We start from the raw sequence: 72,089 nt of genomic DNA on the forward strand, positions 1-72,089 counted from the left end.
TAGGTGAACGAGTCACCGGTTCAACCGTCAAGTCAAAGCGGTTGAACCGTGACGTCATAATTAATATTATATAATTAAAAAATATAATTACAACTTATAAATAAGTAAAAATATATATAAATGCTCAAATAAAAATAAAAATTGTTACATAGTATTCATTAATAACATTTAATAAAGTCATAATTGATAAGAAAAAGTCACTTGTTTTAAAGAAATTAATTTTTTTAACATTCCCTCCAAACAAATTGATTGAATGCTAGATTTAATTTTGGAAGGAAATGAAATTTTCAACTCTCCCTCAAATCAATATGATTCAAATAATTTGATTAAATCCCACATAAAATTTTGTAGATTCTCTTTGAAAAATATTTTCCTATATATAGCAATAGATTTTCATAATCTCCTCAAGCTTCCAATGAGACTCCTCCTTATGAGAGGAGACTCATGAAGTAAGAATTTTTAGTCAAAATTTTGAAATATATTTTTATATATATATATATATATATATAAGAAAGAAAGAACGAAAAGAAAAGAAGAAAAAAAGAAGTTAAAGACCAAAAAAAAAAGTATAGATAACAGAACTGGCCGAGTCTCAAAACCTGGTACGAGTCACCGGTTCTGGTGGTTCGACCGCCGGGTCTGCCAGTTTTTCAATTTTCCACCGATTTTTCCCTTAGTCTGGGTTTAGAGAGTTTTCCAGACCAAAACAAGGCTCGTTCCCGATTCGACTAGCCGGTCCAGCCCAGGTTTCTAAACAATGTTCTTTAGATAACATGTTATGTAATATTTGGTTATGACTTTCTTTTGTTAGGACTGAAAATGATTTAATTATGACATTTATGATATTCAACGCTACAAAATATTACATCTTGTATATGGTTTATGTACCGTTTCTCCAACCATTGGGGGCTTATTTTGCTTTCGCAAACTAACAATTTTGAAAACCACTAGGAGTGGTGACCTAGTAGATTACGAATCTCCCCTCCACCCAACCTAGCATGGGTCAATTCCTAGAGATGCCAATTTGCTTTGGCTCATCACTCTGTATTCCAATCGACACTTTGCCTCCTATGTAACAGGTGGGTGAGGTCCATTTGTATGGCCCAATGGCGTGTCCCTTCCTTTGACTTGAATTAAATCTGACTGGTAGCCAATTATCCAGGACTAGGGCCCACGGATGTTATAATGCCCCACAAAGCGTCCTTTTTGTCATTTCTCCCACACACACAAAAAAAAAAAAAAAACACGCTTACACAATTTTGAAAAGTACCTACATGAAAAAATTAAACGCTTTCTAAAGGAAAACCATGCCAAACACATTGACTAAAACAATGAAACAACACTAATGCCAATGAATATACAAGTAACAATAGATAGAAACTAACAAAAGAAGCCTTACACCACCATGGGTCTAAGGCTTCTGTAAAATAGCAAAATATATATACAGTAGTTAAAAGAGGATAGAGAAGTGCGCAAGGACATACTTGTTTTATTGTTTGATTTGAAACTACACATGCATAAGGATTGCTCCATAGTTGTGAATTTCGACTGGAAAGAACTCAATGAAGAAATGAGAAAATTGTACACTCCTACCGGTTGACAAGGGCTTGAAGAAAACGAGGAATTGGAGGCGGGTTCACATCTAGAATCCCTTTGAGGATCTGAACTACCTGACCCATTGATGGCCTATCATTCCCATCATCTTGGATGCACCAACAAGCAACTTTACAAATTCTCTGTGCCTCTTCGACATCAATACGTTTCTCCAACATATGGTCTAATAGGCAGTGGACATCACCTCCTTCTATGACTACACTTGCAGCCCGAATTGGGAAGAATTTAACAATCCCTGCTTCGGATTGATCACAGTTTCTTCTTCCTGATATCAATTCAAAAAGCATTATACCATAGCTGTAAACATGAGCTTTGGTTGTAATGGCTACTCTTACTATCCACTCAGGCGCAAGATGGCTTGTTGTCCCTCTCATGGTAGTCAGGACCCGGATAAGTTCTCGTCCAATAAGCTTTGCTAAACCAAAATCTGCTACCTTTGGGCAGAATTCAACATCTAATAGAATGTTTTGTGGCTTTATGTCACAGTGTACAATGCAGTCTCGGCACCCTTCATGAAGAAAAGCCAACCCCCTGGCTGTCCCTAGTGCAATTTGGTACCTTGTCTTCTTGTCCAGTACCTTCGACTCCTTTCCATGGAAAAGATGGGAATCTAATGAGCCTTTTTGCATGTAATCATACACCAATAACTTCTTATTACCTCCAAAGCAGAACCCATGAAGCCGAACAAGATAAATATGTTGGATGGTGCCAAGTGTGTTGACTTCTGCCTGGAATTGCTTCTCTCCTTGATTGATGCTTTCCAACTTCTTCACAGCTATGAAAGTGGAATCCGGCAATGTCCCTTTGAAAACAGAACCAAAACCTCCGCTCCCCATTTTCTCCGAGAATTTTTGGTTTCTTTTTACAAATCTTTGTATCTAAATGCAACCAATGAACCATAAACTACATATATTCGATCTTTTCCTAGAAAGCTCAACCAACAAGTGTTTGGCCAAAGCACACAAGGAGTTGCTATAAGCCTCCTTTGTTGCTTCCACATAACATAGAGGAGGCCCAAGACTACTACAACTGAACCCACAACACCAATAATAATCCCCATATTATTATCTCTGGAAAACTCAGAAGCAGCAAGTCTGAGATAAAGACTGTTTCCACTACTGTCATTTCCCAAAAGTTGTTGCAGGTTAACGAGGTCCATAGTCCAAATTGAACACCCATTCCTGTCATAAGCATAAGCAGTGCAAGAGCAGTTTTTCGAGCAAAAAGATTCACATTCCGTAGCACTGCCAGAAGCCACAAATTGAGGATGTTTAGGCAACCTCATGTTGGAATACTCTTGAAACCTATCTTTTCCTTGATTAGCAGCACTAGCATTTCCACACTGTAACTTGGTTCTCCTTACACACCCACCAGAGTAATCACCTAAATACCAATCATTGCCCAACATAGGATTGAAACCAATCAAACAATTACAGAAGGGTTGTGTATTCTGATTGCAAGTTCCAAATGGCCTGCATAAAGCATAAACGTCGCATCGCTGTTCCGGCTAAGCCCAAAACAAATTCCACTCCTTGCTTGCCTCCAACCAAGTGAGTTGCTTGAGTTGCCCCGAAACATCCATGACAACTCTAGACATAATGTAAGGATCACAGGGAGAATATTTCAAATAACTCTCATTTTCATTGTCAACAAAGCTAATATTAAACATATAATTTTGTCTTCTTGTCAGTAATAAGCTAAAAATCTCCCCATTCCAAGGACCACTAGTCCAATACTGTTTAGACCCATTCCACAACAAACCATAGCTATTATTTGCATCTAGAATATGAGAAAATAGTCCTAGTGAAGGGTCTTCGGAGTTCTTCCATGAAGTTAGACTTTGGTGTGTATTGGCTCGCTTGTTATATGAAATCTTGCTACCGGGCAACCAAGTGTGAACAAGATAATCAAAACTTTGCCAAATTGGTTGTGTCGAATTAGACCCATCTCTCAAAATCAAATTACTATCATCACCAAAAACTGCTACCACAGAGAGTTCTGATTTGTTGACCAAATTGGGGTTTGGGACTCGTTGAGAAGCACTAATGTAGACACCCCATTTTTAACCGACCTTAAGACTCAGACGTCACCGATTGAGCACTCGGTGATGATGCATATTGTGCTCGTTTTGAGGTTTCAGAGTCTCGGCTATGAACCTTGCTTCCGGACTTCGGGGCTCTTTTGTGGTTTGCCTCGGTTTGCGAACCAAGTCCTGTTTTCTCTTCCCGAAGGGAGGGAGAGGTCTCGTAGACCATCTCTCAGTGGCCGTAGGCTACATTTCGTGGTCGTAGGCCATTTTTCCCGTTTGGAAACCAGTTACCGATTTTTCGTAGCCGTCGGCCGTGTGCCTCGGTTCGGGACCGCTAAACTACCACCGTTTGCTCCGGTTTTTGGTACACACCTTGTTTCCTCTCCCTAGAGGGACACTGTGGCCCGAGAGATCACCTTCGTGGTTGCACGCCACTTCCGGTGCCTAGCATCCTGTTTTCGAGGCCCCTGACTGCGCGTTTTGGCCCCCGAACCTTCATTTTGCATCCGTCTTGGTCCATTTTTGGTAGGGACCCTATTTTCATTGCTAGGGAGGTGGTAGTATGGTGGGAGGCCACCTTTTCCACTTAGAAACCAGCTTTCCCTTTTTCTCTCTCCTCCAGCCGATTTTTTTGACAGAAAGCTGGTTTTTCTCACTTTTGAGCCACAATTTCTGATTTTTCATACCACCATTGTGTTGTGCTCATCTGGGAGGCCACCAATATGGGTAGGCTGACCAGTAATTCTTCTTGACCCTTTTGAACCTTGCTAAAAAGCTGGTTTTTCTCTCTCTTGGGTCACATTTTCTTGTTTTCCACCATACAGCTTTGTTGCACTCATCTGAGAGGCCACCTTTCTGGGGCGGCCGGCTAGCATTTCTCCTTGAACCTTTTGACCCCTGGTCGGCCGACCAGGGGGAGTGGCCGGCCAACCACTTGAATTGGTCGGCCTGCTTCTTGCTTTTTGCTCTCTCTGAATGCATCACAACTGTGCCAGCTGGGAGGCATTTGGACCATCCTCCATACAGTGTATGGAGGATATTTTTAGTTTCCTTAAGAAGTTTTAGAGCCTCTCCTCTATAAAGGAGGGGCTGAGCTTCCATTGCAAGGGTTGAACCCTTTGGTTAGAGCATACATACACTTCCCCCCATATCTCTCTCTTCCAAGCATCAAAACCCCATTATTCTTGGCCATTTTACAGTACACCTCATAACCTACCACCTCCACCATCCATTCAAGCATCTTGGAGGTCATTTGCAGAGCTTGAGGAGTCACATTCTCGGTCCAAAAGTTGCTGAGGGTCGGCTCTAGAAGGGTAAGCCCCTATTTTCCCCATTTTTGTATTATTTTGCTCCATATTTTAGCCTTATTTGCAAGCATTTTTGGACTTTGACATAAGCTAAAAAAAGTTTTCTTTTGAGTTTTGCAAACATGTTTGCTTAAGGTCACTTTTCTGTTTGGGGTCATTCTCCCCCTTGCATGCGCCATTTCCTTATGTTTAGGGCCATGCATTAGATCATTTGCATTGGCCTTGGTTTAGCCTCTTAGCCACTGAAATCCAATGGATTTTCAATGGCTTAGATGTATTTTTGAGCCCTAAAATCAGAAAGGGATGACCCTCTCACCCCTTGTCCTCTTTACTAGCATTGTTGGCCTTCCAATGGGGCTCCATCTTGCATGTTGTGAAGTCACATTTCAGGCCCTATTTTGTGAGTTTTAAGGTCTTCCTTGACTCTGTCTGGAGCCCCTTTGGCCATATTTTATGTCTATAATGCATGTGTAGAACAATCCTACTCAAGGCCTTTCAAAGGGTCTTTCATTTGCATGCTTCCTAGGTTGATTTCATGGCCTTTTTGATGAGTTTTAGGGCTGTCATAACCTATTTCCAGAGGTGATTTTTCCATCATTGATGTCCATCATGTATGTGTAGAGTAACCCTCTTATTGGCCTTTCAAAGGAGCCCATCATTTTTGCATGCATTGACTGAGTTTCAGTGGTTATTTGGGCATATTTTGACATGGCATACATCTGTTTTTGGCTGTTTTGGTGAGCCCTCATATGCTTCATATAGTTGTAGAACAACTCATGGTTCACTAGCTTTCTTTGCATGCTTTGTTGGACCTTGATTTTAGCATATTTTGGGCATGTCTTAAACTGATAATGTGCTTATTTTGGACTTCCCTAGCTCTGTTTTTGGGTCTCATGTTTGAATGATGTTTGTTTTGCATGCTTGTAGTTCAATACCCATGCTTAACTTTGAGGTTTGAGGTCCATTACATGCATATACTGAGGTGTGTTCAGGTTTTGGGTCCATTATATATCATATTTCAGAGCTTGTATCAATGCCATATTGCCATGTTTTATGCTCCTTAAGTGTGCTTGAGAGTTGTCCATGAATGCCTTGTTTTCGGGCCATTGAATGAGGTCCATTTCGCTATGTAACGCCCTCAAAATTAGCCCATTATATATCATTGACATGCATTATTTAAAGAAGACAATTTATTAATTCATTCATCAGAGTATTACTAAATAAAGCATTACATGTAACATCGAATAAAATGCCCTACAGGCTTACATCTTTCCAAGCCAACACTTGGATTCGAAAATATAAGTTCTAATCTCAATACAAGAAAAGCCCTAGGCTTGAATGTTTACATGTACTAATAAATAACAACTATTAACTAAAGGTAGTCTTCTTCAATCCAGAAGCCAAACCCTCCCAAGCTAAGTCCTTGGAGGTAGTTTATCACCTGAACCTGAAAATGATGTTCCCATAAAGGGTGAGCCACAGCCCAGTAGAAATATACTAAACCACATATAAGCAATGAATAAAGCAATAGCATTCAACAGATGGTCAACCAAAATAATCAATTACTTCATTTTACAGTCTCATGACACTATTGCCAAAGATACGTTTTACTTTCCAATTTTATCAACATGGCTCAGAACCTGGCCAAACTTACAACAGTGAATCACATATATCATATTCACATTCTTCCAATATCAACAACAAATGAGACTCAAGCTCAAATCAAACACTTCATACTTCCAGATTGATACACATTTTAGTGTTGTGTCAATAAAACACTTCTATATAAATAAGCATACACAAAAGTGATGCTAATGGAGTCCATCCCCTATCTCCTCCCAAACAAAATCCGGTTTAGAGGTCCATCCCCTATCTTCCCCTAAACTGTGGAGTACATCCCCTATCTCCTCCCACACACAAAACAATGTATGCAAATGCAATGCTCAATCAATACACATATTTTCTGTATCAATGCCATAGTCAAAATTAATGACTTAACCAATATGATTAGTTTCAGTTATTCCTAATCCACATGCAAAGTCTACAACAATCACGACTATCCTCCACCGATAGCCCAAAACAGTTATTTCTAAACTGAAAATAACTATATCAACAATTAAATAGACAAATGATTCCAATTACCCAATTACGCTATTTAATCAATGAATTCCCCAATTCCATGAATTTAACCATCTTTTCCCAATTCCATGAATTACTTATACAAATTAATTCAATAACACAACTAGGGTTTTTCCCAAAATTTACCAAAGTATCCCCAACATATCAAATTACCAAAGCTTAGAACAAAACCTATAAAATGGAGTAGGAAATCCCTACCTCAAAGAAAACAACTCAAATGGTGAAGAAAGAGATGAGTGCCCAAATACCAAAGTGTTCCAAATCGCCAAATGCTCAGATTAAATGGAAGCCCTTGCCTCACTCTATCTTTTTAATGAAGGATCTAGGGTAGAAACACTCCCTAAGTGGATCAAATCTAAGAGAGAAGGTGAGTAAGGAGAGAGAGAGGTCGGACCTAGGGTTTGGAATCAAAAGAAATAAGAAAAGACTGATCAAAACCCGCTGCTGGGTATATAAACTGGACAGGCTCGCTCGAGCGAAGACTTGGTCGCTCGAGCTACCAGACACAGAGAAACTACGCTCGAGCCAAGGAAGCCTTGCTCGAGCCAACAACTCAAAAGCTCGCTCGAGCGAAAGAAAGCTCGATCGAGCGAAGAACTCAAACCCTCAGGTCTGCAACAAGACACACGCTCGAGCGAAGGAACTATTGCTCGAGCGAAGGACGAACTCACTCGCTCGAGCGAAGAAAATCTCACTCGAGCCAAGAATGAACAGCTACAGGTCCAAATCAAACGCAACCATTCGCTCGAGCGAACAACTCCTCGCTCGAGCGAAGAACCAAAAACCTGGACAGCAACACTTGGTTTCTAAAGCCAACCAACCTGAAACAAACCTTCTCAACACATCCTATAATTCCAAAAGAGAAAATAAGGAACAACAACAACAATTATACAATGACAGAATCTACGGAACCTAAGTCCGGATACAATAATCAAGTGGGAAAAAACCGGGGTCGCTATAACCTCCCCCCCTTCAAAGAATTTCGTCCCCGAAATTAAGCATAAGTTTTTGAAAACAAATTTTTGTTTACAACGCATTAGTAAACATCTTGACCCAAAACTGGTCATTTCATCCCTTTGTCAAGAGGCATCTCATATTAAATATATAACACAACATATATCTCAACCTATATACAAATGCATTATTCCTTTCAATGTTAACAATCCCCATGTCATATTTAATTACATGATATATATAACACACTCAGCAATGTAATCGACATATGCAATGCCATACTAAACTTCTATAATGAAGCAAGTTTCAAGATACACCCCTTTACCAAAACATAGTCAATGTTTTACAACTTAAGACATATGTAAAGCTCTTAAGTTCAACAATATTACAAAATCTAAATATAAGATTACAAATGAATAAACATGTCCGAGTATTTTTCACGGACTTCCAATTCACGCTCCCAAGTGGCTTCCTCCACTCCATGATGTTTCCACAAAACTTTTACCAAAGGGATGGTCTTGCCTCGCAAAACGTGATCCCGCCTATCCAATACCCGAACCGGTCTCTCCTCATACGAGACATCCTCATCAACCACTAAATCGGTCCAATCCAACACATGTGATGGATCCGGCTCATACTTCCGAAGCATACTCACATGAAACACATCATGTACTCCGGACAACTGCGGCGGCAAAGCTAAACGATAAGCAGCCTCGCCAATCCTCTCAAGGATCTCAAACGGACCAATGAACCGAGGGGACAACTTCCTACTCTTCCCAAACCTCATCAAACCCCGTCTAGGTGATATCTTCAGAAAGACATGATCACCCACCGCAAACACCAAGGGTCTCCTCCTACGGTCGGCATAAGATTTCTGACGACTCTGTGCTGTAACAAGCCTCTTACGGATAAGCTCAACTTTCTCCGTCGTTTCCCTCACCAACTCCGGACCCAACAGAGGTGCATCACCCACCTCAGCCCAACAAACAGGAGATCTACACGGTTGGCCATACAAGGCCTCAAATGGTGCCATACCGATACTAGACTGGAAACTGTTGTTGTAGGCAAACTCTACCAACGGCAAGTGCCTCTCCCACGATCCACTAAAGTCTAGAACACAACCCCGAAGCATATCCTCAAGTATCTGAATAGTACGCTCGGACTGTCCGTCAGTCTGAGGATGATAAGCCGTGCTAAAGGTCAACTTAGTGCCTAAGGCACTCTGCAAACTCTGCCACAACCTGGCAGTAAAACGAGGATCTCTATCTGAGACGATCGTCACTGGGACCCCGTGCAATCTCACTATGTCTCGAATATACAAGTCGGCAAGATAATCCACCGTATCTCTCACACGCATAGGAATAAAGTGCGCCGACTTAGTCAACCGGTCTACAACCACCCAAATAGCATCACTACCCCGCTGAGTCCTCGGAAGACCTACAACGAAGTCCATAGTGACATGCTCCCACTTCCACTCGGCAATAGGCAAGGGTTGCAACAAACCCGCTGGCCTCTGATGCTCGGCCTTCACTTGCTGGCAAGTAAGGCACTTAGATACGAAAGTTGCCACATCTCTCTTCATACCCTGCCACCAGAACTGGCGACCCAAATCCCGATACATCTTAGTGCCTCCCGGATGCACCGCAAGGCGTGAATGGTGGAACTCTCGGAGTACTTCCTCTCGGCAAGACTCCGGCACAAACAGACGGTCTCGGTATCTCACACTGAGGTCGGGATACACCGTCAACCTTTCTCAACCTTTCCACCGAAAATCTTCTCACGGAGAGATTCTACCTCAAGGTCACCTCTCTGAGCCTCTAACACTTGAGTCACAAGTGTAGGCTGAACAACAACAGAAAACAAGGCCGCAGCCTCAACGGATTCGCCCAGAAGTAAATCGAACTCCCCAAGTGCACCCAACATCTCCCATTCTCGGATGGCTATACTAGCTATGTCACCAACAGGTTTCCTGCTAAGGGCATCGGCCACCACATTGGCCTTTCCCGGATGATAATGCAATTCAAAGTCATAATCTTCTATAAACTCCATCCACCTCCTCTGTCTCAAGTTCAAGTCTTTCTGTGTAAACAAATATTTTAAACTCTTATGATCTGAGAACACCTCGAACCTCTCACCATAAAGATAATGCCTCCAAATCTTCAAGGCAAATATCACAGCTGCTAACTCTAGATCATGTGTAGGGTAATTCTGCTCGTGAATTTTCAACTGACGTGAGCCATAGGCAACTACTTTCCCCTCTTGCATTAACACACAACCCAGACCCTCTCGTGAGGCATCACAATAGACTGCAAAACCCAACCCTCTCTCTGGAATAATCAATACTGGAGCGGTGGTCAGTCTAACTTTCAACTCCTGGAATGACTTTTCACAAGTCTCACTCCATACAAATTTGACTCCCTTTCGAGTCAGTCTAGTCAACGGTGATGCTAACCTAGAGAAATCTTTCACAAACCGACGGTAATACCCAGCTAACCCCAGAAAACTGCGGATCTCAAACACACTCTTAGGCTGTGCCCAATCTTGCACTGCCTCAGTCTTGGATGTATCAACAGACACTCCTTCACCAGACACTACATGGCCTAAGAACTTGACCTCTTCCAGCCAGAACTCACACTTCCCAAACTTAGCATAAAGCTTATGGACTCTAAGTAACTCAAGCACCAGTCTCAAGTGTTCCTTGTGCTTCTCCTCAGAAGGTGAATAGATAAGGATGTCGTCCACAAATACGACTACAAAACGATCTAAAAATTCCCAGAATATCCGGTTCATCAAATCCATAAAAACTGTCAGTGCATTGGTGAGCCCAAATGGCATCACCAGAAACTCATAGTGGCCATACCGCGTACGGAATGCCGTCTTCGGAATATCCTCCTCTCTGACCCTCAACTGGTGGTAACCTGATCTCAAGTCTATCTTAGAAAAACAACAGGAACCCTTCAACTGGTCAAACAGATCATCTATACGAGGCATAGGGTACTTATTCTTAACCGTAGCCCGATTCAATTTTCGATAATCTATACACAGTCTCAAAGCACCACCTTTCTTTTTAACAAAGAGGGCTGGTGCTCCCCATGGCGAAACACTAGGACGAATAAAACCCTTGTCTAGCAACTCCTGGAGCTGAATCTTCAACTCAACTAACTCGGCTGGGGCAAAACGATAAGGTGCCATAGAAATCGGCACCGTGCCGGGCACCAGGTCAATAGAGAACTCAATCTCTCGATGCGGTGGCAACCCAACAAGATCCTCGGGAAAGACGTCCGAGTACTCACAAACCACCCTTGGCAACACAATCTGAGTCTCAACATCCTCACTAATCGAAAGGTTAGCAAGTAGACCACTAAGCTCACTCCGTCCTCGTGGAACATACCCCGGTGGCAACACATCACCAACCCGGTCCCCCAGAAAATGAAAATACTCTCCGCTCACAGTACAACAAGTGACCCTCTGGTGGTAGCAATCAATAACTGCCCGGTATGACGATAACCAGCCCATACCTAAAATAACATCGAAACCCCTCATAGGCATAACTACAAAGGAAAATGGGATTCTATGATAATCAACCTCTATATCACAACCCCTAACGCCTTGTTTCAAAATCAATTCACCCCCAAGAGGTGACACTACACAAATAGGAGATGCTAACTGTGCTAACTCCAACTCCAAAACAGATGCAAATGCAGCAGACACAAAGGAATGAGATGCACCCGTATCAATCAAAACATTAGCAACCGAGTTGCAAAACAAAAAGGTACCTCTCACAACTGATGGTGCTGGCACAAGATCCTGCGCGGTAACAGCATACACACGCCCAGACGACCTCTGATCAACTTGCTCAACCCTAGGAGCATAAGACTGCTGCACCGACTGAGACGATGAAGCCCCCCCTGATTGGCCCTCGAGGCCTGACCCGACTGAGCTGGCTGCTGACCCTGAATCGGCCTCAAACCAGATGCACCAGATGTGCCACCTAACTGCGGGCAATACCTCTTCATATGCCCTGGCTGACCACACTGATAACACGAGAGTGGCTGACCTCTACCCTGACTCTGGCTCTGAGATCGAGCCGAAGAAGATGCTGCTCTCTGAACTCCTCCCCTCTGAGGACAAACTGGAGACTTGTGGCCCAGCTGGCCACACTTGAAACAGGTAATATCTCCCTGACTGCCTTTCCCCGAACTAGCACTCGGTACAGGAAAAGTCGATCTAGAAAAGCTACCCTGAGACTGCTGGGGATTAAAACCCTTCTGTCTCCTACCATCATTCTGACTATCCTGACTCCTCTTGGAGCCCTTCTGCCCTTCCTCCTCCTCCTGCATCATGATTTCCATGTGGGCTGCAGCATCAACCATACGCCCATAATCCCGAATCATAGTTCCCCCAACTCTCAGCTTGAGGCCACGCCTCAACTTCTTCTCAAACTCAATACAACGGCGTTCCTCAGACGCCACCAACTCAGGTGCAAACCTGGACAAACTAGTGAATGCAGCCTCAAATTCGGCCACTGAAGAACTCGCCTGCTTAAACTGACAAAACTGGTCTCGCAGCTTCTCCCTGACTGCTGAAGATAAGAACTTCTCCTGGAAAGCATTCACAAAAGCCTCCCACGTACCTCCTATACGCCCCTTAGTAAACTTCCACCACTGACCTGCATCCCCCTTCAACTGGAAAGATGCCAAGGTCACTCTCAACCCCTCGTCTTTGATGCCAAGCATCTCAAACGTCTTCGTTGTCTGTTCGAGCCATTCATCTGCCTTAAGCGGCTCTTTAGGATCACCCACAAATTCATCCGGATTAGACCGGAAGAACTCCCTCTTCAGAAAGGAAGGTCCTGCATCAGCAGCAACAACCTGAGCTTGATTCTCAGCTCTGAGAATGCCTACCGACTCCCTGAATGCCCCTGCTATCTCTCGGGCTAGAGCGCCCATAGCCTGCTGGCCTACTGGCTCGGCCACATTGGCCTGGCCAATTCCCTCTTGAACTGCCGGAATCTCTTCTGGCACAGACACCTCCTGCCTACCCGGCCTACCACGCCTACCGCGACCTCGTCCTCGTCCTGACATCGTAATAAAGGAAACAAAGACATTAGCACATTAATAAATGTGCCGAAACTAAACACTCGCGTCCTAATGCAATGGACAACAATAATTCATTCCACGTAAGCACATAATCACATAAGCACCTACGAATTTCATTCCCGGATAATGATAGTCCCAATGCGTTACTATAGTTCCGGTTGGAAACAGCAGTGATCAAGTGCCTTTCCAACAAGACTACTAGAAACTCAAGGGTCCAATCAACATCCTAGAAACTACATTCCATACCCACATAATCACATAAACATGTTATCACATAAGCATATAACATTACACTAAGTCTCTATCAAACGAGACGAACCCAATGTGATACTAATCACTTCCCACGTACCCAATGTATTCAAACCCGGTACGCTCTGATACCAAGTTGTAACGCCCTCAAAATTAGCCCATTATATATCATTGACATGCATTATTTAAAGAAGACAATTTATTAATTCATTCATCAGAGTATTACTAAATAAAGCATTACATGTAACATCGAATAAAATGCCCTACAGGCTTACATCTTTCCAAGCCAACACTTGGATTCAAAAATATAAGTTCTAATCTCAATACAAGAAAAGCCCTAGGCTTGAATGTTTACATGTACTAATAAATAACAACTATTAACTAAAGGTAGTCTTCTTCAATCCAGAAGCCAAACCCTCCCAAGCTAAGTCCTTGGAGGTAGTTTATCACCTGAACCTGAAAATGATGTTCCCATAAAGGGTGAGCCACAGCCCAGTAGAAATATACTAAACCACATATAAGCAATGAATAAAGCAATAGCATTCAACAGATGGTCAACCAAAATAATCAATTACTTCATTTTACAGTCTCATGACACTATTGCCAAAGATACGTTTTACTTTCCAATTTTATCAACATGGCTCAGAACCTGGCCAAACTTACAACAGTGAATCACATATATCATATTCACATTCTTCCAATATCAACAACAAATGAGACTCAAGCTCAAATCAAACACTTCATACTTCCAGATTGATACACATTTTAGTGTTGTGTCAATAAAACACTTCTATATAAATAAGCATACACAAAAGTGATGCTAATGGAGTCCATCCCCTATCTCCTCCCAAACAAAATCCGGTTTAGAGGTCCATCCCCTATCTTCCCCTAAACCGTGGAGTACATCCCCTATCTCCTCCCACACACAAAACAATGTATGCAAATGCAATGCTCAATCAATACACATATTTTCTGTATCAATGCCATAGTCAAAATTAATGACTTAACCAATATGATTAGTTTCAGTTATTCCTAATCCACATGCAAAGTCTACAACAATCACGACTATCCTCCACCGATAGCCCAAAACAGTTATTTCTAAACTGAAAATAACTATATCAACAATTAAATAGACAAATGATTCCAATTACCCAATTACGCTATTTAATCAATGAATTCCCCAATTCCATGAATTTAACCATCTTTTCCCAATTCCATGAATTACTTATACAAATTAATTCAATAACACAACTAGGGTTTTTCCCAAAATTTACCAAAGTATCCCCAACATATCAAATTACCAAAGCTTAGAACAAAACCTATAAAATGGAGTAGGAAATCCCTACCTCAAAGAAAACAACTCAAATGGTGAAGAAAGAGATGAGTGCCCAAATACCAAAGTGTTCCAAATCGCCAAATGCTCAGATTAAATGGAAGCCCTTGCCTCACTCTATCTTTTTAATGAAGGATCTAGGGTAGAAACACTCCCTAAGTGGATCAAATCTAAGAGAGAAGGTGAGTAAGGAGAGAGAGAGGTCGGACCTAGGGTTTGGAATCAAAAGAAATAAGAAAAGACTGATCAAAACCCGCTGCTGGGTATATAAACTGGACAGGCTCGCTCGAGCGAAGACTTGGTCGCTCGAGCTACCAGACACAGAGAAACTACGCTCGAGCCAAGGAAGCCTTGCTCGAGCCAACAACTCAAAAGCTCGCTCGAGCGAAAGAAAGCTCGATCGAGCGAAGAACTCAAACCCTCAGGTCTGCAACAAGACACACGCTCGAGCGAAGGAACTATTGCTCGAGCGAAGGACGAACTCACTCGCTCGAGCGAAGAAAATCTCGCTCGAGCCAAGAATGAACAGCTACAGGTCCAAATCAAACGCAACCATTCGCTCGAGCGAACAACTCCTCGCTCGAGCGAAGAACCAAAAACCTGGACAGCAACACTTGGTTTCTAAAGCCAACCAACCTGAAACAAACCTTCTCAACACATCCTATAATTCCAAAAGAGAAAATAAGGAACAACAACAACAATTATACAATGACAGAATCTACGGAACCTAAGTCCGGATACAATAATCAAGTGGGAAAAAACCGGGGTCGCTATAACCTCCCCCCCTTCAAAGAATTTCGTCCCCGAAATTAAGCATAAGTTTTTGAAAACAAATTTTTGTTTACAACGCATTAGTAAACATCTTGACCCAAAACTGGTCATTTCATCCCTTTATCAAGAGGCATCTCATATTAAATATATAACACAACATATATCTCAACCTATATACAAATGCATTATTCCTTTCAATGTTAACAATCCCCATGTCATATTTAATTACATGATATATATAACACACTCAGCAATGTAATCGACATATGCAATGCCATACTAAACTTCTATAATGAAGCAAGTTTCAAGATACACCCCTTTACCAAAACATAGTCAACGTTTTACAACTTAAGACATATGTAAAGCTCTTAAGTTCAACAATATTACAAAATCTAAATATAAGATTACAAATGAATAAACATGTCCGGGTATTTTTCGCGGACTTCCAATTCACGCTCCCAAGTGGCTTCCTCCACTCCATGATGTTTCCACAAAACTTTTACCAAAGGGATGGTCTTGCCTCGCAAAACTTGATCCCGCCTATCCAATACCCGAACCGGTCTCTCCTCATACGAGACATCCTCATCAACCACTAAATCGGTCCAATCCAACACATGTGATGGATCCGGCTCATACTTCCGAAGCATACTCACATGAAACACATCATGTACTCCGGACAACTGCGGCGGCAAAGCTAAACGATAAGCAGCCTCGCCAATCCTCTCAAGGATCTCAAACGGACCAATGAACCGAGGGGACAACTTCCCACTCTTCCCAAACCTCATCAAACCCCGTCTAGGTGATATCTTCAGAAAGACATGATCAACCACCGCAAACACCAAGGGTCTCCTCCTACGGTCGGCATAAGATTTCTGACGACTCTGTGCTGTAACAAGCCTCTTACGGATAAGCTCAACTTTCTCCGTCGTTTCCCTCACCAACTCCGGACCCAACAGAGGTGCATCACCCACCTCAGCCCAACAAACAGGAGATCTACACGGTCGGCCATACAAGGCCTCAAATGGTGCCATACCGATACTAGACTGGAAACTGTTGTTGTAGGCAAACTCTACCAACGGCAAGTGCCTCTCCCACGATCCACTAAAGTCTAGAACACAACCCCGAAGCATATCCTCAAGTATCTGAATAGTACGCTCGGACTGTCCGTCAGTCTGAGGATGATAAGCCGTGCTAAAGGTCAACTTAGTGCCTAAGGCACTCTGCAAACTCTGCCACAACCTGGCAGTAAAACGAGGATCTCTATCTGAGACGATCGTCACTGGGACACCGTGCAATCTCACTATGTCTCGAATATACAAGTCGGCAAGATAATCCACCGTATCTCTCACACGCATAGGAATAAAGTGCGCCGACTTAGTCAACCGGTCTACAACCACCCAAATAGCATCACTACCCCGCTGAGTCCTCGGAAGACCTACAACGAAGTCCATAGTGACATGCTCCCACTTCCACTCGGCAATAGGCAAGGGTTGCAACAAACCCGCTGGCCTCTGATGCTCGGCCTTCACTTGCTGGCAAGTAAGGCACTTAGATACGAAAGCTGCCACATCTCTCTTCATACCCTGCCACCAGAACTGGCGACCCAAATCCCGATACATCTTAGTGCCTCCCGGATGCACCGCAAGGCGTGAATGGTGGAACTCTCGGAGTACTTCCTCTCGGCAAGACTCCGGCACAAACAGACGGTCTCGGTATCTCACACTGAGGTCGGGATACACCGTCAAACCTTTCTCAACCTTTCCACCGAAAATCTTCTCACGGAGAGATTCTACCTCAAGGTCACCTCTCTGAGCCTCTAACACTTGAGTCACAAGTGTAGGCTGAACAACAACAGAAAACAAGGCCGCAGCCTCAACGGATTTGCCCAGAAGTAAATCGAACTCCCCAAGTGCACCCAACATCTCCCATTCTCGGATGGCTATACTAGCTATGTCACCAACAGGTTTCCTGCTAAGGGCATCGGCCACCACATTGGCCTTTCCCGGATGATAATGCAATTCAAAGTCATAATCTTCTATAAACTCCATCCACCTCCTCTGTCTCAAGTTCAAGTCTTTCTGTGTAAACAAATATTTTAAACTCTTATGATCTGAGAACACCTCGAACCTCTCACCATAAAGATAATGCCTCCAAATCTTCAAGGCAAATATCACAGCTGCTAACTCTAGATCATGTGTAGGGTAATTCTGCTCGTGAATTTTCAACTGACGTGAGCCATAGGCAACTACTTTCCCCTCTTGCATTAACACACAACCCAGACCCTCTCGTGAGGCATCACAATAGACTGCAAAACCCAACCCTCTCTCTGGAATAATCAATACTGGAGCGGTGGTCAGTCTAACTTTCAACTCCTGGAATGACTTTTCACAAGTCTCACTCCATACAAATTTGACTCCCTTCCGAGTCAGTCTAGTCAACGGTGATGCTAACCTAGAGAAATCTTTCACAAACCGACGGTAATACCCAGCTAACTCCAGAAAACTGCGGATCTCAAACACACTCTTAGGCTGTGCCCAATCTTGCACTGCCTCAGTCTTGGATGTATCAACAGACACTCCTTCACCAGACACTACATGGCCTAAGAACTTGACCTCTTCCAGCCAGAACTCACACTTCCCAAACTTAGCATAAAGCTTATAGACTCTAAGTAACTCAAGCACCAGTCTCAAGTGTTCCTTGTGCTTCTCCTCAGAAGGTGAATAGATAAGGATGTCGTCCACAAATACGACTACAAAACGATCTAAAAATTCCCAGAATATCCAGTTCATCAAATCCATAAAAACTGCCGGTGCATTGGTGAGCCCAAATGGCATCACCAGAAACTCATAGTGGCCATACCGCGTACGGAATGCCGTCTTCGGAATATCCTCCTCTCTGACCCTCAACTGGTGGTAACCTGATCTCAAGTCTATCTTAGAAAAACAACAGGAACCCTTCAACTGGTCAAACAGATCATCTATACGAGGCATAGGGTACTTATTCTTAACCGTAGCCCGATTCAATTTTCGATAATCTATACACAGTCTCAAAGCACCACCTTTCTTTTTAACAAAGAGGGCTGGTGCTCCCCACGGCGAAACACTAGGACGAATAAAACCCTTGTCTAGCAACTCCTGGAGCTGAATCTTCAACTCAACTAACTCGGCTGGGGCAAAACGATAAGGTGCCATAGAAATCGGCACCGTGCCGGGCACCAGGTCAATAGAGAACTCAATCTCTCGATGCGGTGGCAACCCAACAAGATCCTCGGGAAAGACGTCCGAGTAGTCACAAACCACCCTTGGCAACACAATCTGAGTCTCAATATCCTCACTAATCGAAAGGTTAGCAAGTAGACCACTAAGCTCACTCCGTCCTCGTGGAACATACCCCGGTGGCAACACATCACCAACCCGGTCCCCCAGAAAATGAAAATACTCTCCGCTCACAGTACAACAAGTGACCCTCTGGCGGTAGCAATCAATAACTGCCCGGTATGACGATAACTAGCCCATACCTAAAATAACATCGAAACCCCTCATAGGCATAACTACAAAGGAAAATGGGATTCTATGATAATCAACCTCTATATCACAACCCCTAACGCCTTGTTTCAAAATCAATTCACCCCCAAGAGGTGACACTACACAAATAGGAGATGCTAACTGTGCTAACTCCAACTCCAAAACAGATGCAAATGCAGCAGACACAAAGGAATGAGATGCACCCGTATCAATCAAAACATTAGCAACCGAGTTGCAAAACAAAAAGGTACCTCTCACAACTGATGGTGCTGGCACAAGATCCTGCGCGGTAACAGCATACACACGCCCAGACGACCTCTGATCAACTTGCTCAACCCTAGGAGCATAAGACTGCTGCACCGACTGAGACGATGAAGCCCCCCCTGATTGGCCCTCGAGGCCTGACCCGACTGAGCTGGCTGCTGACCCTGAATCGGCCTCAAACCAGATGCACCAGATGTGCCACCTAACTGCGGGCAATACCTCTTCATATGCCCTGGCTGACCACACTGATAACACGAGAGTGGCTGACCTCTACCCTGACTCTGGCTCTGAGATCGAGCCGAAGAAGATGCTGCTCTCTGAACTCCTCCCCTCTGAGGACAAACTGGAGACTTGTGGCCCAGCTGGCCACACTTGAAACAGGTAATATCTCCCTGACTGCCTTTCCCCGAACTAGCACTCGGTACAGGAAAAGTCGATCTAGAAAAGCTACCCTGAGACTGCTGGGGATTAAAACCCTTCTGTCTCCTACCATCATTCTGACTATCCTGACTCCTCTTGGAGCCCTTCTGCCCTTCCTCCTCCTCCTGCATCATGATTTCCATGTGGGCTGTAGCATCAACCATACGCCCATAATCCCGAATCATAGTTCCCCCAACTCTCAGCTTGAGGCCACGCCTCAACTTCTTCTCAAACTCAATACAACGGCGTTCCTCAGACGCCACCAACTCAGGTGCAAACCTGGACAAACTAGTGAATGCAGCCTCAAATTCGGCCACTGAAGAACTCGCCTGCTTAAGCTGACAAAACTGGTCTCGCAGCTTCTCCCTGACTGCTGAAGATAAGAACTTCTCCTGGAAAGCATTCACAAAAGCCTCCCACGTACCTCCTATACGCCCCTTAGTAAACTTCCACCACTGACCTGCATCCCCCTTCAACTGGAAAGATGCCAAGGTCACTCTCAACCCCTCGTCTTCGATGCCAAGCATCTCAAACGTCTTCGTTGTCTGTTCGAGCCATTCATCTGCCTTAAGCGGCTCTTTAGGATCACCCACAAATTCATCCGGATTAGACCGGAAGAACTCCCTCTTCAGAAAGGAAGGTCCTGCATCAGCAGCAACAACCTGAGCTTGATTCTCAGCTCTGAGAATGCCTACCGACTCCCTGAATGCCCCTGCTATCTCTCGGGCTAGAGCGCCCATAGCCTGCTGGCCTACTGGCTCGGCCACATTGGCCTGGCCAATTCCCTCTTGAACTGCCGGAATCTCTTCTGGCACAGGCACCTCCTGCCTACCCGGCCTACCACGCCTACCGCGACCTCGTCCTCGTCCTGACATCGTAATAAAGGAAACAAAGACATTAGCACATTAATAAATGTGCCGAAACTAAACACTCGCGTCCTAATGCAATGGACAACAATAATTCATTCCACGTAAGCACATAATCACATAAGCACCTACGAATTTCATTCCCGGATAATGATAGTCCCAATGCGTTACTATAGTTCCGGTTGGAAACAGCAGTGATCAAGTGCCTTTCCAACAAGACTACTAGAAACTCAAGGGTCCAATCAACATCCTAGAAACTACATTCCATACCCACATAATCACATAAACATGTTATCACATAAGCATATAACATTACACTAAGTCTCTATCAAACGAGACGAACCCAATGTGATACTAATCACTTCCCACGTACCCAATGTATTCAAACCCGGTACGCTCTGATACCAAGTTGTAACGCCCTCAAAATTAGCCCATTATATATCATTGACATGCATTATTTAAAGAAGACAATTTATTAATTCATTCATCAGAGTATTACTAAATAAAGCATTACATGTAACATCGAATAAAATGCCCTACAGGCTTACATCTTTCCAAGCCAACACTTGGATTCAAAAATATAAGTTCTAATCTCAATACAAGAAAAGCCCTAGGCTTGAATGTTTACATGTACTAATAAATAACAACTATTAACTAAAGGTAGTCTTCTTCAATCCAGAAGCCAAACCCTCCCAAGCTAAGTCCTTGGAGGTAGTTTATCACCTGAACCTGAAAATGATGTTCCCATAAAGGGTGAGCCACAGCCCAGTAGAAATATACTAAACCACATATAAGCAATGAATAAAGCAATAGCATTCAACAGATGGTCAACCAAAATAATCAATTACTTCATTTTACAGTCTCATGACACTATTGCCAAAGATACGTTTTACTTTCCAATTTTATCAACATGGCTCAGAACCTGGCCAAACTTACAACAGTGAATCACATATATCATATTCACATTCTTCCAATATCAACAACAAATAAGACTCAAGCTCAAATCAAACACTTCATACTTCCAGATTGATACACATTTTAGTGTTGTGTCAATAAAACACTTCTATATAAATAAGCATACACAAAAGTGATGCTAATGGAGTCCATCCCCTATCTCCTCCCAAACAAAATCCGGTTTAGAGGTCCATCCCCTATCTTCCCCTAAACCGTGGAGTACATCCCCTATCTCCTCCCACACACAAAACAATGTATGCAAATGCAATGCTCAATCAATACACATATTTTCTGTATCAATGCCATAGTCAAAATTAATGACTTAACCAATATGATTAGTTTCAGTTATTCCTAATCCACATGCAAAGTCTACAACAATCACGACTATCCTCCACCGATAGCCCAAAACAGTTATTTCTAAACTGAAAATAACTATATCAACAATTAAATAGACAAATGATTCCAATTACCCAATTACGCTATTTAATCAATGAATTCCCCAATTCCATGAATTTAACCATCTTTTCCCAATTCCATGAATTACTTATACAAATTAATTCAATAACACAACTAGGGTTTTTCCCAAAATTTACCAAAGTATCCCCAACATATCAAATTACCAAAGCTTAGAACAAAACCTATAAAATGGAGTAGGAAATCCCTACCTCAAAGAAAACAACTCAAATGGTGAAGAAAGAGATGAGTGCCCAAATACCAAAGTGTTCCAAATCGCCAAATGCTCAGATTAAATGGAAGCCCTTGCCTCACTCTATCTTTTTAATGAAGGATCTAGGGTAGAAACACTCCCTAAGTGGATCAAATCTAAGAGAGAAGGTGAGTAAGGAGAGAGAGAGGTCGGACCTAGGGTTTGGAATCAAAAGAAATAAGAAAAGACTGATCAAAACCCGCTGCTGGGTATATAAACTGGACAGGCTCGCTCGAGCGAAGACTTGGTCGCTCGAGCTACCAGACACAGAGAAACTACGCTCGAGCCAAGGAAGCCTTGCTCGAGCCAACAACTCAAAAGCTCGCTCGAGCGAAAGAAAGCTCGATCGAGCGAAGAACTCAAACCCTCAGGTCTGCAACAAGACACACGCTCGAGCGAAGGAACTATTGCTCGAGCGAAGGACGAACTCACTCGCTCGAGCGAAGAAAATCTCGCTCGAGCCAAGAATGAACAGCTACAGGTCCAAATCAAACGCAACCATTCGCTCGAGCGAACAACTCCTCGCTCGAGCGAAGAACCAAAAACCTGGACAGCAACACTTGGTTTCTAAAGCCAACCAACCTAAAACAAACCTTCTCAACACATCCTATAATTCCAAAAGAGAAAATAAGGAACAACAACAACAATTATACAATGACAGAATCTACGGAACCTAAGTCCGGATACAATAATCAAGTGGGAAAAAACTGGGGTCGCTATACGCTACATCCCGAGCTATCATTTTAGGCCATTTCCCCACTGTTTCAGACCTGCCTAGGGTCTGTTTGGGGTTAGTTTTGCCTTTGGTGTATTGCTTTGGGTACCTCTAGTGTAATGCACTTCACTAGTTTCGGTACCCGGGCCCCCTAGCTTGCATTGTGTGCCATATTTGCGTGCTTCGGGACCATATTTCATGCTGTTTCAGAGCTGTAATTTATGCTATTCCATGCCATCTTTCATCCCTTGCCATGCTTTGGTAGAGTGGCATTTGATGCCTTAGGTTCGGTCCTTGGTATTTGTGCATGTGTGCACGCATTTTGGTTGTCTCATTTTTATCTAATGGCCACTGATGTGAGTGTGGCTGAGGTCCACTCATGTTGGTGTAAGTCCATCATGCATTGTGTATGCCATTTCGGTTCATAGCATTGTGTATGCTGAGTTGCATGTTAGAGCATTGTGTATGTCATGTTACATCGAGCATTGTGTATGCCATTTCATAGCATTGCGTATGCTAGGTTGTATGTTAGTCACATTGTGTATGCCATCTCATTTGCATTGTGTTTGGGATAGGAGTTAGCCCAAGCACGAGAAACGAGGGGTGTTTCGTACTCCGAGTGACGGAACGTGTCTCAATTCCCGGTCGCCGACACTCCGGATTACCCATGATGGAGTTTAGGTCTTGTTGTGTTTATATATGCATTCATTTCACATCGAGTCATGCAATTCGACTCCTCGGCCATCATGCATCGAGATGCGTGATTGGTGGCACGAGGATCGAGGACTACACTCCCTGAAGAGTAGTCATGCATACATATGTGAAAATACTTTGCTGTGCCCCTTTCTTGCTCTCTGTTGCAGCAAATCAGAAATCAGCAGCTTTCTAAAGCCTTACACAGCATTCTAGCATTAATTGCAAACAGAGGCGAATCGGGGCATCGCAATGGATTTCCGCGCAAGACAACTCGAGCATGCATCTTTCATCATTCGGAACAGAGCTGAGGTGGTCCATGGATTTGCATGCTAATTTACTTGCTTTCCTAGTTAAATTTTTAATTAATTAGGGTTTTGTACTTATTCGGACTGTAATTATTATTCGGACTGTATTATTTATTCGGACCCTCCGAGTGAGGGCACAATTGTAATAAGTGTGCGTGCGATTGATGTATGTCTTCCAACCCCACGTCTTTCTCTCTTTTATTTGCCAGCTTATGATGGTTAGATTAGGGCATGTTTCAATTAGCATACTTATGCTTGCATGTTTGCATCATTCATCTGTCTTGCATGCACCGAGCTCGGCATCATACTAACTGCATTTTATTTCAATTCCAGATTGAATATGTGTTAGTTGTAGCATCATCACATGCCATCTTTAGAACAGTTGAGCCTATTGTAATTGAATTCCTACATGTGTTGCATTAGGCATTTCTGTATAGTTAGGATCATGCATGGATTTCTAACATAGCTTCTATTTTGGCTTGGAGTACTCGGTAAGTGTTTATGCTTTAGCATCCTTGCATGTGTGTGAGTGACTGCCATGATAGCATGCTTACTACGTGCTTACGTGGTATACCTGCCTAAATGCCTGTAGGTGAAGGTTGGATTATTTGCATTGGAACAATTCATCAATTGTGAGTTTTAAGCTCACTTCAGAGTGGCAAATCATCTTGTTTTCTAAGCCCACCCGAGGGTGGCAAAATCTGCATTTTAAGCCTACTTGCAAGTAGCAAACAATTTTCAAAACAAACATGAGATGTGTTGTTCTAATTCAGGCGATCTGGTCTATATTTGTATGCTGTGCGCATCACATAGTAAATCTAGGCTAATAACCGGAATAAGAACGCATAATGTTTTCAAAACTCGATATCATGGTTAGTAGAGGCCGATCTTTGATCGGGCGAGCGGGGGTGCTCATGAAGTGACCTTCTCCAATCGTACCTAAGTTTTCGAGTCGAGGCAACTTTGGTGATGACGGACACGTGGCCTTAGGCAACGAGTCAGGGTTTCCTAAATTTTCCAAAATAAAATATTTAGGTGGCGACTCTGTATCTGGCAAAGCAGTCCACGTTTGGCACTTCTTTCAAAAAAATTTGTTTTCAAAAACGATTTGTCGGATTTGGACTCTGATGATTCATCAGTCTTGCATTGCACTCTATGAGATTAGATACAGGACCGTGACTTTGAGTCCTGAACTGTAGTGAGCCCAAATGAACAAAACGGGGGGAATTTCCCCCCCGGGACGTTCGGGGACGTCTACAACTAAGTTACCATCTAAGATTTTCAATTCTGAGGAATACTTATCAGAGATGGGTATATCTCTATTTGCTACCCACACTATGGTTTGTGTAGATACTTTCTTGTACCATATGCTTATGTGATAGTTGGAAGACTTACCTGGTTTGTAAAAACCCATTTCAAAGTTGCCACTGGCAGAGACAATGGTGTGGTCCCCAAAGAGAGATTGATCTGCCGAGATGCTGTCAGCTCCATGGGAGAGATGGTTGATGAAAAAGATGCAGCATAGGAAGAATACAGAAAACATGAAGTATGAATATTGTCTGATAATACCCAAATGATATCTGCACAAAAGGGAAAGGAGTATGAAAAAGAGGATGATTAGGATGTTTAGAAGAATGGGTCTCAAAATTTAACAAAATGCACATGGATCATGTCATGATAAAAGAAACTAAAGGCTGATTGTCTTCTATGCGGATTTAATTACACTTTATTTTAATATTTTTTAGTATTCTTTTCAATTTTTTAGCATATCATTGTCACCAAGAGCAGGAAAAGATGAAAAAATATACATTTCAATACATGTGCCATGGTTTTTCAATGTTTGGGATATTTAGTCAATCGACATTTGATAGACTGGAAATATGAAATGCAGTCATCCAAGTGCTTGTCACACCGACGAGAAGTCAAAAAAAAAAAATTAATTGCAGAGCTGCATCCAAGTGGGGCTTGTAGACCCACTTGAATTTGAAATTTGCATCTTTGACTTTCAATTCACAATTAAATATTTACACTTTCAAGACAAATTATAAACTTAATTTTTTTGGCAATCTAGCATTAATAAGACTAACGGAAATTGGCACATGTATCATACATAAAATTTTCTAATGGCACAATTAAAAGTGAAATGACAATTTTGGTGAAGGTGCAAGGGACCAAAGTTTAAAAAAATTAATTTAAACATTTAGATCATATTCACAATATTTATCACAAACGCAAGTAACACACCATAAAACCTATCATTTCCCTTTGTCACTCAGAAATGGAAAAGGCCACCCCAGCAGCACAAGGGTTCCTTGATTTTCATCTCTCCTCTTTGTCTTTCTCTCTCATCATATAAATTATTTATTTTGATATTATTAATAATTTAGTAGAAAAAAATGTTAATATTTAACAAATTAATTAGCCTAGCAAGAAAATAAATAAATAAATAAATAAACAAAATATATAAATAGAGTTAAAATTTGTGGGTAAATCAAAGTATTCGAACCTAGCCCAAGTTGAATTTACTATGCTCAAGTCAGGCTTGCACAAACAAGTTCAAGTAGAAGGTTGCCCTTGGACAACTCTTAGCACAACTTGGATTGGACCTAAGCAACTCCTCAACTGACCAAACTTACCCGAGTTGCACACCTACTGCTGAAGGATGAGAAGATTCACCTAGTTTGAAAAAAATGGACTCCCATGGGAGATAGGAAAAACCACACTAATCACACCAGTAGCATCAAAGCTTGCTGGACTGATCAACAAACTCTTGTTTTCACCAATCTTTCCTCCTCCCTTGGAAACACACTAGTGCAACCAAACTATGAAGACCAAAACTATCACGACCCAAACTCACCTCTATAGGTTTAGCGTCATGACCGACCAGTAATCTTAGATTACCTACAGCCTCTATTAACAAAATCAATTTGAGTATAAATTATGGGGCTTAACAGAAGCAATATAAGACTTGAAAATAATCCATTAAGCTGTGTTTATATGAAAAGACCTTATGATATAACTGTGCAACCATTCTTTAAATGCATACAATACAAAAGTTTAATACATTTAATCCATACATCAAAACTCTACAAGTCACGATTAAACAAGAACCCCATATACGAGTACCAAAACAAAATCTCAAAAACAAAAAAGGGTTTTGACTTTGCTTGGCTCCACTTGCTCCTTCTCAGAAGCTCTTCAAAAAGGCTGACAATTGGGTAGACACCGAGGCTTTCTCTTCTAATCTTGTTGTTCCGTTTGCTCACCAATATATAAATATTAGTGAGCTAGGGTCCAGTGAGTAATAACAGAATAAAGAGGTAATATGAATGAAATTCGATAACAATTCCAATATCAATTTCCAATTTCTATTCAAATCTCAATATCAATAGCCATTTCAATCCATTTGTGTGGCACATCCAATAGAGTAACAATACATCAATGACAATGGGATCACAAGGGTCAATCAATGGAACCACAGTGGGTCAATCAATATTCCATATTCAATGTGACCACGTGGGTCTAACATCAGAGATTTCTGTGTTTCAATTAATCCAATGGGCCACGGTATTGTTTCTCCCGGGCGAGGGCTAATAGGCCATGGTGTTGTTTTCCCCATGCAAGGGCCTGTTAAACAATGGGCTACGATATTGTTTCTCCCGGGCGAGGGCCTATTAATCATTGGGCCTTGGTATTATATCCCCCAGGCAAGAACCTCATTAAAGGATGCCACGATTACAATTTCAAAAGGAAACTTCATTCCTTCATAAGAAAATAACATTTCAATAAACCATTCAATCAATCACATATCAATTCCGAGAACAATAACAATTTCGAAAATAAAAATAACTTGAACATATCTTTATAAAGTTACTACTCACAGTGGGTTCTATCGACGCTAGGCCTTGGACGTCCACCTAAACGAAACACATAACAAATACACAATTGAAGTACCATTCAATAACCATTTCACTTTAATTCAACTCTTCTAATGTGTTTCTAACTCATTCCATGATTATATGAGTCCAATAAGTGCCTATGAGTACTTGGAATGATATGAGGATGCAAGTATGCACTTAAAAGAGTTAGTCAAAATTTGCTGAAAACAGGGTCTTTGCTCGAGCACAACTTTGGCCGCTCGAGCAGTGTACAAAACTCTCTGAAAGTACTAGTTGCTTGATTTTTAGGCTTGAACCAACTTTCTCTTGCTCGAGCCATGAGTAATGCAAAATAGGGTTTGCTCGAGCATAAGTTTTGCAGCTCAAGCCACCGTGCAATTGTCTGCAAAACTTATAGCGATCCCAGGTTTTTCCCCTTTATGTACAGTGTTCCGGACTTAGGATCCGTACTATTGGTTGTGGTTATATAGTGTTGTCATCCTTTAATCCCATATATATATGAGTTTTAGGATGTGTTGGGCAGGTTTGTAACAGGTTGGTTAAGCCTTGGTTCCATTTCTTGTCGCCCAGATTTTTAGTGATCCGCTCGAGCGGGTCTTCTTACGCTCGAGCTGAGTTTTCACACTTCCAGCATTTTGTGCCTCTGTAAAAGTACTGCAGGGTGGTTTTTCACGCTCGAGCGGGATTACTTATGCTCGAGCGGGCCTCTTGGCGCTCGAGCGAGTGTTCATGTCTGTAAAAGTACTGGGAGATGGTAATCTACGCTCGAGCGTCTTTTCTTTCGCGCTTGAGCGGGTATATTTTATAGTTGTGTCTCGGCGCTCGAGTGGAAATCTTTGCGCTTGAGCGGATCAAGTTTTTGTGTTTGACGCTCGAGCGTCCTATTCTCCGCTCGAGCGGGTCATACGTATATCAGTAGACAGCAGCGAGATTACACTTCACTTTTTCATCTCCTTCTTTTTCAAAAACCCTAGATCTGAGCTCTCTCTCTCTCTAAACAACTTCTCTTTAGGGATTGATCTACTTATAGTGTGTTTCTACTCTAACCTCTTTGTAAGAAAGGTAGGGGGTGTTGAGGGCTTCCTTTTAATCTGAAAAATAGTGGGTTTGGAGCACTTTGATTTTTGGTCATCTTCTCCTTTGGGCTTCTACTTTCGAGGTACGGATATCCTACTCCATCTTATGAATTTTGTCTTTAAATTTTGGCATTTTGATATGTTGGGGATGTTGGGTAATTTTGGAAAAGTTAGGGTTTGTCTTTGTAATTTAAGAAAGAGGGGTTTTCAAATTATTAAAACCTATGTGTATGTGAGTGGTTGAAAATGGGACTAATGTTGTTACATTGGTGAAACCAAGCCTTAGGGTTGGTATGTGAAATATGGAAAATGCCCTAACGGTATTGAACAATTATCTTGTATAGTTAATTTGGTGAAATGAGAAATTGAGTTGAGAATAATGAAATTGGTAAAGTATGGGATTGAATGGTGTAGTTGAATTAATTTATCACTCGCCTATGAAAATGTTGATATTATATCTATTTGATGCATTTATTTTCTGTTTAGAAATAACTTCTTTGGGTTATCGGTAGAGGATAGTCTTGAATGTTGTACACAATACATGATGATTAGGCGAGCCAAAACTAATCAATTGAATATGCCATCAAATATGGCGGATGGAATCATACATCAAATTTATGTATTGATTGACCCTGTATATGATATGTGTTTATATACTTTGTGTTGTGTGGGAGGAGATAGGGGATGCACTCCACGGTAAGGGAAGATAGGGGATGGACTCCTAAACCGGACATTGTTTGGGAGGAGATAGGAGATGTACTCCAATGATATAGCAAATATGTGTATCCAGTGAATTATTGATATAGCAAATTTGTATATCATATGTGAAGTATGGAAGTGATGTGTTTGAGATTGATATAGCAATTATGTGTATCTATGGTGAAGTAAGAAGTGTTTAACATGAATTATTATCCCAAATGAAATAGATGTACTATTAACATGAGATATAGTCTCATTGAATGATTGGTTAGGTTCTGAGCCACGTTTATGAAATGATTTGTATAAGTAAAGGAATATGAAATGAAACATGGACTTTATGTCATGGAAATGGATTATATTGTGATGTGGTTCATAAGTGTTAACCATCTATCAAATGCTATTATTTTAGTCATTGCTTATATTTGGTTTAGTATATTTCTACTAGGCTGTAGCTCACCCTATATGGGACATCATTTTCAGGTCCAGGTGATATGCCACCTCCAAGATCATAGCTTGGGAGGTACTGGGAGTAGAAGATCCTTTTTTATTATTTTTGTCATCTTTTGTTGTATTACATGTAAATTTAAGCCGAGGGCTTAATGTGTATGAGTTAGTACTCTCTTTTTGTAACCAAGTGTTGGTTTGGAAAGTTGTAAGCCCAGAGGGCATTTACTTTTGTTGTCAACATGTAATACTTTTGTACTTAATTACACTGATGAATGGAAAAGTGTTTATTTCTCTTCTATCAATGCTTGTCAAGAAAGAGGGGTTTTATGTATTATTTTGAGGGCGTTACAAAACTTCTGGATGCTAGAATTTTACGCTCAAGCGACACTTTCTTTGGTCAAGCTAACTGGTTGAATTCTAGAATTCCCAAAACTGTGTTTGAAGCTCAAAACATGAATTCAAAGGCTCAAAGCTTGCAAGTTTGGCACAAAAACATGGATAAACATTATGTGACATGAAAATACTCTCAATTTGAAACCAATTACTCAAAATCATGAACCAAATTCTAAAATCAAGCTTAAATCATGAGGTTGAAACCATACATGACATGAATCGCACTCTTTTCTTTTCAAAACTCCCGTGCATGAGATAAGTGTTAGAACTATGGAATACCCTCAAAATTGTCAAGTATAGCTTCATGCATGTGGAAGATTTCATGAAATTCAAACTCAAAATGACGATTCATGCATGCATGTACATAATCATGCTTAGTTCCTCCATAATCAAGATGTATTTAGCTTATACTTCCTAAATTCATGCAAATGGTCTCAAAACTTGGTGAATTCATTTCTTATATGGATTATTTACAAGAATTAAGTATGGTTTCCATACCTGGAATTGAGTTCAAGTGCAATCCTAGCTCAAATCTTCAAGTCTTCCACAAATTCTCTACAATTCTCTTCTCTCTCTCTCTCTCTGGAGTTGATTCGCCCTCACTTTCTCTCTAAAATCTCAGCCAAGTGTTGTATAATGTGAGCTCAAACATGATTAAGGCCTTATATAAGGTGTAATTAGCTTAGGCTAATTAAGCTTGCTTAGGAATAATTAATCCCACTCAATTTTAATTAATTCTAATTATTTTATTCCAATTATTTTGATCCAAATCAAATTGCAATTAAAGTTGCCATAAAATCCTAAATATTCTAATTAGCCAATTGAGTCAATCAATTTTGGTTTCTGAAGCCGTTTGGGCTTTCAATTTCTGATTCTAAATCGATAAGTAAACAGATATTCCATGTATCAACAGATAATAACCAAATTAAGCATATAATCATACAATCAAACACACAATCATGCAATTAAGCTTATTGAAATAATGTAATATAACATTATGGAGGTTGGGGTTGTCATAAAAACCATCACACCAGAGACCTAGCTTTCGCCATTAGCAAAGAATCAATCACCAACCACACGACTAACTAGAGGCAAAGCAGCTACTAACTTATCAACTAAAGGTGTGGATGAAGCCGTCAACCATTTGAAGGATCGCAGATCGCCATGGAAACCTATTTGCCCTCAATTATAGCCTCCATGGAAACAGCACTAGATCTACGAAGGGAAGGATTTGTCATTGTCATATCAAAGAGACTAAACTCTAATCACAATCACCAAAACACCTTTGTTGTGGAAGATCTACAATCCCAAAATTGAAATTCCAAAGAAACCTAGCTACTTAGAGAAAAACCAACATTGCAGTGAAACTATGATCTCCATGGATCACACAACATTGAATATACAAGTATCAAATACATAACAATTATTAAAAGTCGTACACTAAGTACACAAAAACACTAAATAGATATAGTTAATAGCATAGGTAAGTGCTCAAGCACATCCTTGTATTATTCTTTTTAAACTTTAAACAATATAGTGCTCTTGGCCTGAGTAAATAGTTGAACAACTATTACTCCATGGTTATGAATTCTCAACACAATACAAAAAACTATAAGCTCCTAGTCATCAATGGATTAGAGAAAACGAGAAATTTGAGGCAGCTTCACATCTGAAACCCCTTCGAGGATCTGAATTGCTGGACCCATTGTTGGCCTATGATTTTCATCTTGGATGCACCAACAAGAAACTCTACAAATTCTCCATACCTCTTCAACATCAACATTTTTCTCCAACTTATGGTCTGATAGACTAAGGGCATCACTGCCTTCTATGGATGCATTTGCAGCCCAAATTGGATAGAATTTAAGTTTCCCCTCTTTAGATTGATCAATATTTATTCTTCCCGACATCAATTCAAAAAAGCATCATTCCATAGTTGTAAACATCAGCTTTAGTTGTTATGTCTAACCTTAATATCCACTCTGGTGCTAGATATCCAATTCTTCCTTTCATGGTTGTCAGAACCCTCCTAAATTCTTGCCAAACAAGCTTGCCAGACCAAAATCCATTACTTTTGGGCAGAGTTCCAACATCTAATAGAACGTTTTACGGTCATAGTGTATGATACAATCCCTGCACTCTTTATGGAGATAAGCCAACCATGTGGTTATCCTTAGTAAAACTTTATACCTTGTTTTCTAGTCCATAACCTTTTTTTACCCCTTTTCTTGGAAAAGATAAGAATCCAAGGAGTCATGTTACCTTCAGAGCAAAACCCACAAAGCCGAACATGTCGGTTAGAACCAAGCATGCTAACTTTTGCTCGAACTTCTCCCCTTGGTTGATGTTTTCCAACTTCTCTACGGCTATCATAGTGGAATCAAGCAATGTTCCTTCGAAAACATAACCAAAACCTCCTCTTCCAAATTCTAGTTGAAATTTTTGGTTGCATTTTGGTTTTGGAGATTTTGAGAAAGATGATTGATAGAATGGGGCAAGGTGGTTTTCTTAAGGATTTTGAGATTGGAAAAATTGATTGCTCCATGCTCTGCCTCTCATCTTCTTTATGCTAATGTTACTGTTATTTGTTGTAGGGTCAAGCCTCAATAGTTAGGTTATCTTAGTTGTGTAATGTTGGAATGTGTCCCACATCGCCTAGAGTTGCTCCATCTGTGCTGATTATAAGACTCCAATTTCCTTCTCCTTAATACTTAGATTTTAAGAAGAAGTGTGGGATAGACTTTTCAATTTGGTATCAAAACTTGGTTGGGCCAGTAACTGGTTATAAGGCTCTAATATCAAATTGAAAAGTCCAACCCACACTTATTATTAAAACCCAAGTATTAAAGAGAAGGAAACTGGAGCTTATAACCAGCACAGATGGGGCAATTCCAGGCAATGTGGGACACATTCCAACACCGTTATGGACCACAACATACAATAGCCGGACAAACGACATACCAATCACTGGCCCAACCAAGCTTTAATACTAAATTAAAAGCCCAACCCACACTTCTTAAAACTCAAGTATTAAGGAGAGAAAAATTGAAGCCTTATAACCAGCACAGATGGGGCAACTCCAGGCAATGTGGGACACATTCCAACACATCTTCCTGGACCACAACATACAATAGTCAGACCAATGGCACACCACTGACAAGCCCAAATAAGCTTTGATATCAAATTAAAAAGCACAGCCCACACTTCCTAAAATCTAAGTATTAAGAGAGGGACATTGAAGCCTTATAACCAGCACAAATAAGGTAACTCCAAGCAATGTGTGCTTCTGTGCTTTCAGGTCATTTTAAGTTTGAAAGTGAATTTAGGGAAATACAACCTTATTCTGGTCAGGAAGGTGCCTCATGTTGCAACCTTGGCTAACATCCTAGGTTGTAAAGTGAGCATTGATAAGCCTTCCTTCAGGAGCCCCTTTCAAAGCAAAATCAGTGTGGGATTATATGGTTTAGAGATTTTGGAGGCATTAGAAAAGCCTATATCTGTCTATCTAAACGTGATAGATTGACATTGAATCAAAGCATCTTGTCCAGTCTTCCCATGTATTTTATGTCCTTATTCACTATCTTAGCTTTAGTTGTGAAAAGGTTGGAGAAATAGCAACATGACTTCCTTTAAGGAGGTATAGAAGAGGAATTTAGTTATCATTTGGTAGATTGTTAGACTGTGTACCACCTAGAGAGAAGCGGGTATAAGTATTCGCAAACTTAACCAAGATGCTCGTGATTTAATCATTGATGTAATTAGAGAAAGGGACAACAGCATCATATAAGTTACATTACCTTCAATAACTGAAATCAAGAAGAATAAGCTTCTTGCTATCTCATGGTCACTCATCACCATCCTTTTGCACACGGAGTTGTGAAAAATCTAGAAATCCCCTAGATGTTGATTTGTGATTATGTATCAATTTTAAGCAGAATATAACAATCCCAATCAAGCAATCAAGACAAAGAGACACAACGATTTAACGTGGAAAAAACCACAATTGGACACCTCCAACTGTGATCAAAAAACCACGGGCAACAGCCACAAGAACAATCCACTAAGAAGATTTAAAGGAATTACACAGGTATACTCTCAATTACCTAGCGAATCCACAACGCCTAATTGAACCAACCTCTATGTGCCTCTTCCAACCCCATCTTCACCACGGAATTGTCTTTCTGATGAGCCACTCCGGATTCCACCAAAGCTTCAGGCTCGAATTCTTCAGAATCCACAACTGAAGAATAACTCTCTCTTTTGTGTATAACAAACAAACCTTTGATGTACTCTCTTTAGATCATGAGTTGAATACTGAATAAAAACATCAAAGAAAACTAGCAAAAAATCTCCAGATATAAACCTTAAGATCCAAAAATAAGATCTGGAGAAGTTCCCCTAGTGTTGGGAGAAAACCAACTATTTATAGAAAACCAAAGCAATCCTAATTTCAGAAGAAAACCAACTCTTTAATCAAATCTGGAAATCTGGGATCGCGCGGTCCGCTCGAGCGTAGGTATTCCCGCTCGAGCGGAGACTTCAAATTCTGTGATTTCATACAGGCTCCACGCTCGAGCGTCGGTTTTGCCGCTCGAGCGGCGAATCACACCATCCAGTACTTTTTCAGGCGACTACAGAGATGCTGAGAGCTTCCAATCCCCGCTCGAGCGTCCCTTTCCCCGCTCGAGCGGGACGGCCAAAACTGGAAAAACTGGAAAAATATAACATGATCGGACAGGCAACTTTGAATGCATTTTTGCATTTTGCTTCGGGCCGCGAGCTGACCGGGTAGCTCGACCCCCGTAATAATCAGCGAAGTGGCAATCTTGAAAATATTTGCATCACAAACTTCTCTGAAAGGCTCAATTCGGGTTAGATTCGCATCTAAACACTCATAGCCTCACTGAAATAAATGTGCGAAAATAAATATAACTGAAAGGAGTTTTGTCAAACGGGATTGCCAAGAAATAAAACCTAACAAGTTGCAATAAAAGTCATGTAAAAAGTGTATTTGTCACCATCAACAATGCAACTAGGTGATGATAGTGTAAAACTCAAGAAGAAATTTCAAATGATCCTATACTTGAATTGTAATACCATGACATGACATACATAAACAGTGAGATGGTTAATGCAAACCTTTTGAGCCCAAAGTGTAAGAAAAGTAAGACATAACAAGGTCCAATTATAAACCTCAAGATTCATATCCATTCTGATAGTCCGTAGTATCAATCTGTGCGCAGTTCATAACTCTTCCTGAAACAAGAGTACCCATGAAGCCACATTAGCTATTAACTACAAAATATTAAATGGGAAAAAAATGTAATTTGTTATACCTGTAATTTCACTGAATTTCTGAATTTTATACGGGTATTCTCGGATGAAGCAGCATACTCAACATTAGCCATTTAGTTTTAGTGTAACATACTGCCAAAATGCAACTCGTAACTATTCAAGTCAGTCAAGTTCCAATATTTTTGCACCATGCCTTAATCGTCTCAATATACTAACTCTACTCACACGAACACCTAAAAAATCATTTTTCTTGTTTCTTCTTTCTATTCCAGCTTCAGTAGAATTATCACTTCAAAGAGTAGATTTGTTAAGGACATCTTTAACTCTTTCACAGCCTTTTCTCACAAAATTCTGACGTTAACCTTGTGACTGCAGATTTGCTCCCGAAAGGTGGCCAAAATAGTAAAGAGGATCAACGTAAGAACTTGAGGAAGACACAATACCTTTCAAGTTGGTTGGCTGGACAAGCTTAATAAACTCCTTTATCTCAGCAAAGCATGTGTTAGTGTTATTAGTGTAATATTAATATAATACAGCTGCACTATCTAGCTGTCATACTCATGTTGTTGTATAAATAATGTTGTATCTTTATGCTTTCGGTGGGTTAGCATCCAATGTACCCTATTTACTCTCTATAAATGAGAGTGTTGTAACACACACTAAACACATCAATCATAATACATACAATTTATTTTCTCTGTAATTCTCTCTCTATCAATTTATCTTACATGGTATCAGAGCTATAAGATTTAGGCCTATATTTCTTTCTCCCCGGCGGGCAGTCGGCCGGCAATCTTGCCTTCGCTGCCCGCTGGAGTTTTCTACACATACTCACTTGACGATCTGCATTGATTCATGATCAGACAGTCCAATTTTGTTGCTGCCCCTTTGTTTCTGCCGCCACCGAGCTCGCCGAAGAACTCCGCCATGCTGCTCTCGCTCAGTCACCGGAGAACTCTTCTGCTCAATCCTTGATGGTGTTGTCATAGCTACACGAGACCAACACATCCATTGACGGATGCCACTGGACCATTTCTACATCTTGTGTATGCCCTTGCAACACTGACACGCACTCAAACTCATCCCCACACCCGCTGGATCTCAACCCCTTTTTGGAGCTGTTCTACAACAGGAGGTCGTGTTTTTTTTTTTTTTCTCCTCAAAACCGTATGTGTCTGTGCATGGTGTGTGGGCTGCTGCTGTGTATGTGTTGTGGCTGTGTGTGAATGGTGTGTGTCTGCTGTGTATCTGGTGTGTGATAGCCGTGTGTGCTGTGAGAAGATGAAGTTGGTGGTGTGTGTGTGTATGAACTGCTGTGTGTTGTGTATGGAGAACCAACCCGAGAGAGAGAAGTTGGATGGGTTTCTCTTCTCTAAACCATGCTCCACAGGCTGTTAAAGCTCCAAAGCACTCTCTTCCGTCTCCAATGGACACCCTGGCCTTCCATCATTTTCTTCCACCAAACACTCACCTTTATTTTAATATTTCCAACCATTTATTTTAAACTTTTCTTCCACCAACCCACCGCTTTTATATTTTATTTTATCACATACCCATCATTTCTTTTACTTTTTCTTCCCGCCACTTTCAATCAACTTGTCTTGCATAGGCGGGAAGATTGATAAAAAAAATATATATATATTCCAATACAACACGGCACACCACTGGCAATACACATCTGCTACATCAGCCTTGTTTTATTCCCATCAGAGTCTACACCACAAAGAACACAAAAAAAAAAAAAAAAAAAAAAAAAACTTTTTTTTTAACATCTTCACTCTGTGTTGAGCTGTCTTGCTGCACTTTATTAATCCCTTTGTTTCAACCTCAAATAGGTTTCTATCTTCACACCTATTTGAGTTTGAGGGGGGGGTTATACATATATCATGGTGAGCATGGTTACACACCATGCGAACCACCCAAGCCACCCCATGGCGCACTTCCTAAGTCGCCCCCTTGGTGCACCACCTCGGTCAGCTTCTACATCGGTCCGGCATGACCCCGTAAACTGTCCCGACATTGATTCCGGTCAACTTTTACATCGGTCCGGCATGACCCCGTAAACTGTCCCGACATTGATTCCGGTCAGCTTTTACATCGGTCCGGCATGACCCCGTAAACTGTCCCGACATTGATTCCGGTCAGCTTCTACATCAGTCCGGCATGACCCCGTAAACTGTCTCGACATTGATTCCGATTAGCTTCTACATCGGTCCGGCATGACCTCGTAAACTGTCCAGACCTTATCTTCTCCAACGGTCTGACACGACCACACAGTGTCTTTAACAACGATCTGACACGACCATACAGTGTCTCCTATCCTATTTTATTTTCTATTTTATTTTTCTGTTTTGTTACTCTCTCCAAACTCAAGTTGGCTAGTACCTATCCTCCTTGAGTTTGAGGGGGCTGTTAGTGTTATTAGTGTAATATTAATATAATACAGCTGCACTATCTAGCTGTCATACTCATGTTGTTGTATAAATAATGTTGTATCTTTATGCTTTCGGTGGGTTAGCATCCAATGTATCCTATTTACTCTCTATAAATGAGAGTGTTGTAACACACACTAAACACATCAATCATAATACATACAATTTATTTTCTCTGTAATTCTCTCTCTATCAATTTTTCTTACAGCATGAATGATCAGAATATGGAACTGTATATATGTATTCATGATAACTTTCCATAGCTCTTGAATTATCATTAGGTTTATGCATATCCGTGTGGCTCCCAACTTTTGTACTCAATTTGCTTCTGCTATGGTGAGAAGACGAACCAAAAACATTGGTGTTCCCTTCAAGGGGTTTCCATGGAAGACCAGATGGCATAATCCCTATAGTTGGACGCATGATATTTAACCCCTCCAATGTGTCGATACTAAAACTGTAGCGAGGGACAGCTCGCACTCTAGTTACAGAAACTTTAGTTGTGAAGATGTCGTGGAACCCAAGAAGATCCATAATTTGCAGGCGTTCTGGCCAGACCCAAATCTTTAAAGAACAAGACAAGAAAATATAAGGAACTACCGGTGATAGCTCATAAGATTACTTAATATACAAATAAGAAGGATAAAAATGATATTATTTCCTTTCCACCACACCAAACTTCTTTTTTGGCAAAAAAATTGATATACAAGTCTTCATAACTATGCACATTATTACATACCAGAAAAACAACATTAAATTTAAAATGCGGTAGGCTGCATCCTGTATGACATCACATGACACGAGGGAGTGCAAAAGAATCACTAATTTTTTAGTCTAAGCTACCAGGATTGTAGGCTTACATGTAGTGTGCAAAAATAGTCAAACAGATGAAAGTATAAACTCTCCAGAGTACAGTATTTATGTAACCTATACCATATAGAAATAGAAAACATGCAGAACAGAGGGGAAAAAACAAGTAGGTACTGTAACCTATACCATATAAAAATAGAAAGCATGCAGAACAGAGGAAAAAAATGAGTAGGCCAATTAGTTCCAATCTTGAACTAATATAAACAAATTATGGTATTTCTCCAGTAGCTGCAGATTAATTTTCTGAGATAGTTAGCTCTATTTTCCCCAAAACTTATATTATAAATAAACAACAAAGTTGATGTGAAGAGCATCTGGGCTTGTTCACATTATTAAAACTAAAAGCAAGTTTGGGTTGCCATTCTACTTTATACGCACTGAAAGGTTACACTTCGCATAGAGACAACCCTAGCTGACACTTTTCCTTTCAGTAAAAAGTGAGCACACCTTTATTTTCAGTGCTTGTGCAATGTGAAGTAAAAGATCTTCTTTTCCCAAAGAGTCTATACCAATAATGATGTCATGTTCAGGATGAGAGGTAATCACATCAACAACCTGTAACTAGTCATAAAAAAGTAAATGAATAATTTCCATATACATAATCACAAAATGAAGTTCAACTGCGGATAAAACCAAAGCTCCATTCAAAGCATGAAACTTATGTTTGAAACTATTATTCACAGTTGGAAATTTCAAGAAACAAGTAAATAGGCATGCCTAATCATTTTTTTTTCATCCACATATTGCTCGAAATAGAGAGAACTCAGAACATATTGTGCCTATTTCTAAGATTTTTGACATTTTTACTTTAGTCTGATGAAATCATGATGAAAAGTTGAAACTAATTTAATTAAAGTACTTAGAGAAATTTTCTTTCAACAATTAAATATCCAATAAATTCAGTTTTTGTTTTTCATATTGATCATGTACCAACAACACATTTCTTTTAGCATTATAAACATTTTTTTACATTCTATCCTGCTAAAACTCCACTCGCCTTAGATTTAAGTTTACTATATTTGATTCTTTTTCCTCTCAAGGAAACTTTAAAGAAAATATATTGGAAAAATTGCTTAATTCATCTTTTTGGAACGAAAATGTACCACATTTTAGAACGTGCGTTCTAAAACATACATCACTAAGGTATCGGCATTTTTTGGTGACACTGCTCCTAGTCATATGGTGTTAGCTAGTGCCACATGTCAGAGCTAATCAATAGCATAAACATCTCTTTAATGTCTAAAATGCCTAATATTGAAACCAAGATTCTAGATTGCCTCACTAGCCCAACCAAGATCTCTAGGTTGCCTCACTCGCTTGGTCAAGATCTCCCTAAGCAATCACCATAAACCCATCTCCAATTGTGAATTCCATGACTTCTCCAACATGTCTAAGGTCTCAAAACAAGCTACCTAGGTTGGGAGTAGGGCTAGGATCTTTGCACAAGATCATTGAAGGATCGTGGCTAGGAGACTAGGATCAATGGACTGTTAAGGGGCCTTTACCCTACTGATTGTGGTACTCCCTTAACCAACCTTAATAGACAAAATTGTTAACTGATCAAAGACATGAATCTAAGAAGCAGTAACATAGACGCGCACGGATATAACACGAACACACCAACTCGGCAATTTTCAAAAAATGCAAGACACAACCTTTGAAAGACACGCACAAAATATATAATTTTATATGTTTATTATAAGTTATATATATGAATATATCATTGAAAAATATTAGAAAAAAATACAATATAATACTAATTTCAATATATTTGCATTATTTTTTTTTTATCTTGTATCCTAAGTTATTTTGTTCAAATTTATAATTAATTTCATATTTCTAACCAATAGACATGTGTGTTTAAGGAATGGACACGTGTGTCCTCCAAGTGTCGAAGAGTGTCTACATCTAAAAAAAAATTAAAAAATAGTACATGTGTTGACAAGTGTCGGACATGTGTTAGGATGTGTCCGACAAGTGCCAGTGTCCAACATGGACACGTTAGTTTCTTAGAAGTGTCCATGCTTCTTAGCATATGATACTCGAATACCTCTAAGATGCCATAACGTACTAAGGTGAGGAACTAGCCTGTGCTATTGGCTAAAGAAGGTTGAGGGACATAGATCCCCCATGTCACGGGATCCCTTGTCAAGAGATCCCAAGAGAAGCATCTTAGGGCTAAGAGATCCCCAATTGTCACACCAAGGGGACTAGGCCACCTATCCTCCCTCAGTTGACCTTAACTACCCAAACTCCCTATAAAAGGAGATCTTATGCATATAAGACAAATCAACAACACTTCTTTGCAACATAAGCTCAAAGCTCTCTCCAATACCATTTTCTATCTCCTCTTCTAGGGCTTCCCTTGGCACTCTCCTTCACCTTGGATATTTTTTGACTTTATTTAAGAATAACAAAAGACAACAGGAATTATTCCGAGCTTCTGACATCAAAAACATGTTAGACAAAACTAGTTAATACGAGGCTTATTAAAATTTTGGTTAAAAAATAAATCTTAACAAATAAGTTAGTAGCTTCCGATAGCAATCAGCGTAGTAGTTTAATTCTACTTCATAAATTTAACTACAAAACTTCCACAAGAGAAGTAAACATGCACCTGTTGAGCAGCAACTTCTCGAGAAGGAAAATAATATGATGGATTACAGTAAGTATTGTCCAAGTAAAGAATGTCAACTTTATCATTCCCAAGAGCACTAAGAAGCATGCTCTTTCCAATCTCTGCCCTCTTACCAGTTGTTTCCCAGCGAAAATCCCCTGTATAAAGCATGCACCCAAACTCACCGCGAAACAAGTACATGACTGCGCCTGTCAAGTTGAAAACCATGAACAACTTAATTATGAAACCCTTTGTCATGACTATTTCCCACAAGAAAGAAAAAGATAGAAGAAAAAAAAATCCTTTAGCACAGCAACTCAACCTAACATAACATATTGATAGATAGGATCAAGCACACAGATAGGCAATCTAGCACAAAATAAAGTAGAAAAATTAAAATTAAAAAGATTAAGCATAGTAGTAGACTAGTTGCTCTTGACACCTGAAAATTCATTTTTGCCAAGTAAAATTAAAAAGATTGAAGGCACATTGTTTGATGGAGAAAGATATATATGAGCTAGTTGACCTCATATATCTATTCCTAATCAATCCCTTGCTCCCCTCTCTCCAGGACTTCTAAACGAAGAATTGAGGGTTCCAAACCTTGCTCCATATCAATCTAGTCTATCCCTCTTTCCCAAAACCTTATGGATGGTTTATAATAAAACCAATGTTTGAAAAATATGATTTTCAAAGCCTAAAGTTACATGATCTATTGAATCTTAGACTTAAAGTAGTTAAAAAAAATTAAAAAGTTCCTCCAAGGTGGATGAATTATGTACATGCATAAGTTCTTCTGCATCAATGCCTTAATAGACATGTGTCATTGATAATGAACTTTCTGGCATGCAGCAATTTGCTGTCTTTGTGGTAATCCTAGTTAACAACATATGATATAGACAGCAAAGGTTAACCAACAGAATTTTAAAAGTGAAAATGTAATTTGGTTATTAATTTCAACAATTATCTCCTTGATAAAATAGGCTCTCATTACCTACCTACTATGAAGCACAAACACTTTAAACTAGATATTGTAGTCATTTCCAACACCGACACACCAGGACATGTAACGGACATGCCAGGTGACATTTTTTTTTTCCTTGTTGGATAATCACATACAATCATATGTCCTGCCTCTGGATACACCCTTGGACACATTTGACTTGTGATATTTATGCATGTTCAAGAAAAAAGGAAATTTAAAAGCAAAACTAATTACGCAACTATAATAACTATAACCAAATATTAATAGAGGCAATAATAATTCATTTTCCACATAACACATATCTGACAGAAAAAACAATAATAATAATAATAATAATAATAATAATAATAATAATAATAATAAACTAGTAACATAATTATGATCAATAAAGATAGTAAATACAGTCATGTTCACAATTACTGTTGTGGCCAAAAAAAATGCAGTCTTGATCATCACAATATAATGTCACATTCGACCAAAAACAAACTCCAAAAACCACAGTTAAGCTAAGAAAAAGTGTACCCGGACAGTGATCAGCATCGATGGCGATGACATTGACGGTAGTGTTCGATTCGGTGGTTGGAGAGACCAAAGGGATTGAATTCCATTGACCGATATCTAAAATTCGAAGCAGAGAGAGCTTGAAACCGGGGAACTTGGAGGCGAAGAGTTTGGCGGTGATGCGAGAGCAACAGAGAGGGCCTCGTTTCCAGGTTGAAGACAAGCCATTGGTGTGATCGGCGTGGAGATGTGTGAGGAAATACACTTGTCTGCCTTCGGACCACCGTTCCACCGATATCATACCTATGTCCATTCCCTCAATTTTGACCTACAGAGAGAGAGAGAGAGAGAGAGAGAGAGAGAGATTCAAATTCTAGGGTTTGAAGAACGAGTTAGAAAGATGGAGTGAAGAACATGGTGTGAATGTAGGATTCGTTTGGCGGGGTTTGTATTTTGAATTTCGGTGCTATTTTTATGGGGAAAGTCTATAGTACATTTTGTATAAAAAATGCACGGTCCATACAAAATCAATGGTCACTACTAGAAATATCACTTTTTGCGTTTATTTTTTTGCGACAGATGGTTTAGTGGTCGCAAAAAATAACTTTTTACATTAAAAAAAAAAGAAGACCCGCGTTGTTAAAAAACCATCTCCCCTTTTTCACTTACTTCCCAAATCTCTCTGTATGAACTCTCTCTCTCTCAAAATCTCTCTCGCTCGACTCTCTTTTGACTCTCCACCCTCTCTCGCTCGAATCTGACTGGCCACAGTCGAAGCTCTTCATATGCATCGCCATTCTCACACTCTTCGGAGCTTCCAAAGCAAATTAATCAACCACAACACATTGTAGCGATCTTCTTCTTCTTCATCTCTCTCTCTTTCTTCAATCGCCGGAGCTTCCACGGCTGCTTATTCCGCTGTCGGATCAGTCTTCGTCGCCTTCAAATCCGTCGAAATTTCTGCTCATTCTAGCAATTTGAAACTCTCTAATTTCCGACATTGCTCTCCGATTTCAAGCCGAGTCGGATCTATTTAGCTCTGACATAGCCTTAACTCGCATTGCGGATCCCGAAGCTCCTTTGCTTCGTCTGGTAATCATCACTCTATGTTCTGTTTAATGATATCACTAAATGAATTGAATCGAATCAGTTAATTTAATCTATCACCCCTGCTTCTCTCTCTATCTGACTTAGGAAATCTAGGTTTTCAATTTACTCTCTCTCTCTCTCTGTAGGTATTCGTTCTCTTTGTTTTGGCAAATCCTCTGATCACTGGTCGAAGCTCTCCTTTGGATCACAAGCTTCGAAGTTTGCAAAAAATGTGAGGGATTCACAGCTTCAGGTGCGTCTCTTTCGTTCTTTTTCTTTACATTATTTAGCTTTCTTGTGATATTATTGTGTTTGGTTGCCGAGAAAATGTTGGTAAACGATCTCTTCTTCACATCCACTGAAGCCAAGTATTTTTCGTGAGGTTCAAATTTTAATTTTCTCGCATTTTATAAAACACAGGACAGCCAGTATGTGATAATAATATGAGAAGGTTTAGAATATATTGGCTTTCTGAGTCTACTTGTTAAAGTCGATGTTTTGGAAGAGTTTTGGATGATGTGGTTTGCTGCACTGAGGTTTGCAAATGTGAATCTGACCAAGTTTGTGCACAAATATTAAAGCATAATTTATCCAAATATTAATCTGTTCTTGTTCTTGATGTGCACAAATATTAAGCAGCTGACTTTCATTCATGAAATCATTGACTACAAATTCAATGTTAGTTTCATCTGAGCAGAATCGAATCAATCTTCATCACAAAACTAAAGCTACCGCCAGCCTATGTTAGATGAACTTTCTTATTTTTTTCACATTGTATCCATGGTCATTGGATATGATAATTCCATAGTCTGATATGGTTATAAGATTCGTGTTCGACTCTCATATCCAAATAAACAAATAGATATGATTTTTAGGATTTTTTAAAAAGAAATAAACTTACATTTAGTATCGAAGAAGATTTTTTCTTACATAGTTCTTACATCTCACACGTAATGTAACATATAGGACATGTTTATAGTATATCCATATTTATCTTTTAGATACATATCCTAGTATTGTTATATTTAGAATTTAAATTTAAATATGCTTGACACTCATAAACACCTGCAGTCAAAATTCGTATTGTAGTCCATAATATATAACATGGCTTACCACGTCACAAAACATTCACTTTGGTACATGATTAGTGCTGGTGATCAATAATAATGTTACAATCACCATATTTCCTTATCATCTTTTGTCTTTTTTATATTCAAAACTGCATTGATAGCAAAGCATGAGTGGTGAAATCTATTAAATTAATACAGTATTACCAGATACATATTGTGGTAAGAAAAAATAGTTATCATATTAGCAATCAGGTGAAGACACTGCCATGCCATGTGATTTCTGCAAAATCATCCTCAATCTGTTCTTTCATGTTTCAAGAAATACAACTTCTATGGCCAAGGCAACTCAAGATCTCTTCAGCCCTGATTCCTGGAAAGCTGTACCACCTATGTCAAATTCTTTAGATCTCTTGAGCTTGAAGAATGTATATATGTAATCACATTCCTCAAATTCTTTAGATCACACCGATCACATTACCATCTTGAATTTCCTGACCAGTGTTGCAAAATGTATTTGCCTTCATGAAAGATATAATAGTAGTTATCGCAACTGTAGCCTGTCTCTGCCTTGCCTGATCTTGAATTTCCTATGCCTCCTTCGCTTTCCCTTTTGATTCAAGACAGTTATTCGAATCTCTTTGATTTGTCCTCCTGGCATGGCATAAAATATCCATATGGATCGATCAACAATTGGATTTTAATTCAAAAATCATTATGTGTTGTGTTGGGGCAGTCTTTCTACATATACCCAGCAGTGTTGTCTCAGTGGCATAATCAGTAGTGCTTGTGAAGCGAGTGCAAAGAAGAAAATTGAAATAATTTTTTCAGAAGAGAACCGAGTGCTAAAAGTTAGACATAAAACTATGTTATGCAAATTTTTTTGTATATTACTTTTTATATCATACTATTTGTTGCAATGACACAAATTCTTTGGATTATGGACTTTGAGCTTCTGAATATTCTTTGAAACTTTAGAACATGGACTTCTGGCATGGAAAAACTGATTTCAGTGTTCTAGGTATTACCATTATTCTAGTATCAATTTTTTTAATCCCCACACTGCTTGTCAATTGTATCCTTTCATTTGTGTGGTGTCTTTTTATGCTGCGAAGTTGATGAGCAGCATAAAGATATGTAGATTAGCTGAAATTTTCCCAGCCCAATCCTCTCAATTAGACTTTTGAGGCAATTATTCGTATGATGTAACCTACTAATACAGTTACTGCTTCCTTTTTGTTTATCAAAAAAAAAAAAAAATATAGCCTTTTACTTCTTTTTGACCCTTTGTTGGCAAATTGAGTACTTATAAACGCTGAATGTTATGAGAAAGGTCATAAAGTTGACTAGGTTGGGTGATCTTCCATTCTTAAGTCTCCAACTTTGCTCTGTTAGACCAGAGATGATGATGATGATGAATTCAGAGGAGATATAATGAGTCCCTCCTCAAGAAATCTTTTGCCATATTCTCAATAAGTAATGTCTATGTAATGTAGAACCAAAACAAAAACAAGGAATCTTTTTCCATATCATTGTCTATGTAATGTAGAACCAAAACAAGGAAGAAATTGGGGATCTCAATCCTTGACAAATATTCTCAATAAGTAATTTTCATCAAAGTCTAGTTTAAACCATTTCATAAAAGCCATATATATATATATATATATGCATAAGCACTATCTAGTTAGGCTACATGTCTTACTGTCTTTTGACGGATGCTTGCATTACTAGAAGGTTTGAGTATTATAATCATAGCATCTGATGAAAGGAGTGGTTTTAAAGTATTTTGGATCTATAAGATCAATGGTTGCATTTTTTATTATTATCTGAAATGTCCAAATTTGTTGTTCATTTATTAAGGTATGCATAATTATGCTACTTACAATTGTCTCCTCCTCTAGTAGCTATATTTAATTTTCTTTGAGTTTGTAGATCACTGCAACTGGTGAAAAAATTGGGCTAAATCATTTCAATCCTATCAGACCTCTGGGTTGTGGAGATACAGGCAGGTAATGAATTTGACACTTTTATAGCTTGCAATTGGCATTATATGGTGACATTCCTGCTGTTAGTCTAAACTTTGATACATTATTTTTACTGTAGTAGCTCATAACCTTTCCTGAAGTGGCATTTAAAATTTTGTTTTTTAAATCCCAGATAGTGAGATTTACTCTTTTTTTTTGAATTTATGTAATAGTAAGAGAAGCCCTTCATTTATTGATGAGATCACACAGCGTGTGACACAAGACGTTGAGTCTAGGTTCACTACGATGATCAAGAACCTAACGGCACGCGTTTTGTTCTTAGAGTCATAGGGTATGGCTGGGAGTATGAGCTTGAGAGAGGTGCAATACTTACAAATTGACGAATTTTACGTTTTATCAATTTGCATATATACATATGGAAATTATTAACACATTATACTAACATATTGTAGGTGTCAGATGCATCTAGTGGGCAGCAAGCTTCAAAAGAAAATGAATAGGTATGCCACTCTACTAACATATTTATCTTGCTTTTCTGTTTCTTGCTCTGTCTTAGGAAGTTGAAATTCTAGTCATGTTTAGGGTCTTGAAGTTTTGTACAAAGCATCAACTCATTTTGTGAATTTTGTGAATTTTGTTTCCCTCAATGTTTTGAGAAAAACAATTTTGTGCATGCATGAACTAAACTTTTTCTATGGAGCTGATTTTTTGTTACTAATATATTGATGTATATTTTTGCAGGTAGTGTTGAGGGAGTAGTTGATATGATTGAGTGGGTGATATTGAGAGTTAAATTCAGTTTTTTTTTTTTAGTACTTGAATCTATTAGTATTTTGTATAAATACTTTTAAGAATGGTTGATGGATATTTGTTTTGTGTGTATCGAAGTTTATATTTTGTATGCACATTTTTTTTTTTTTTTTTGAAGAAAGATAATTTTTTTGAGGGAAGTGATGGAAAATAATACATGTGTATTAGAATTTTTGCAAATATCACTTTATATTTATTGTATATACTACTTGAATATATATATATATATATATATGAGAATATAGGTTGCTAAAACATTGTAGGTATTTTATTTATTTATATTTTTTTTGCGACGGTAACAAGATGGTCGCTAATACATTGTAGGTATTTTTTTAATTTTTTTGCGACGGCAAAATATTAGTCGCGATAAGTAGATTAGGCGGTCGCAAATAGTTTGCGACTGCTATTTTGCGGTCGCAAAAAGTATTTGCCACCCCCACATTCGCGACCCCCATTTGCCGTCGCATGGGCCGTCGCAAAAAGTCTTTTGCGACTGTCTTTTATTATTTGCGACGGTTTATAGCGGTCGCAAAAAGTAGTTTTTTTAGTAGTGGGTTAAGATTGAGCCACATCATTAAAAGTGACCTGCTAAACAGGTCACTTTTATAGTTATGAGCTAAAATCATATTTCTTCATAACTATAATGAAATTGATCATAACTTAGCTATAACTACATCTCATAACCAACACCATTTTGTTCATAACTAATATCACATATTTCATAACCACATCTCATAACCAACACCATTTTGTTCATAACTAATATCACATATTTCAAAATCATAATTACATATCTTATAACCAACACCACTTTGATCATAACAAATATCACATATCTCATAACTATTGATCACATACCTCATAATCACATCTCATAACCAATCCCTTTGAGTCATAACCAACATCACATATTTCATAACCACTAGTCACATATCTCATAACCAACACCTTTTTGTCATAACTAATATCACATATCTCATAACCACTAATCACACATCTCATAACTACTACCCACGTACATCATAACCACATCTCATAACCAATCCCTTTGAGTCATAACCAACATCACATATCTCATAACCACTAGTTACATATCTCGTAGCCAACACCTTTTTGTCATAACCAATATCACATATTTCATAACCACTTATCACATATCTTATAATTAATACCTTTTTGCTCATAACCACATCACTTTGATCATAACCAACATCACATATCTCATAACTACAAGTCACATATCTAATAACCAACATCACATATCTCACAACCACTAGTCACATAACTAATATCTCATAACTCATAACCATTAATACATATAGCATAACCACACCCTCTGACACCACTTTGCTCATAACCATTACCCACATATCTCATAACCACTAACACATATAGCATAACCAAATACCCTTTGACACCACTTTGCTCATAACCATTACCCACATATCTCATAACTACTAACACATATAACATAACCAAATACCCTTTGACACCACTTTGCTCATAACCATTACTCACATATCTCATAACCACTCATAACTATTACCCACATATCTCATAACCACTAACACATGTAGCATAACCAAATACCCTTTGACACCACTTTGCTCATAACCATTACCCACATATCTCATAACCACTCATAACCATTACCCACATATCTCATAATCACTAACAAATATAGTATAATCAAACACCCTTTGACACCACTTTACTCATAACCATTACCCATATATCTCATAACCAATCATAACCATTACCCACATATCTCATAACCACTGACACATATAGCATAACCAAACACCTTTGACACCACTTTACTCATAACCATTACCCACATATCTTATAACCACTCATAACCATTATCCACATATCTCATAACCACTAACACATATGCCATAACCAAACATCCTTTGACACCACTTTAGTCATAACCATTACCCACATATCTCATAACCACTAACACATATAGCATAACCAAACACCTTTTGACACCACTTTGCTCATAACCATTACCCACATATCTCATAACCACTAACACATATAGCATAACCAAATACCCTTTGACACCACTTTGCTCATAACCATTACCCACATATCTCATAACTACTAACACATATAGCATAACCAAATACCCTTTGACACCACTTTGCTTATAACCATTACTCACATATCTCATAACCACTCATAACTATTACCCACATATCTCATAACCACTAACACATGTAGCGTAACCACCCTTTGACACCACTTTGCTCATAACCATTACCCACATATCTCATAACCACTCATAACCACTACCCACATATCTCATAACCACTAACAAATATAGTATAACCAAACACCCTTTGACACCACTTTATTCATAACCATTACCCACATATCTCATAACCACTCATAACCATTACCCACATATCTCATAACCACTGACATATATAGCATAACCAAACACCCTTTGACACCACTTTACTCATAACCATTACCCACATATCTTATAACCACTCATAACCATTATCCACATATCTCATAACCACTAACACATATGCCATAACCAAACATCCTTTAACACCACTTTGCTCATAACCATTACCCACATATCTCATAACCACTAACACATATAGCATAACCAAACACCCTTTGGCACCACTTTACTCATAACCATTACCCACATATCTCATAACCAACATTACATATATCATAACTACTAATCACATATCTCGTAACCAAACACCCTTTGACTTATAACTATACCACTCTACTCATAACCAAAATCACATATCTCATAATCACTAATCATATATCTCATTACCTTTACCCACATATATTATAACCATATCTCGTAACCAACACCCTTTGTTTCATAATCAATATCACATATATCATAACTACTAATCATATATCTCATAACCACTACCCACATATAGGGGTGTAAATTTAGCTCATGAGCTCGCGGCACACCCCAAGTCCGCTCGTGCCCTGGGTAGGCCTAACTAGGCTTGAGCCTAAATCCAACCTAAGACCCTGAGCTATGTGTTCTAGAGCCCGACCCGACCCTGGTGTGTTATGGAGTGTGACCCATCCCGTGAGATCGCCCCGAAATTTTCTTTCCCATCTGGCTCGACCTGACCCCAATGGCTCCCTGCCCCATTGTCAGTGCAATGGTCAAAAATTTAAATCAAAACAATTTGAAAGAGTCATATAACCGTTAATTCCACCAACAATCAATTTTATTTTTTTTTATTTTTATATATATAAATTAACTCCTCCCTCCCAAGTCCTATAAATACCACCCCTCTCACATTTTATTTCTCACAACAAATTTGTCTCTCAAACTCTCATTCTCTCTAAACTCTCATACATATACAAATCTTTGGCCGTAGTTATGATTTTATCAATTTGTACATATCTTATAGAACTGTTGAAAATGAATATTACGATTTTGTTGTACTGTTTTGCTATCTCAACTCTCTTCATCTATCAAACATCTCTCTCATTCCTTACTGTCACTGTAGATATCTCCGATGTTCCTTATCGGAAACAACACCATCTTTGACATTATTTTCACAGACGACAAGTCCGTTCAATCTCTCTTACTCATATTCCCTTTCCTTTCGCTCTATTGGTTAATTTTCTCTAACTCTCATTTTCTGTTCCATGGATATAAGTCGTGGATTAAATTATTTGATTATTGTCATTACATTCTGTGTCTCACATCTTTTACCTTCATGGCAATACCAATGAATGACCCACCTTGAGAAAGTGATCAGTCCAAAGACAAAACTGAAACCTCCTCAAACCACCAGTCAAGAGGGACTTGCTGCTAGCTTCTGCTGGGGCTTGAGTCCATTTCATTCCATTACATTTGGGCTGGAAAACTTTTGGTGCATCAGCCAATTTAATTATCTACTAGGCTTGTTAACTCACCCCTTCCTTTTCAGGAAATAAATGAGGGGACCGCATTGAGCTATGTTGGGAGGTGGAGTCCTCCTTACACTCACTAGTTGTAATTGGTTATAATTGTAATAATGTGATGAAATTTTGTACTAATGGCATTGCAAAAGGGGAAGGAGAGGGTTGGGATATCTGAGGGAGAGAAGTCGCTGCGCTGCAAGAAGGGAAAAAATGATGGGTCAACATTGAGAAGAAGGAAACAGGGTAATTGTAGTGGTACCGAGCGGAGATGGAAGTGGTGGTGGCGGATGGGTTAATAACCATGTTCCCCTTTCACCAATTCTCTTAATATAGCTCCCCCATTGCCTGTTTGCCCATCAAAAACCGCGCTTCTGCTTGTTAATGTTTCAGAATTACTTGTAAAAAATAGCTTCAGAATTAGGGAAATGGATTCAATCATGGATTATATAGGGTCTAGAAGCCAGCAACTTTAAAATGGATACAAAATGAGTTCAAACTGTGATATGTTTAGATTAATGTACAATACTGTTTGCAAAAGCAGACTTGGAAAAGTCGATCTATAAAGTATCCTCTGGTAGATGATAACCAGCAAATTGGCTGTAGTTTACTTTTTCAAAATAACAGAATTGTTCTTCAACTTTTCTATTGCTGATCATCATGACATTAATATGTGGTAGTCTAGATGCAGGACAGCTAATGATGGCAGTGAAACCGCAAGAACCAGGAGCAGGAAACGGAAAAGATCACGTAAGCAAGGCAAAAAGCTGTAAGTGACAAATGATTAACAGTTCTTGGCATGTCGAAAGAGCATTAATTAAATGGTGGTTTTCTTATTAGCTGATAGCTAAGTGAGTGCATTAAGTTTACAGACAAATTGCAGGATAAGCTGAGTCAATGGCAAGTTGGCTTTTTTTAGGTAGGGAACATTCCTACTTTTCCTAAATGCTGTGTATGTAAATATAGAAATTTGTATATCTATTGATATTCATCTATCAAGAACTGAATATATATATATATATATATATATAATTAATGAAAGTGAAAACACTCAGGAACAAGAAATCAAGAATTCTGCAGAAAACTACAAGAAGTAGAGTCATGAATATTCAAAGGGAAAAAATTCAGTAAATGTATGATAGATTGATTCCAGAATTTACAGAGCTTGTAAAATTCCCAAACCCATAAATTATTCAGTGATAATCTCATACTAACAATGTATATGTAGAGAATTGTATATATATATGAATTGAAATTCACCCATCAAGACCTTTCAAAAATAAGGAAATAGAAAAATATTCAAGAACAAGAAATCAAGAATTCTGCAGCAAACATCAGAAATCAAGAACAGAGATGCTAAAAAAATTATTCAATAATTGAATTCGGTAATACAGAGGTGCCAAGAAACATATGTATCGAAAACTCTGTTCGGACAGGCTATCATCTCAGGCGGTTCAGCTGGTGGTTTAACATCCATATCAGATATTCAATAAGGGTTAGGGTTTTCAAATCTAAAGCCCTAATGTAAATGAAGTTTAGAGTTAGAAACAAACCTGAGCTACAGAAAATATCTCTTGGAAATATTCGATTAGAATGGAAGAAACTCTAGTTCTTCACGTCATGACAGTGAGAGGTTATGAAGAAAGATGTCTACACCGAGAGAATTGTGGCCCCAATGCCGATGGGGCTGGTGGTCTTTGGCAATGGCTGAAGCTTCGGCTATGGCGGAAGAGAGGAGGGAGGAGAAGAGAAGAGCAAGAGCACGAGCCAGAGAGAACTGGGTGATGCTATGGACTACTCTGACTGTTGGACTACTCTGATCTTTTGCTCTGTTTGGTAACCGGTTACACAGGTTGCCTAATTTGAGAGTCAAATTATTTGAATATCTTAGTTATGACCTGGTTATGAAGTAATATGGTATAAGTAAATAATTGAATATAACTAAGTTATGACTTAATATGATAGTAGTTATGACTAATATGATATTGGTTATGATATAAATTATTTAAGTTCATAACTAAATGTATGGTACATCTAAATGTACCATAGCATCACCCGTTTTTATGACCCGTTTGAACTTGAGATGTTTGGTTCTCTTTTTGCATGCACTGTTTGAATGGAATTTTAAAAATGTAATTTCATCGTATATTTCAAAATATATTTTTCTAGAGCAATGCTATAGACCACTAATTTATCATCACTAACCCCATCACTAGTGAGGTGGCAATTCAAAATATATTCTCTCTCTTTCATGTTTTCTATTTTAAAATCATACATTTTAAAATATATTTTTCTTTCAGTTCCGATTCGTAGCTCGAAATTCGGAGGCTCAAATTTGACTCGACACCAAAACGATGTCGTTTTGCTTTTTTTCTTTTCTTTTCTTTTTTTCCCTTCTCTCTGGTCTGAAACTGAGACGAAGAAGAAAGAAGAAAGAAGAGGAGGGGAGGGGAGGGGAGAGAGAGAGAGATCAACCTCTGAATTTGAACATGAATTTTTTGTTCAAAATTTGATGCAGATCCAGATCCATTTTCATCAACATCAAATTTTTTTTTTGTACAATTTTTTTTTGTTCAAAATTTGCAGACTCAGATCATATTTTTTTCGATCAAAATCTGAAACTGTTGTACAAAATTTTTTTGTTCAAAATCTTATGCAAATCCAGATCCATTGAACAAATTTTTTTTTTTATCCAGATCCAGATCAAATTTTTTTTTCAACAGCTTCAGATTTTGAACATCATCATCATCTTCATCATCTTCAAAATTTCAATTAAACTCCCATTTCTAATTCAACATCATCATCTTCATCAACAAAAAAAAAAAAAAAAAATTGCTCTGCAAATCCGGATCATCTTCAACATCATCATCTTCATCATCTTCAACATCATCTTCATCAACAACAAAAAGAAATTCCTCTGCAGATCCGGATCAACATTATCATCATCAAAATTTTTTTTTTTTTGCAGATCCAGATTTTTTTTGTTCATATTTTTGATCCAGATGCAGATGCAGATTTTTTTGCAGATGCAGATGCAGACATCAAATTTCTCTTCTCTCTTTTCTCTCTCTCTCTCTCTCCCTCCTCTTCTCTTCCCTTCCTCTTCTCTTCCCTTCCCTCTTTGTCTCTTTGTTCGAAGGAATGAAGAGGAAAAAATGAAAACGAAAGAAAGAAGAAAAAGAAAAAAAAAACACTGCCCAAAACGACGTCGTTTTGGACAGTTCGGGCCATTCGAGCCAGACCAAATTTGAGCTACGAGTCATTTTTCTTTTTCTTTTACGTTTAGCAGGTTCGTACATATTCTCTCTCTTTAGTCTTTTCTATGCTAAAAAGTAGAGAAGTTCTTGAATTTTGAGTCGACTCAGTCATCCTCCCAGACGTCTCTCCTAACGTCTGGCCAATAGACTGGCCAGTTGACTGGAACGGTGTAATTTTTCTTGTCAATCGCCACATATTATTTGGAGAAAAAAAATTATTTATTTTTGATATTTTTTAAACATACAAATTATTTTTTTAGACCAAAATGATAAATTTTTTTTGAAATTAAATTTTAAAAAGAGTTTCGTTATGAATTTTGAATAGAATTATCAATAGAGTTTTGAGTTGTGTGTTTGGTTATAGGTTATAAATTTTTGAATTAAATTTTGAAAATTATTTTCAAAACTCATGACCAAACAATTTTTCTCATTTCATATGTCACATCAAAAATTTAAAACTTAATTCAAAATTCATAAGTAAACAAATTTTCTCTTTTCAAATCATAATTTCAAAACTCATAAACGTAAAATATAATTCTATTCTCAAATCATAATTTTAAAACTCTATCAAACATTACGGGCTTGTTTGGTTTGTTTTTGGGAGAGTTGTTTTTGAAAAAAAATTTCAAAATTTTGTTTGGTTTGTGATTTTTCTCAAAAAATTTCCAAAATCACTTTCTCTTTCTTACACATCAATCAATCATTTTTTTTCTCTCATCTCTCATTCTCAAACATTTTTTTTCTCTCACACATATCTACTCCATTATAACAAAATGTCAAATAATCTCAAACTCCTAAACTCCATAACTACTTTTAAAATATATAACCAAACAAATCAAAAAAAAAATTAAAACTCTCTCCTCAAATTTTTTTTTTTGAAAATCACTCTAAAAAAATAAACCAAACACACATCTTCTGATGTTGTGTAAATCATGTTATTGATTTTTAAATGATGAAAACATGAGCTTAGGTTGGACAAATGGTTGGCATTGTCCAAGTACAAGTGAATTTTTTTAATATAAAGTTGCTTTCTCAACTCTTGTTTATCCGCAATCACATAGGGTGTCAATCATTGATGTTTATTAGCTAATAGGAACATGTTTTTGTAGAAATATCACATTAATAGAACCAATCTACAACACAACAGTAGACACAGTATTAAGAGGTGGTTTGAGATGATTTAAATAAATATACTTTTGATTTTTTATAAAATATAGATTGGGTATGAATTGGGTTTCAAATAATGTGATAGAGAGTTTGTGGACTCGCCTTTTTCCGCGCCCCGCCTTTCGGAAAGGGTTTGAAAAGAAGGCCTCACAGTTTGGACTTCCACAGTTCTGAATCTAGTCTCACAAGTGCAATGTGAAACTGATAAACACCAAATAGTCCAAATCCGGCAAACCTTTTTGAAAAATTGATTTTAAATCAAATAATGCCAAAATTGGACTACTTTGCCAGATATAGAGTCGCCACCTAAATATTTTATTTTGGGAAAATTTAGGAAACCTTGACTCGTGCCAAAGGCCACGTATCCGCCATCACCAAAGTTGCCTTAGCTCGAGAACTTAGGTACGAGAGGGGAAGGTCCTGAAATGAGCACCCTCCCTCACCCGATCAAAGATCGGCCTCTACTAATCATGATATGATATTTCATAAACATTATGTGTTCTTATTCCAGTTATTAAACTAGCTTTACTATGTGACACACACAAGAAAGTATAGACTAGTCGCAAGACTTGGAACAATTCAACTCATGTTTGTTTTCAAAAATGATTTGAATTTGCCACCTTCAAGTGGGCTTAAAGATGCGGATTTGCCACCAAATATAGTGGGCTTAAAATGTGATTTGCCACAACAAAGTGGGCTTAAAACACACATTTGTTGAATTGTTCCAATTCAAGCAACAAGCCTTCATCCACAGGCATTCATGCAGTTTAGTATTTAAACACACAGCCTCATGGCAAGCATGCTAAATATGGCAATATGGCAATCACACTCATGCAAGTATGCTAAAGCATAAAACTCATCAAGTACTCCAAACCAAAACAAAAACTAGTTAGAAAAATGCATGATCCTAACTATACAAAATGCCTAATGCAACACATGCAATAATGCAATTAATAGGCTCGGCTACTAATATGGCATATGATTCAATTTGAACAACATGTGATTAAACATGTATTCAAAGAAGTATTGAAACAACAATACAATTTAAATGATGCGCCAAGTCTCGGTACATGCAAGACAAATAAATGGATGCAAACATGCAAGCGTAAGGTATGCTAATTAAAAATGTCCCTAATCTAACCATCAAAAGCGATTAAATAAAAGGAAAAAAGACGTGGGGTTGGAAAACATATACACACGCACGCACACACACTTATTACAACATTACGCCCTCGCAAAGTAGGGTCTGAATGAATAAGCTAAGCTAATTAGACTAATTAATTATTACAACAATTGAAACAAGTTAACTAACTTATTCTAAGCTAATTAAATATTACAGATCGAAGTAATTAGCTAAATACTAAGCTAATTAAATACGAAGCAACTAATTAAATAGCTACCACTAATTTAACTAAACAAAGCAATTAAATGGCCTCGGAAAGTGAGGAATGCATGCATGCTCTATTTCTCCACCCGAAAAGCCACCGCCTGGCCATTGAACGCCTCTGTTTGCATACTTCGAACACCAACACTGCTACTAACTTCCAGAACACCTTTGCTCCCCTTTTCTATCACACTAAGCAACTTTCTTCATTGATGGACAGTCGACTACCAATGGTGGTCGTCGGCTACCATTGGTGGCCGGTCAGCGACCCTTGTCTAGAACTTCCTTTTGTTGTAACAAAGAGCAAACATAGGCAAAGTAGTGTATTCTCAAGGAGTGTTTGTACTGTTACGCTCCTTATCATCACACAAGCTCAAACGAGTGTAACTCTTGGCCCTCAAACCATCAACCAAGCAATTTCCATGCATGATTGCTAAGGAACCAAGCTTGTACAAGCTTAATGAATGCACAAACAAGACCAAAACAACCACCACTCTATCATGCATGATCAAGGGCAATGGAGACTAAGAAAAGTGGCACATTTCATCACTTTTGAGTATGAAATGTCCCATTTTTCATGCGTTCGAATTAACGTCTGATTCGAACACACACAATGCAACACGAAAGATGCTTTTCTTACCTCTTTTACTTGTTCATTTTGTTTACCCATTTTACATTACCCACTCATTCTCTAATCGATTAAATCCATTGGTGAGTGTCTTCTAAAGCGAATGAAGTGTCAACCAAGGGGTAGTTCAAGGCATGAGGGAAGCTTCATGCCGTTGGTAATGAACCCTCAAAAAAGGATTAAATCATTAAGCATGAGCCTTAACCTCAAGCTTAAACAACCCTAAGGTTGAAACAACCCTCAAACAAATGAAAAAGTGAAGCAAAGAGGGAGGTTGCAGAGATGTCAAGTGCTGGAATTAGACATGAAAAAGCATTAAAACATGTAACCAAGACAGACAAATGATGCTCAAAGCCCAGAAACACTAAGCTAGTGAAGGAAATTGCACTACAACTATACAAAACAAAGCTCAAATGACCCAAACAGCCCAAAACAGAGCTAAAGCAGGTCAAAATAGAGGCAAAAACATGTTGGACTAAAGCTAAGTTAGGCTAGAAAAACATGCTAACATGTGAGGCTAACTAGGCATGCAAGCAAGACACAAGAAGGAGAGGCTAACCCCTCCAATTTTGGACTTCAAAAGAAGGTTTTTGTTACTGAAAAACCTCTAAATTTTAGTAGTCAAAAGGCCCAAAAAGTTTGATTTGAAAGTGATGAAAAAAGGTGCAAAAGTCTAAACAATTAAGCAATAAGAATGGTGGATTATCCCTTAACACAAAATACCCTCAAACCATCATTTTAAGCCTTAAAAACATAGTTTTTTATAGTTGAAAAATAGCCCAAAAACAATACAAAAGGATGGCAAAACAAGTATTCAAAGCAAGTATACTAATCAAGTAAACTACCTCTTGAAGCTCAAGCACAAATTAAGCAACAATCCAAGCTTAAACCTTCTTCTAGAGCACAAACAAGACTCCAAGAGACCTCAGCTCCAAGGTGGCTAAGTTTGATCAAGGGTTGATGTGCAAAAGTGTAGAGAAACTAGATTTTAAGGCAAAAAATAACAAGTGAGAGAGAGAGATTTTTTGTCTAAAATGTCTAACCCCCTAAAATGGGGAAGAAACCCCCCTATATATAGGAAATCAAGTCTTGAACTTGAATGCATCCTACCATACACGTGTATGAAGATGCAACTCAGTGATGGCACAGTTGGCAAACAAATATCTAGAAAAAGGGACCAATGGTCGTCGGCCACCACTGGTAGCCGACAGGCACAATCCATGGTCGACAGATTCCAGGGCTAGCCGACAAGTCACCATCTCTTCCAAGCTAGAGGCAACAAGCTCTCGGTCCAAAAACATGCACAAAACAGATAAGGTTTAGAGGCTCAAAGACAAGGCGTTCCGCCGAGGACTTCAGGCGCTCAAAATGATCACAAACAAACACAATCATCGAGTGCACAAACGATGATGTCCAAGTCTCGAGGACGGTCAAAAATGGGGTGTCTACAGAGGTGATATGAGTTAAATAAGATGATGTAACTTAAATAAGATAGTGACTTTTTGACTTTTTTAGGTTATGACAAACAAGGCCTAAGAATGCATAAAAAACATAGATGAGATTTCAAAATCTTTGTAGAAGTGAGAGTGTGGAAAGAGATTAGTAATAGACTAATAAAAGTGTGTTATTTTATCATCTTATTTATTCTTACAAATTGAAAAATGAAAAAAAAAATAATACAAAAAAAAAATAATGCAAGATCTCACTAAGGCATTTAAACAAACACTTGTAAGATATCATATAAAATCACGATATAAATATAATAATAGTAAATCACAATTAATTCTTGATATTAAAAAATGAAAATTAATAAATTCATAAGTTAGAAGATTAGATTTTCATATTGTATCAAATGTTAGAGCATCTCTAATTGTATTTGCTAAAATAGCATTACTATTGTTATAATTTGACAATGAATATTGTTATTTTGTCAAATTATAGCAATGGTACTCCAATGGTTATATGTTATTTTGGCAAATCTCAACTAACTTTCCCTCCAAGTTTTACGTATTGTTTGGATATAGGTTTTTTAGTATTTTTTTTTTTTGGTTCATTTTTTGTCTTTTGTGATCTTTTTTCACCTGTTTGTAAAAACAATTATATATTTACATTATACTCGATTAGACAAATATAAAAAATAAAAAAATTGAATTTTTTTTTAAAAAATAAATATAATTCATCCCACCAAAAAACAATGAAATTATTTAAAATTACATTTCAAAAGAAAAATACTCAAATTATTTTTGGAGGAAGGAAAAGAGCCGTTGTGCTCATTTTTTGCATTCCTAGACAAAAATCCATCGTTAGATATTTTGATCATCCAACGGCTGAGAATCCCCTTATGGAATATTCAAACATCATCTTGAGCATCACTTGTCAATTGTTTTGATCATCTAACAAGTTCTCTCTCTCTCTCTCTCTCTCTCTCTCTCCATCTTCATCACTAATCTTCATTACTCATCACTCATCTCCATCTTCATCACTCATCTCTGGTTCTGGTTTGAGGGTTTATCTTCCATCTTCCATTCTCTCTCTCTCTCTCTCTCTCTCTCTCTCTCTCTCTCTATCTCTTCCAAAGCCCTAAACATACAAAACCCATCAGATCCTTCTAATAAAAAAATAAAGAGTTTTAGGCAGTGAGCTTGAGTTTGACCCACAAGAATTAGAGAAGGTTATTATAGTATGAAGGATATTTTCAAGAGGTCAATGATGGAGATTTCAATGGGTCGGTGAGATGGAGGTTTTATTGGACTAGTAGTGAAAGCTGTTATGATGGATCGATAGCGGTATAGAAGATGAAGCCGAAGCATCTTCAAATCTAGGTATTTTTTAATATAAATTTACTTCATATATATATATATATATATTGCTTGAGATTGTTTCAAATTTGGAAATGCTAATTGTGCTTGACATTAAGATTTTTTTTTATTGAAATTCCTGAAATTTGCTAAAATAAATATAAAATTTTTGTTATTGAATTTTTTATTTTTTGGCCTGATTCTGCTTGATTGTGAAATTTAGCTTCAAAATTTATTATTTTGTTGCTTTATTTTTTGGTGAATTTTGTTTCAGTTTTGGGAGTTTTTGCTAAGAATGAGGAGGGAGGGAGGAAGAGAGGGAGAGAGGAAGGGAAAAAGGAAACGGTTGGTTTTGGTGAGTTGGTGTTGTGATTTAAGGCCACCCACCTGAACTACCAGAAATCAAACACACAATAATGGACACAAGATTTACATGGTTCAGCCTCAATGCCTACATCCACGGAGAGAACCAGAGATTTCCACTAAAACAAATAGAGATTACACAGAGGAGGAGACACTCTCACTCAACTTACACACTCTCTACTGCCTTATACTCTCTGGTTTTTCTCTCACTCTCACAGAGATATGTACACTTTCTTGTATATCACTTGTGTTCTTCCTTTTTATTTTTCTATTTAACTCACAGCTCTCCCTATTTATACACAAACAAGAGAGCCATGTAGGGTCATCCACAATAGCACCCCTTGCCTGGAGTGCCTTGCACCTCCTCACTAGGGTGCCATGCAAAGCTTACTTTGCAACTCTTTGTGATTTCATCTCTCCCTTCAATGTAGTCTTGGAGAGATCGCAATGGGTCTCTAATTCAGGAGCAAAAGAAACTATTTTCTTCCTTAGAACATGCTTTTTTGTCTTGGTCTCTTTGCTCTGAGCTTTCTTCAAGATTGACTGCAATGGCTCCGTTTTGTGCACCTTCGAACTGTCTCCATGCATTCTTGTACACTTTGGTTGCCATGTCTGCTGAGCCTTTGTCTTTTCGGTGCGTGTCTTGTACTTCTTGCCCGGTAAGTGACAATAGCTTCTTCTGTCACAACCTCTTCGACAAGTTTGTACAGATTACCCTCTAGTCGTCCATGCAACATCACCTATCTCCATGGATAACTTTGAGATTTCCTTTACTAGAAGAGCAGCTGTAACCCTTCAAGTCTAACATACTTAAGGAAATTAGATTCTTCTTTAGCCTTGGCACGTTTCAGACTCCATCGAATGTGAAAAATTTTCCATCTTCCATTTGGAGCCATATTGTTCCTATGCCAACAATCTTACTCACAGTGTTTTTAGCCACCCGAACAATGTCTCCGTCCTTTGCTTGGTAAGTGGAAAAAAGTCTCCTATCCATGCATATATGGTATGTACTTCTGGAATCTAAAATCCAATCAGGTTTCGTCATACTTGACGAAACTATGAATGCATACTCATTCTTTGCATTCACTACAGTTGCGACATTTGATGAGCTTGCATGTCCTTTGTTTGCTTTGTCCTCCTTGAGCTTTGCACAGTCTTTGATGAGGTGATCCTTTTGATCACAATAATAGCACTTTCTTCTATAGCCTGGCCTTGATTGCGAACACCCTCTTGATTTGGATCTACCCCGTCTCTCATTGGCCTTTCCTTTGCCTTAATCATCTTCTGATGCAACCATGGCATTTCCTTCTGGGTGTAGTGACCCTGATTTCTTTCTAAGTCTTTATTTATTTATTATTACTTGATTTTATTTTTGGCATTATTAATTGCGTAGTTATATAAGAATTTAATGTGATACTTAATTAATTTAATGAGTTAGTTAATTATATATAATTAATTTGAATATTTATATTTATATTTTTTTATATATACATTAAAATAGAAATAATTGATATAAATTTTATGTAAGATATTTATATTTATGTATGTTATATTTGTGATTTATTTGTATAATATAATATAATAAGAAATTAGGTTATTATATATATAATATAATATAAGTAGTCAAATAGGTTTAGAAGTTAAGAGGAAAACAAACAGAGAAAAAAAAAAAGAAAAAAAAAAGAGAAACTGAGCAAGTCGTTTGTGAGAGAGAGAGAGAGATTGACTAATCAAAGACAACCAGAGGAGGAGATCAATTCCGAGAGAGAGAAAGAGAACGGCGGAAAAAGGATGAGAAGGTGGAGGAAAAAGAATAAAAAAGATTAGAGTTTTATTTTGGTGGCTCTATTAATTCTCCAAGTTATTTTTTTGATCTTCAAAAAAATATTGTGAGTACAAAACCCACTTTCCTTGATTTATATTTAATTCGTTATTTTTATTTATTTGATGTTGAATTGATTTCATATTGCATATAGATGATTGATCGATTTTAATTATTTTGATTAGTTGTGTATGTAAAGTTTAGGATTTTTAGATGATTGATTGATTTTAATTATTTTGTTTAGTTGTGTATGTAAGGTTTATGGTTTTTAGTTGATTGATTGATTTTCATTATTTTGATTAGTTGTGTATGCCAGGTTTAGGATTTTTATATTGATTTATTTTATGGTTGTAATCACACTCATAGTTATATGAAACTAAAATTAATTAGGAACTCATAGATAAATTCCTTATATTCCACCATGACTTCATGGATTGTTGTTTTATTTGAGTATTGGTGAGAAAGAGTATATAAAAAAAAAAGTGAGGATTATGAGATTTATTTGAATGCCTTAGGCTTGGAATTATTATGTTTGTTCTCATGTGTAAGATGTTTTGTATACATATATTGTTGCATCATTCTCATGAGTAGACGAGTGCTTTGATTTACACGCGTTCGTATATGCTAACCATCTGGGGAGTGTGGGTCAAACTCGGGACGATATCCTCATGCAAGTTTAGTTTCAGAGCGGTGTTAGGTATACGGGAGGCACGTGGGATATATGTGTAGGCCGGAAGTGAAGGGCCGAAGTGGTGGAGTTAAGGTACAAAGAATTTAATTATGAGTTTATTGTTATAGTGTGAATTGTATTGATTTGTACAGGTTGAAAAATAGTAAACGACCTCGATAAATTATGAAATTTGAGCAGAGGCATGTATACATGATTCTAGACAACTTTTGTGTTTTAACTTTTTATTAAAAAGATTGGTTAGAATTTATAATCGGATGATTTTGGTTATTGTAGTTTTGATTCATTTTAGCAATGCAGATTTTAGAGGCTGTTTTAACTCACGAAACGAGCTCATTTTTTTTAGTTTACCGTAAACTGAATTAAAAAATTATTCTGAACACTTTTTGTGTTTTGAACTTTTCCAAAAAAATTCATCTTACAACAGTTTTTTTTCGTTTTCAGTTCCAGATTTTTCAATCGAATTTCGATTAGGATTTTCTATTAAGTTTTTCTCTCAACTTGTTCAGTTTCTACTAAATTGGTCTACGTTATCTTTTAGGAAATTTGATTCTGTACAACTTTTGTTCTTTGAATTTTGGTCAATTCGAATTATTTAAGCATGAAACGGTGCATTTTTATACTTTTTTAGTAAGTTACTTATGATTAAATTATACTAACTTTATTTTTTTTTGCAGGATGGTGGGTCTTACTAACCTTTTTTATGCAGGGTTGACCCACCATATTTTTATTTCTATTTTTTTTTAATTTTATAATCAATTTATATTTCGTTGTTTACGGGCAAGAAAGTAAATGCCAGCATATCTCGAGAAACTACCAATTCGTCTCAGTGCGGTTGGAACTATTTGTCTTGTCCCGTAACAAGAATTAAATGTATTTTTGTTTGTGTCTAGTGGACACGTGGGAGTTAAATCTTGCAGTCATACCAGTATACCTACATACTGACCCGTTTTGTCTCTTGGCAACTCGGGTGCGTTCTGTTTGAGCGCAGTCATGCTTCCTTTGCAGGATTAGTTGGGGCTACGGTGGTGACGTAGAATAACTATAGTTGTTGGACTTGTCGTTTGGACTTCTTTTGTTTTCTTGAGCTTAGGATTGATATTAGTTTATGTATTTATTATTTTTTTTATGACTTTAGTATTGGGATAATTTGGCATGGTTTGTAACCGTACATTATTTAAGTTATTTTGACTATTTATTATTACTTTAATGTTGGAGGTATTGGATAGTTATGAGATTATGGTGCATGGTTTGGTTGGCGTTTAGTTTTTTTGTTTCACCCCTAGGGTTTTGATGATGGAATATTGATTGGGGTTTAGTCCTCATTTAATATTTAATTGTCTAAATTTTGGGGCGTGACAGTTTGGTATCAGAGCTCTAGGTTATCCTAGACTTGTGAGAGTTTAGGTGATCCTCGAATTGTAAAAACATGGGTTAGTTGGTTTACGTTGGTGGTTGAATTTATTCTAAGTATTTATGAACGAATTCTTCCTATGTGTTTAATTTAAAGGTGATGGCTAGAAAGTATAATTTGAGAAGTGCTGAGCCCAATGCCATAGGGGAAGAAACTACTGCTAACATAGCAACAGCGGCAACGGCAACGGCAACTACTACCGAGGCAACCAATACGGTGTAGGTTAATGTGGTGGAGATGATGGCTCAGTTACTTCAGGTTGTTCAAAACAATAATCAAGGCCAGCAGGGAGATCCCTTTGCGAAGAGAAACAAAGACTTTGGTTCTTTGGAAGGTCAAAAATTCTCTGGAGATGAAGGACCCATTGCAGCTAATGCTTGGGTTCAGAAATACGAGATGGTATTTGGTCGTATACAACTCACTAAGGTCCAAAAAAGGAGTTGCCGACACATCAACTTAGGGAAGTAGCCCTATCTTGGTGGAACTCGTGGATGGAGGGTCTAGATTTAACGACTTTGACTTGGGCAGATTTCAAGACTCGTTTTGACCGGAAGTTTGTTCCTGGTGCTATTCGGTCTCAACTAAGTGATGAATTTTCGAAGTTGACTCAAGAGGGTAGAACAGTGATCGAGTATGTTACCAAGTTTAATGAGTTGTCTCGTTATGCCCCTTACTTGGTCGACACGCAAGAGAAGAAAAATAAGAAGTTTATTAAGGCATTGAATCATTACCTGTCTAAGTCCCTTATTCCCTTTGATGCTGAACCGTTTGACAGAGTTCTTGACTTGGCATTGAAGTATGAGGAAAAGGAGAAGCAGTTTAAAGAATGGAAGGCCAAGGTCGGAGAGACTTCTAGAGGGAGTCACTTCCAGTAATAGGATAGGAACAGATACTGATCCTATGATCAAAGGCATAGTGGTCAGCAGTTTCAGAGGCCACAGCAGCAAGGTAGTCAAGGAAATTTCAGACCTCAGGGTAATTTCAGGCCTCAGGGCAATTTCCAGCCCCAGGGGCACTATTATCAAAGACAGGGTGGTCCGCGCCTACAGGGTTATCAAGGACAGCGGCAGCAAGTGCCAAAGTTGGGTTATCGTCCTCCCGTACCTCAATTAGAGGGACCCTCACCTATCAGACCAGTAGCACCTCAACCGATTAATAAGACGTGTTTTGGGTGTCAGCAATTGGGGCATGTAATCAAGGATTGCCCTTAGAGACAGCAGGCGCGACAGGGTCAGGCAGCTCCAGCCAGGGCATTTGTAGTGATGCCAGGAATTGACAAAGTGCAAGGTACTTTTAATCTCTTTCAAGAACTCATTAGAGTACTTTTTGATACTGGTGCCTCTCATTCTTTTATATCTAGACAGTTTGTAGAAAGAGAACATATTGTAACTACCTCCTTGTCTAGACCTATTTGTGTTGAGACCCCTTTGGGAGGGGCAGTTACTCTTTATGAGATGTGTAAAGATTTTGAGATTGACTTTGCAGGTAGAGTCTTGTATGCAAACTTAATTGTTTTAGAGTTTTGAGGGGTTTACAATTATTTTGGGTATAGATTGGTAGCTGTTAGGTTTTATTTCTTGGCAATCCCGTTTGACAAAACTCCTTTGAGTTGTAATTTTATTCGCATTTTTATTTCAGTGAGGCTATGAGTGTTTAGATGCGAATCCAACCCGAATTGTGCCATTCAGAGAAGTTTGTGATGATAAAGCATTCAAGATTGCCACTTCGCTAATTCTGACGGGGATCGAGCTGCCCGGTCAGCTCGCGGGGGTCCAGGGGGCAGCACCCCTTGGCGGGTCCGGGGCAGCGCCACGGCGGGGTCGAGGGGCAGCGCCCCCGAAGCAAAATGCAAAAATGCATTCAAAGTTGCCTGTTCGATCATGTTATTTTTTTCCAGTTTTTCCATTTTTGGCCTTCCCGCTCGAGCGGGGAAAGTGACGCTCGAGCGGGGATTGGAAGCTCTCAGCATCTCTGCAGTCGCCTGTAAAAATACTGGAAGGTGTGATTTTACGCTCGAGCGGATTCTCCTACGCTCGAGCACATCTCAGTTTGTTCGCACGCAGTTTTTGGTCAGTCCGCTCGAGCGGGCTGTGTTGAGCTCGAGCGGAGATTGCGGGACAGATTCTATAAATTCGCGTGTTGGGTCAGATTTTAGGTGAACTTCTCCAGATCTTCTTTTTGGTTTCTAGGGTTTATATCTGGGGATACTTTGTGAGTTTTTCTTTGATGTTTTATTGAGTATTCAACTCATGTTCTAAAGAGAGTACATCAAAGGTTGTGTTTTGTTCTACAAAAGAGAGTGTTGTTCTTCAGTTGTGTATTCTGAAGAATTCGAGCCTGAAGCTGTGGTGGAATCCAGAGTGGCTCATCAGAAAGACAATTCCGTGGTGAAGATGGGGTTGGAAGAGGCACATAAAGGTTGGTTCAATTAGGCGTTGTGGATTCGCTAGGTAATTGAGAGTATACCTGTGTAATTCCTTTAATTCTTCTTAGTGGATTGTCTTGTGGCTATTGCCCGTGGTTTTTTGATCACAGTTGGAGGTGTCCAATTGTGGTTTTTTCCACGTTAAATCGTTGTGTCTCTTTATCTTGATTGTTTGATTGGGATTGTTTTATTTTTGCTTAAAATTGATACATAATCACAAATCAACATCTAGGGGATTTCTAGATTTTTTAGTAGCGAAATTACTTTGTGACTCTAGATTGTGCTGGAAAGACTGTAAATATAGATATTCCTGGTATGCCAAGGCTTACCCACACTTCTAGCGATGGAGAAGAGTCAGTGATGATGAGTTTTCTATGCTCGGTAGAAATCCCTAAGCAGGATATTAGTGAGGTAGATATGGTGTGTGAGTTTGAAGATGAATTCCAGGAGATACTTGGACCTCTTCCTCGACGGGTGGTAGAATTTCGCATTGACTGAATGCTAGGAACTGCACCAATTTCTAAGGCGGCATACAGAATGGCACCTAAAGAGCTTGTGGAGATGAAGAAGTAGCTGGAAGAGATGCTTCAGAAAGGGTTCATTCATTCAAGTAACCCCCCGTGGGGAGCACCTGCGATCTTTGTCTCCAATAAAGATGGCACTCTCCGTATGTGCATAGATTACAGAGAGTTGAACAAGGTGACTATCAAGAACAAGTATCCGCTACCTAGAATTGATGACTTGTTTGATCAGTTGAAGGGGGCAACCATGTTCTCTCAATTTGATCTTAGAATGGGTTACCATCAGATGGGTGTATCAAAGGAAAGTATACCGCTTACTGCTTTTCGGACCTGGTATGGGTTATACGAATTTCCTGTAATGCCTTTTGGTTTGGCCAATGCTCCTGCCTATTTCATGGACTTGATGAATAAAATTTTTTAACCGTATCTAGATAAGTTTGTGATTATCTTCATAGATGATATCCTGGTGTATTCTAAGAATGAGGAGGAACACAAAGAACACTTGAAAGTTGTATTGCAGACTTTGAGGGAGTAACAGTTATACGCTAAGTCTAGTAAGTGTCACTTTTGGGAGAAAGAAGTTCAATTTTTGGGACATGTTGTGTCCAATTAGGGAATAGCAGTAGATCCTGAGAAAGTTGTTGCGGTCAAAGAATGGAAGCAGCCTACGAACCCTACAAAGGTGAGAATTTTTTTAGGACTAACCGGTTATTACAGGAGATTTATAGAGAAGTTTTCCACTATTGCAGTACCCATGACCAAGTTGACCCGCAAGAATGTGAAGTTTGTATGGACAGATGATTGTGAGAAAGCTTTCCAGGAGTTAAAGCAGTGGTTGACTACAGCACCGGTGTTAACTATATCAGTACAAGGGGAAAAGTTAGTAGTGTTTACTGATGCAAGTGGATTTGGGTTGGGATGTGTGTTGATACAGCATCAAAAGGTTATATCTTATGCTTCTCGACAGTTAAAACCTCATGAGAGACGATACCCTACTCATGACTTAGAGTTGGCAGCAGTTGTTTTCGCGTTGAAAGTGTGGCGACACTACTTGTTTGTGGAGCACTTTGAGTTGTACACAGATCACAAGAGCCTCAAATATCTTTTTTTTCAAAAAGAGTTGAACATGAGGGAACAAAGGTGGGTTGAATTCGTCAGTAGTTATGATTTCGAGATCCTTTACCACCCGGGAAAAGGAAATGTTGTTGCAGATGCACTTAGCCAACAACATGGGTTTATAGCTTCTTTGCTGATTCAGGAATGGAAGTCCTTGGAGTTAATTTCGATGCATGATGTTCAACCAATAGAGAGTGCTAAGAGGGCATACATTGGTAGTTTAACCGTGCAGCCAACGTTACTGGGTAAAGTTCATCATATGTAGAATTTAGATGGGTTTCTCGTCAGCAAGCTCGATGACCTTGTAGTGGATTTGATCGATGATTGTCCTACTGATTGGTCTGTTGACTCAGATGAGAGATTGCAATTCAAGGGCAAGTTATGTGTACCTAACATTGTTGAATTGAGAAAAGAGATTATGGATGATGCCCATAGGTCCTGATATGCCATTCACCCTGGTGGGACTAAGATGTATCATGACCTGAAGAGGACGTTTTGGTGGGAAGGTATGAAGAAAGACGTAGGAGAGTATGTTTCTCGATGTTATGTGTGCCAACAGGTTAAGGCAGAACACCAACGACAGTTTGGACTTTTGCAACCTCTTGAGATCCCTACTTGGAAATGGGAGTACATCTCTATAGATTTCGTGGATGGATTGCTGCGGTCTAAGCGAGGTAATGAATCTATTTGGGTGATAGTGGATCAACTCACCAAGTCTGTTCATTTTATTCTTATCAGTGTTCACCGAATTACGGATAAACTAGCCAGGCTGTATATTCGAGAGGTGGTGCGACTTCATAGCACACCAGTTTCTATAGTTTTGGATCATGATCTGTTATTTGTGGCAGAGTTTTAGGAGAGCTTTCAGCATGCTTTGGATGCTAGGTTAGACCTGAGCACGACTTGTCATCCTTAGACGGATGGGCAAACTGAGCGGGTAAATCAGATCTTGGAGGATATGTTGAGAGCTTGTGTCATTGAGCTTGATGGTAGTTGGGAAGAACATTTGCCATTGGTGGAGTTTGCTTATAATAATAGCTATCACTTCAGTATCGGGATGGCACCTTTTGAGGCTTTGTATGGAAGGCCATGTCGATCAACTACTTATTAGATGGAGGTAGGACATGCGCCGTTGTTAGGGCCAGAGTTGGTAAGAGAGACCATGGAGAAGGTGAACATTATTCAGAAACGTATTAAGACTGCACAAAGTTGTCAGAAGAGTTACGCTGATAGAAAACGTAAGGGGGTTGAGTTGAATGTCGGAGATTTCGTGTTTTTGAAGGTCTCGCTAATGAAGGGTATCATGTGGTTCGTGAAAGAAGAGAAAGTTGGCACCTAGATTTGTGGGACCATACGAGATCACTGAGAGGATTGGTAATGTGGTTTACAAATTAGCTCTACCACCTGCTTTAGCTATGATTCACAATGTGTTCCATGTATTTTTATTGCGAAAGTGTGTGCAAGACCCTTCCCAGGTAGTATCACCAGAGGTGTTGGAGATTAACGATGATCTAACGCATGTGGTGCGACCGGTTACTATTCTAGACCGAGATGTAAAGCAGTTGCGGTGCAAGAAAGTGAACCTGGTGAAAGTGCAATAGAGCGAGAATGAAAATGATATCACTTGAAAATTGGAAGAGAAAGTTCGGCATCTGCACCTAGAGCTTTTTGTTTAGTACTCTCTCCTATCGAATCTCGGGAAAAGATCCTTTTGAGGTGTGTATATGGTAGCTACCCTAATTTCTTCGTAAGTCTTTATTTATTTATTATTACTTGATTTTATTTTTGGCTTTATTAATTGCGTAGTTATATAAGAATTTAATGTGATATTTAATTAATTTAATGTTTTAGTTAATTATATATAATTAATCTGAATATTTATATTTATATATATATATATATATATTAAAATAGAAATCATTGATATAAATTTTATATAAGATGTTTATATTTATATATGTTATATTTGTGACTTATTTGTATAATATAATATAATAAGAAATTAGGTTATTATATATATATATATATATAATATAATATAAGTAGTCAACTAGGTTTAGAAGTTAAGAGGAAAACAAACACAGAAAAAAAGAAGAAGAGAGAAACAGAGCAAGCCGTGAGAGTGAAAAAGAGAGAGAGAGAGAGAGAGAGAGAGAGAGAGAGAGAGATTGATTAATCAAAAACAACCAGAGGAGGAGATCAATTCCGAGAGAGACAAAGAGAACAATGGAAAAAGGATGAGAAGGTGGAGGAAAAAGAATAAAAAGATTAGAGTTTTATTTTGGTGGCTCCATTAATTCTCCAAGTTATTTTTTTGATCTTCAAAAAAATATTGTGAGTACAAAACCCACTTTCCTTGATTTATATTTAATTCGTTATTTTTATGTATTTGATGTTGAATTGATTTCATATTGCATATAGATGATTGATCGATTTTAATTATTTTGATTAGTTGTATGTAAAGTTCAGAATTTTTAGATGATTGAT

The 72,089-nt window shown here is 38.6% G+C and overlaps 1 protein-coding gene, 1 long non-coding RNA gene and 1 pseudogene across 5 annotated transcripts; 1 reads left to right on the top strand and 2 right to left on the bottom strand.

The window, feature by feature from the left end:
- Positions 1–1,532: 1,532 nt before the first annotated feature.
- On the bottom strand, positions 1,533–25,643 carry LOC114273517 (G-type lectin S-receptor-like serine/threonine-protein kinase At2g19130; annotated as a pseudogene).
- Positions 25,644–36,585: 10,942 nt separating this feature from the next.
- Positions 36,586–43,595, bottom strand: LOC114273511 (uncharacterized). The gene is made up of 4 exons (XM_082881044.1): positions 43,181–43,595; positions 41,674–41,882; positions 38,393–38,750; positions 36,586–36,743 (listed from the first exon to the last, which is right to left on the bottom strand). The coding sequence occupies exons 1-4, from the start codon at positions 43,470–43,472 to the stop codon at positions 36,586–36,588; spliced, it is 1,017 nt and encodes a 338-aa protein (XP_082737170.1). The 5' UTR covers positions 43,473–43,595.
- A 223-nt stretch (positions 43,596–43,818) lies between these two features.
- LOC145795277 (uncharacterized) lies at positions 43,819–48,180 on the top strand. Of its 4 annotated transcripts, XR_014335902.1 has the most exons (6): positions 43,819–44,251; positions 44,395–44,501; positions 47,248–47,324; positions 47,513–47,660; positions 47,753–47,800; positions 48,042–48,180. It is a non-coding gene; the product is annotated as an uncharacterized LOC145795277 (long non-coding RNA). The 4 variants fall into 4 exon arrangements; XR_014335900.1 differs by having other exon boundaries at positions 47,248–47,660; XR_014335901.1 differs by lacking the exons at positions 43,819–44,251; positions 44,395–44,501 and having other exon boundaries at positions 46,844–47,324.
- The last annotated feature ends 23,909 nt before the right edge of the window (positions 48,181–72,089 follow it).

This window comes from Camellia sinensis, chromosome 7, assembly GCF_055761805.1.
Source record: "Camellia sinensis isolate YWXY chromosome 7, ASM5576180v1, whole genome shotgun sequence".
Lineage (NCBI taxonomy): Eukaryota > Viridiplantae > Streptophyta > Magnoliopsida > Ericales > Theaceae > Camellia > Camellia sinensis.

Bases quoted from the DNA above. Each gene is read 5' to 3' on its own strand.
- LOC114273511 (XM_082881044.1), bottom strand. From the start codon at position 43,472: ATGGACATAGGTATGATATCGGTGGAACGGTGGTCCGAAGGCAGACAA. The intron at 41,883-43,180 runs GTACACTTTTTC...TCAACTTGACAG, and splicing joins CGATGCTGATCACTGTCCGG to GCGCAGTCATGTACTTGTTT. The intron at 38,751-41,673 runs GTGCATGTTTAC...TGTTCTTTAAAG, and splicing joins GAGAAGTTGCTGCTCAACAG to ATTTGGGTCTGGCCAGAACG.